We start from the raw sequence: 72,089 nt of genomic DNA, 5'->3' as shown, positions 1-72,089 counted from the left end.
TCTCCACTTGAGCCTTTAGCCTGTATTTGGCCAGTTTCATGATTCTCATCATTCCCTCCTTCTTGGAAAACATTTGTCCTCAAATGTCTAGGATCATCACCGGATTCAAGTACCACTTCCTTCCTTTTCTTGTTGACTTGCTTGGCATAGCTTTCATTCTTCTTTGCAATTTGCACCTTCACTTGGTCATACAATCTTTTCACATACTGAACTTTGGCATGTGCATCCTTACGTTGAGTCTCTTGGGGATTGCTTTTGTAAGTTGGCCTGTTAGGCAATGAAGCTCCGGGGAGGAGATCAACTTGATGTTCTATGCCTCTTGAAGGTGGCAGTCCATGAGGAATCTCCTTAGGAAAGACATTTTTAAATTCCTGCAATAAGGGTTGAACACTAGGAGAAATAGAAATAGTAAACTCATTAGAATTATCAGTAGAAATTTTACTGTCTTTGCAATACTGTAGATTGAGTGGTTCATGAGCAGGTAACACTTTCCTCACTTCACTCGCCTCTGCAAAATAATTAAATTTTCTCTCATGTGTATCACTCTCTCTCTTATGTGTATCACTCTTTTCCTCGGGTGTATCACTCTTCTTTTTCATATTCCTTTGTGGTGCCTCACTATTTTCTTTCTCTTGTTCTCTCTTTTCTCTCATTCTGATTTGGTCATCACACACTTCTCTAGGGGATAGAGGTTTAAGAGTAAACGAGGAAGATTTGGCTATTCGTCTGTAGGGCTTTTCTTTGTTACGGTTCAACAAACGTTGCATTTGTGTAGTCCATGCGTCCAGAAATAAGCGTTGAGATTCGTCCAGTTGATGATATACACCCCCATTGTCACCAGCTCTTGCCATGATTAAGGAACAAAGAATTTTGCAGTAAATTAAAAAAAAAAAATTCAGGACCTCACCACACTCTACTCATGTGTTTCTCTCTTTGATGGTAGTTCACTCGTGTTTGATGCTCTCAATATAGGCTTTTGTGTGAAGGGTGATGAGAATCATGAAACTGGCCAAATACAGGCTAAAGGCCCAAGTGGAGAAGAACGAAGGCCCAAGTGGAGAAGGACAAAGCCCCCGAGTGGAGAAGGATGAAGGCCCAAGTGGAGAAGGATGGAGGCCCAGAGGCAGAGACACTATCAAGACTATTAATTGTTGCTGAAGGCCCAAGTTAAATATATTTTTTAGTTATAATTTTTATTTATTGTAATTTTGGCCCAAACTATTTAGAAGGCCCATGTCTATTTTTATCTTTTAGTTCAGATACACTATAAGTATTGGTTTTTGTTTTGAATAAAAAAAACTTTTGGCATTTTCATAAAATTGGGTGAGAGTTTCTCTCTGGGTTCCTTGTTGAACCAATTATCAGACTTATCAAGGTAATCCTTGTGGCGTCTACCCAGACTTATCTTCCTTCATCGGAAGTGGCGTCATCCAAAACCTCCGTAGCCTGTATCAAACGATCCGCCCCGTAAGATTCACATCATCTGGTATCAGAGCTTCGGCTCTTGATACAGGTTCTATCTTATCCTATTATTTTTCTTTGTAATTTGTCCTGGTTCGTGTTTTGTCCTTGTTCTGTTATTTGTTTTCTTGTTTGCGTCTTGTTGCGTTCTTGTTTGTGTCTTTGTTTCGTTCTTGTTCTTGTCACGTTTGTGTTCTTGTTTCTAGTGTCTTTCAGACTTTGTGTCATAAAAAAAAAATTGTTTGGGTTCTGTTTCAAGTAAAAAAAAAAAAGTTGCAGAAATTTTGAAAAAAAAAAGAGAAGAAAAGAAGAAAGAGAAAAAAGAGAAAGTGGGTGTTTGATCTTTGAACACGAAATTGAGGCAGTTAGAGGCTTTTTTTTTGGCAGAAAATCGTGTACCAAATCCCCTTATCTAGATTCTCCTCTGAATTCTGAGCGTTTTGATATATAGTTGGCCTCAAACGGACAACCGTAACAAAAGTTATGAGCATTTGAAGTTTAATTGTCATATCTGTTATCTTATCTATTATCCTATTTGTTATCTTATTTGTTATCATATCTGTTATCCAAATTAAATCTAATTTGTTATCCAAATCTGATCTATTATCCAAATCAAATCAAATCAAATTTTTTATCCAAATCAGATTTGTTATCCAAATCTAATCTGTTATCCAAATCAAATCCAATCTGCTATCCAAATCAAGTCCAAGTTATTATCCCAAATCAAATCTGTTACTCTGATAATTATATTGTCTTTCCTTTTATTTTATATTACCTTGTGTGTCTAATTCGATCCATCCAGGAACTTAAGAGGGAGTGAGTGGTAAAAGGCAAGAGTGAAAACATCACACAAAAGCCTATATTGAGAGCATCAAACACGAGTGAACTACCATTAAAGAGAGAAACACGTGAGAAGAGTGTGGTGAGGTCCTGAATTTTTTTTAATTTACTGCAAAATTCTTTGTTCCTTAATCATGGCAAGAGCTGGTGACAATGGTGGTGTATATCATCAACTGGACGAATCTCAACGCTTATTTCTGGACGCATGGACTACACAAATGCAACGTTTGTTGAACCGTAACAAAGAAAAGCCCTACAGACGAATAGCCAAATCTTCCTCGTTTACTCTTAAACCTCTATCCCCTAGAGAAGTGTGTGATGACCAAATCAGAATGAGAGAAAAGAGAGAACAAGAGAAAGAAAATAGTGAGGCACCACAAAGGAATATGAAAAAGAGTGATACACCCGAGGAAAAGAGTGATACACATGAGAGAAAATTTAATTATTTTGCAGAGGCGAGTGAAGTGAGGAAAGTGTTACTTGCTCATGAACCACTCAATCTACAGTATTGCAAAGACAGTAAAATTTCTACTGATAATTCTAATGAGTTTACTATTTCTATTTCTCCTAGTGTTCAACCATTATTGCAACCTTCAAGAGGCATAGAACATCAAGTTGATCTCCTCCCCGGAGCTTCATTGCCTAACAGGCCAACTTACAAAAGCAATCCCCAAGAGACTCAACGTAAGGATGCACATGCCAAAGTTGAGTATGTGAAAAGATTGTATGACCAAGTGAAGGTGCAAATTGCAAAGAAGAATGAAAGCTATGTCAAGCAAGCCCACAAGAAAAGGAAGGAAGTGGTACTTGAACCCGGTGATGATCCTGAACATTTGAGGACAAATGTTTTCCAAGAAGGAGGGAATGATGAGAATCATGAAACTGGCCAAATACAGGCTAAAGGCTCAAGTGGAGAAGGACGAAGGCCCAAGTGGAGAAGGACAAAGCCCCCGAGTGGAGAAGGATGAAGGCCCAAGTGGAGAAGGATGAAGGCCCAGAGGCAGAGACACTATCAAGACTACTAATTGTTGCTGAAGGCCCAAACTAATTTGAAGGCCCAAGTTAAATAAGTTTTTAGTTATAATTTATTTTTATTGTAATTTTGGCCCAAACTGTTTAGAAGGCCCATGTCTATTTTTCTCTTTTTGTTCAGCTACACTATAAGTATGGGTTTTTGTTTTGAATAAGAAAACTTTTGACATTTGATAAAATTTGGTGAGAGTTTCTCTCTGGGTTCCTTGTTGAACCAATTATCAGACTTATCAAGGTAATCCTTGTGGCGTCTACCCTGACTTATCTTCCTTCACTGGAAGTGGCGTCTACCCAGACTTATCTTCCTTCACCGGAAGTGGCGTCTATCCATACTTATCTTCCTTCACCGGAAGTGGCGTCTACCCTGACTTATCTTCCTTCACTGGAAGTGGCGTCATCCAAACCTTCGTAGCCTGTATCAAACGATCCGCCCCGTAAGGTTCACATCACATGTAAACACTTATAACGGCAACATCATTGTAAATAAATATTTTATAATCACAAAGAACTGAATTACACTTAGACTTGATTCTTATATCGTAACAAATCTCATTTTGTATCCTACATCATAACAGTAGTAATGAAGTATGCATCTTCTAAAAATTAAATTGATCATTGAATTATACTTTATTGGCAGTCTTTCATTTTGGTCAAGGAGTTTGAATTTTAATCAAATGTAATTAATTAATTAAAAAAGAGAGTTTGAATTCTCTACACATGATATTGATTACTAACTCTCATTCTGTAACGAATTGCACGTTTCATAGCCATCTAATTTATTAACACGTCAAAGAGAGTTTGAATGGTGACGGTTTCTTTGCGCGTGATACATGAGGGCCTTTTTGTTTTTGTTTTATTTAAATTAATACAGAATGTTAATTAAAAAAATACATTTCAAATATATTTTGTATAATATTCTGTTCGTTTTTAATTTATAAGATCCAATAATTTATTTCACTAAAATTAAAAAAAATAATTAATTTAATTAATAATAATAAATTTATCTTAACTACTTCCTATTTTCTTATTTATCATACACAAATTTAAAATGATATTTATTTATTTGTATAAAACTAAACTTATAATATTTCTTACATAAATTATTTTTAGGCTAAAAATATCTTTAATTAAAAGAAAAGATTGTTATTCGGTATGAAAACAAAGATGCATGAAACACAAGAATGACCGTATATGGGTTGTCATTTTTTTAAAGTGATCATAAATTAAAATTAAAAAAACAAGGCAGTTTTATTTTACTGAAAACAGTGACTCGTGTGATTAGTATGAAATTAGTATTGTACTATAGTCAACATTTTTCATTAAAAAGAAAATAAATTGACTAATAATTAAAAAAAGAAAATATTAATGATAAGAATATTTCATGAATTAATGATAAGGATGATACATCTATTATATTGAATTATAATACATTATATTAGTGACTCAATTTATACTTTCAGTTAAAAACATGTCAGTCTTGAATTCTTCTTTTATATTTTGAATTCAAATATTCTCAATAAATTATAAATATAATCACAATAATTTTATTTTAGTTTATATTTCTTAAACTTCATTTAAATTATTATGTATATATTTCGTATATATAATGTGTACGAATTTAAAAATGATGCATGATACATAATAATGAACATACGTGAATAAGTTGGATTCATTGTATCCCATAAATATATTGTAGCAAAATTTGCCGTGTGCAAGTATCTACTAGTACCTTTTTTTTTCTTTTCTCATTTATAGAATTCAGGAGCCACTTGTGTATGATCTTGTTAAAATACCGTGCTCAAATAGTATAAGTTTACTCAATTTTTTTATATTTTTTATATGTTAAAATAATTTGGATGTTGTTGAATAATTTTTAATTAGTTACTTGAATTATTATTTTTAAACGAGCTTGTAAAATTATATTTTTCAATAATTAAGTTTCAACAATGATCTAATTTAAAAATAAATATAAATTTAGGAATCAAAATGAAAAAAAATTAGATTGTTAATTACAATTGTCAAGTCTTTTACATATCAATATTTTGGTTTTTTTTATCAACCAGGAGTAAACAAATTTTCAATTATCCAATTGAGGGATATATTTTAACTCAAAAGTCGTAACACCTGTTACGACTTATTATTCTTTTAATTTTTTTAACTGAAGTCGTAAATATTTTTAAGACTTCAGTGTAAATCTTTTCTTTACAACTTTAAAATCGTATTTTTTTTTAAAAAAAAGTGAAAGTCGTAATATTTTATATGACTTTAAAGTCGTAAAGCCTATTTTATTATTTTTTTAATATTTAAAGGTTTATGACTTTAAGTCGTAAACCTATTTTTTTAAAAAAAAAACTACTGTTTTGCTATTTGAAGACACGTTTTTGTTTTGTTCATCTATTTTCTTTTCATAAATCTTTTTTTTTAATTTAATAGTGTTTACGGTTTTATTTTTATTTTAAATAAAAAAGTTAAAAAATATATTTAAATATATAATAAATAATATTAAGTTGATTTTATTAGTATATTTTTTTGATTTTATTTGATATGTTATTATTTTATTTTAGTGTTTTATTATTTAAAACATGTTATATATATTTTTAATATAGTTTACTTTAAATATTTTTTATTTAAAGTTTAAATAATCTATCAATAAAAATTAAAAACAACATAATTAATACATTAATATAAAACGCACAATACAAATGAAAGAAAAACATAAAAATTACAAGTTATTTTAGTCATGTACTTGTTTGTATGGACAGTTAGTCCGATTATATCCTTCAGTTCTACATAATGAGCATTTCTTAGGCCTATTTGAAATTGGTTCATCCATCTCATTATGTATTCGAGTAGTGGCCGGCTGTCTGATGTTTGTCGTCGTTTCGAAGGATCAGACATAAAATACGGACCTAAATATTGAGGCCATGTGTCTTCACTTTCAAGGGAATGAAAATGATGTTGATAAACTTTGAAAATATTTTCCAACTTGTACACAGGGACAACAAAGTCATCATAATTTAAATTAGAAAAAGCACACGCTGCAATTGCATGCGAGCAAGGTATAGGAGGTATAAGCGGTAGACCAAGAGAACAACAAACACAGACAAATCCAGTCCAACAAGATGAGAGACCCAGATGCATATCTAAAAGAATTCGTTGTGGGACATCGTCTCATTATTAGTTTAACAAATATGTAATTTTTATTTAAATATAATTAATTTTTAATTTAAAGTCTTTCAATTTTTTTAATGTATTTTTATTGATAGATTATTTAAACTTTAAATAAAAAACATTTAAAGTAAACTATATTAATATTTATATATATATATATAACATGTTTTAAATAATAAAACATTAAAATAAAATAATAACATATCAAATAAAATCACAAAAAATATATTAATAAAATCAAGTTAATATTATTTATTATATATTTAAATATATTTTTTAAAATTTTTTATTAAAAATAAAAATAAAACCGTAAACACTATTAAATTAAAAAAAATAGATTTACGAAAAGAAAATAGGTGAACAAAACAAAAATGTGTCTGCATATAGCAAACACAGCATTTAAAAAAAGGTTTACCACTTTGAAGTGATAAACCTTTAAAAATTAAAAAAAATAAAATAAAATAGGCTTTACGACTTTCGTTTTATTTAAAAAAATATGACTTTAAGGTCATAAAAAAAATTAGATTTAATTGTAAAAATATTTACGACTTCAGTTAAAAAAATAATAAGTTGTAACAGGTGTTATGACTTCTAACACCTGTTACCACTTACCCCCTTTTGGGTAATTTTTTAAAATATACCCCCGATTGAAAAATTGAAAGTTATTTTACATGTAATTGGTAAAAAAGCCCAATATTCTCATCTTTGCATGGTCGTGCTCAAATAGTATTAATTTGGATGTTGTTGAATAATTTTTAATTAGGTATTTGAATTATTATTTTTAAACGAGCTTCTAAAATTATATTTTTTAATAATTAAGTTCCAACAAGGACCTAACTTAAAAATACATACAAATTTAGGAATCAAAAGAAAAAAAAATTGGGACGCTTAATTAAAATTGTCAAGTCTTTTACATGTCAATATTCTCACCTTTGCATGGTGATAATAGAGTTTAGAAAATGTAAAATTAAAATGATCAACAGGTCATTGATCTAAGTGACTGAATTTCGTCTTCTTAAGAAAGATTTGAGATTCAAGTCTTGTAAATGAAAAAAAAAATATGATTGAAAGAAGATATATCACTAGAGATGAACCATTAGGTCTTTTAGCAGATGTTAGTCATCAACAAAACTATTCGATCATCCGCAACAAGATTGTGAGTACCAAAAAAGAATATGTAAAATTGCTGGGAAGACTTGACATGTAAAAAAAAAAAGAATATGTAAAATTAGTTTATATATATATATATATATCCGTAGACACTAGTTTTTTTTTTTTATAAAAAAAAGCAAAAGATAGCATTATCATAAAATGTCAAGGCAACAAGTTGTACTCAAGACAAAAAAAAACTACAAAGATAGTTCTGGAATAAAAACACCAAAACTCAAAGACATAAAATTAAAAACAGAAAAGAGATCAAAGTGAACCATCGACAACCTTCATAAAACCAGGCTTTACAAACCAACCGAACATAGGTAGAGATAAAACCTACAGCTTCTTGAACAACAGCAAAAGGAATAAAGAAACACGTTACTTCTCACACAAGAACCCCCAGCAACAAATGAACATACCCATTATCTCGAGACATCCACCATGAACTTGATACTGCCAAATTTAATCCACAATGCCATGGGACATGCAAGCAATGGGATTGGTAACCCACGAAGACAAGGGATAAATAAACTCCGCATGGCCTGATTAGGCCTGTTTAGATGCACTATTGTAAAAAATCTTATAAACAAAGAACTTGTACAAGAAGTTCTTATCTGAAAAGTTACTTTTACATAAATTAATTTGATGTTTGGATGATAAACTTTTAAGTGCTTATTTAAATTAATATGGTGTTTGGATGAAATTGTAGAAGGTTTTTTGCATAATTAAAATTACCAAAAAGGATATTATATGCTTTGACATTATTAAAACTAATAATTAAATACTTAAACATTATTATATAATTATTAAATGTCTTAAAGAATTAAATATTATTAAAAATAATAAAAATTACTTTTTTTTCTTCTATTTCATTTATAAAAATATTTTAACTTTATCATTATATTTAAAATATTGTTATATATTTTCTATAAATTTTGATTAAAAAATAATTAATTTTATAAAAATAAAATAAATGTATCTCATAAAAATATAATTATACGTCTTTCTACATAATTAATTTTTATATTTAAAATCTAATTAATTTATTGTTTTAGTAATGTTATCACATACATTCTAGTTTATAACTTAATTATTATCTATGTAATTATAATTTATAACAAAATATAAAATGTCATTAACCTGATAATAATACAATTATTAATGTCTTCCAATATAAAATTGTTCAAATGTACCCATACCATAAACAAGCAAACTTGTATTATTAAAAAATAGTAATAGTACCCTTCATTGTATAGTTTTTAAGATTGAAATAATAAATGGAATATATTAAAAAATGTTAGAGAATATGTTTCTTTTATCACTTCTTTTAGTTCTTTATCTATGTTGCAAATATATTCTTTTTACACAAACTGAATGTGACAACCTTGCTGACAAAAAAAGAGTTGTAAACCATTCCCTTTATGCTACCTTTCAATATTTAATTATGAATAAAATCAAAATAAAAATGAAATAGAATTAAGTTACCATCCATTATTTGCAAATATTATCATGAGAATGAAAACAAAGATAAAAAAAATCCACCTAATACCATTGGAAGAAAAGAAAAAGAGAGGCATGAAACAGAATGAAATGCCTTACACCATGTACCATTTTATTCCACCTTAAGCAATACAAACAACAAAGACCTGTAATCATTTTATTTCATTCTAATATATTCCCTTTCATAGGGAGAGGAGATCTGCATTATAGTTACAATTATATCAACATAAGATCAAATATTAAGATTTACTTCATTCCATGGTCTGGATACTATAGCAATAATCATAATTGCAAAATCAACCTCTGTAACTTGAAAATAAATTAGTACTTCTTGCCAATTTGCATCCAAGAAAATGAGAACCTTTCTTCACATACAACTCTGCCTTCTATTTAAGTTGAAGAGTGTGTATGAATGAACAAATAAATTATGCAGCAGTCAACCAGTTTGCAAAAAGATGGGAACAAACTTAATGTAGCACTCATTAAAAAAAGGGGGAAATAATCCTATTAAAAAATAAATGATTATTCTAAGAAAAAAATGGAGAAAAGAAAGAATAAGAAGTTAAATAGTTGAAAAGCCAAGTAAATGAAAAGAAAACAAAAGCTCCCTTTTTCACTCATGATTTTGTTCTTGACAGCCATGAACATTAAAGTATGAGTCCATGTGACAAACATTGGAATGTGGTGGTTCCATTAGATCCATCTGAGGAGACCCACTAAGGGATTATTGTATGAAGCCAAAGGCAGTACACAAGGGAATGGTTATGCTGGTACAGATTGGGAAACTCTACTTTAAATATATGCTTCATTAACTTAAATAGAAGTTATGCACATTAACTTAAGCTTCACTAATCACTATACAATATAATGAATGTCCGAATCACTTCAGTTATTCCACTAAAACAATGTTCTATCTCTACATCAAAATCTTTCTACAACTGACTAGATTTACACAACATGAGCACTAGCAAGTACCAATGAAAGTAATCAAGTAGAATGACTATCCTACTGTACAACAATAACTACTCCCCAAAACTTCTGGTATATGTTCTTTTATCAGGCACCATAGTGAAATATAAGTTTGCCGCTCAATTTAATGATTCAACTCAAAGTTTTATATTCCAATATGAGTACAAGTAGCAACCAAGAACTATTTCTCTACTGGTAACTAAGTTGGAACTTGGAGTAGGAACTAATTGACAACATACATCAAAGTCTCTTTAAAACATGGTTTTAAAATAATGAATACCAACGACCTGCTCAGAAAGGATTTTAGTTCCACCAAGTCTTCCTCTATATTTGGTAGCTTCATTGGAGACAATAGGAATCTATTTTACAGATGACATGTCATGATAGATGTTATGCCTATGTCTGTCAAGATGGGATTGCAAAATCAACCTCTGTCATTGGATACTACAACAATAATCATAATTGAAAAATCAACCTCTGTACTTTGAGAATAAATTAGTACTTCTTGCCACTTTGCATCCAAGAAAATGAGAACCTTTCTTCACATACAACTCTGCCTTCTATTTAAGTTGAAGAATGTGTATGAATGAACAAAGAAATTATGCAGCAGTCAACCAGTTTGAAAAAAAGATACATCTCATTCAATCATCTAGAAGCGAGCCCAGCATCTAGTGCATTGTGCAATATAGTCTCCCTTATAATCAACATTGTAACCCAAAACTTTTGGATTTCTAAGGAGAAGTTTCCTAAGAGAATTTCCCTTAATACAACTCTACTCATCCAGGATCTTTACATTACCTTTCAACTCTTCCTCCAAATTACATCCAAGAACTTCTGGAAAATTTTTAAGCAACTTGGACAGATCATCATCTAATGGTAAATAGAAAGGGTTGGTCCAGGGAGTTCACACTTTCAATTTTTATACTAAAAAAATTTCTCTATTCCTGCTGCTGTATATGAGGTTTATTTCCGGCATTCACCTCTTCTATGCACACTTTCAACATAATCTCAGTATTTTTATCACACCATTTTGCTTTCTATCTTTTCACAGGAACTTGATTGAGAGACATTTCACAAGCTTAATGAAACAAACAAAAGCATAACCCTAATCCATAACAATTCGAAATTTAATGAGAAGAAAAAGAAATTATTGAAGAATTGGTTAACCTGTGATGCTCACAAAGGAAGAAGAACAGAGGACAAAGGATGATCGAAAAGAATGATGAAGATCGGAAGCACGGGAGAGGAAGGCACAACAACGAGAGAGAAAGGAGCAACACGTTGAGGAAGAAGAGAGAGAAATTTTGAGGGTTTAGAAAATGAGGGGGCATGCTTTGTCATTTTGAAATTTTTTGAGGACATAATTGTCCAAGCATTATTTATGGAACAGATTCCCGAAAAGGCAATTTCAAAAGCTGAAAATTTGAACTTCAGGAAAAGATCTGCTCACAACTTTCACTTTTCCAAAAGCTAAAAAAAATTAATAACCAAACACTCTTAAAAAATAAAAAAGATCTTTTTCTAGTAGATAAGATGCTAAAAGATCTTTTGGATGCAATCCAAACGGGCCCTTAATCCACTTCCAAGCTAAGACCTTATAGCATGATCCTGAATATTTTTCCATAGAAGTTATGTTGTCTGTAAAACCCATTTTATTCCACGCCAATCAAATTGCCGAAACAAACGCATTCCAAATAATCTTCCAGATTTTCAAATCCCTTATAAACAATTTAGCACTACCATAGAACTGCAGCATATGACTCGAAATGTTGTTTGACTAAGCCGAGATGACACCTAACCACTTGAAACATGCTAGCCATACCTCCTTTTCCCGAATACATTCATAAAACAAATGATTAAGAGTTTCAGCTTTCTTCTTGCAAACCAAACACATAATTCCATCAACATTTAGCACTCCCCTCCTTGACAAATTAGCTTAAATTGGAATTCTATTTTGGACAGCTTTCCACACTAAAATATTAACCTTTAAAGGAAACAACTTATTCCACAGTTGATGCCACTAACTTCCAAATTTTCCACTTGTGCTTCTGATGCAATATTACCCCCCAAGGACATTGGATAGAAGACTCAAAGAAGATTGAGCCAAAGATGCAAAAAAAGACTTTAGGGTTTTCATGATCCTTAGGGTAAATTTTGGACCCATGGGCTAAGTATGAACCCACTTATCTTTGTACATATTAGGTTAGAGTTTCATTATTTTTGGGCCTTGTATTTAGGGCTCCATAGTGTAGGGAGGGTACCCTAGTAATGTAGGATTTTTCAGCCCTTGTATTTTAGGGTACCTAGATTAGTTTTTGTATTAGGGATAGTTTTGCAATTTCACATGCATTAAGTGTGTTATTTGATGTGTGTGTTGGGAGAGAAATTTAATTGAATTGTGAGAAACCCAATCCAATTAAATTTTGGATCAGCCTAAGGGGGAGGTGAACATTTGCTTGCTACACCCCATTGTCACATCATATACATGTCTTTCATGTTTTACATGTCTCATGACACCTAAGCACACTTAGATGTCTTGTGTGTGAATTTTTTTAACATTGATCATTTGAAAAATTAGACTTCAAAATTCAAACCTCATTTAAGGCATAAATTTCATGCCCCCCCTCTCTTCCTCTCCCTCCACTCATCTTCTCCTACCTTGAAGCTCTTATGTATGGCTTCCTACGGTGGTGAGCTTGTTCTTGACTCATCTTCTCCTTGAAGTGACGTCCCCAATCACCTTTCCTCCTTCTCCATTCTGTTGTCATTGATCTTTAAGAAGCAAAGGACTCCATTGATGAAGATCCAAGGCCTACAAGCTCTACATGGAGTTACATCATGTGGTATCAAAGCATCTTCATCTAGGTGATGTTGTTCATTTGCTTCCTCTATCTTTTGTTTGGTCAATTCACTTTAGTTCCTTGTTCTTCATCGTCTTCTTCATGTATCTCTTCCATTGTCTTGTGGTTTGGTGTTGTTTAGAGTAGACTCAAAAAACAAACCGATTAAATCTTAGATGTACAATTGTTCTTGCATTTCTATGGTTCAAATTTTATAGATCTACTCTTGAATCATGTTTTTGTGTTGATTTTAGGTTCTATATTTTTTCAGTCATAATCTTCTTGTGATGAACCTTTAAATCTCATTTTTCTTGCAAAATATTGATTAGAAAAGAAAACACAAAAATCTAAGTGTAAATCACTTCATTCATGTTGTCTTAGAGTAATGTTTAGTCATAATAATTGTCACATTATGTTCTAAGTTTGTGCTGAATTTTGATTTTGTTGATTGAATTCTAGATATATTTGTTCATGTATTATTGCAATTCTTAGCTTATCATTTTAATTTTGAGTCTAATTCATGCATGTTATTTAGTTCATAACATGTTCCAAATCAATTCCTAAAAGTAGTCTTGTTGTTGAACCTTTTTTTTTGTTTTCTAAGTTTCCTATATGATACCTATGAAGAAATTGAGTTGTGGTGCTGAGTTGTGACTGGATTTGTGAATCAAAATAAGTCTTAAGCTCTCTTGAATTGTGGTATCCAAGACAATTAAGCATAAGCAAACACAAATTATAACTATCCAAGCCTTAAGCAACATAAACACTACTCTTGACTTCTAGGTTGAAATTTTGGTTGCTGTCAGTTTTTGCACATTGTCTTCTTAACTCCGCTATGGCTTGAATACTTCGATTTTTGAGCTGAAATTTTAATTGGATAAAATAGACATTGGGAAAAAAACAATGGAAAAAGAATGAAAAAAAAAGATGAGCAAGAAAAGGTGATAAAAATTAACGTCAAAATACACATCTAGAAAAATAACAAAAATGTGTATGCTTGATTTGCTTGAAAATTGTTCATTATTTTGAGTTGTATTAAAAGCCTATTTGAATTCTTGGATTTGTTTATCTTTTATATGTGTTTCCAAGTTGACATAACTACAATTTTTCTTTGAGTCTTGTTTTTAATTTTTCAATATAATCTAGTGTCATTCTAGGACTTCCTTTATGTTCCACCTTGGCTTGTGGTGTCGTCCTTTTGCTTTATTTTTCCTTGAATCTCATTGAATTAATGTCAAGTTAAATTTAATTTTGGTTTAACTTTCATTTCATCTTTTGGTTTCTTGCTCGTCTTCTTTTTTTTTTGTTGTGTTTAAGTGTTGCCTACAATAAGGATTGGAAGAGGAATTGGTGCATTGCTTGAAGGAAGATTTTTGAGTCATGGAGGTTAACCATCCTAGGAGCACCATTGAATTTGAAGCAACCAAAGCCTCACCAAATTTTGAGTGAAACACTTGAGAAAACAAACAAGAATTGAAGACAAATTTGAAGACCTTAATTGCTTTGTTAAATTTGTTGTAATAGAACAATTGAGTGCTGAATTTTTTCTTTTGTAATTCCGTGTATTTGGACATTCTTTAGGGGTGGATTGGGAATCTCCAAGAGACCACCTAAACCTCTATTTGTGTGTAATATCTTAGTGTAAACCATCTAGACTAAGTGAAGAGCCAGTTGGGACCTCCAAAGGGTCATCTAAGCCTTCACATAGGAAACCGTCTAGCTTGCTTTAAATTTCCTTTTCCTTCCATTGTCAAACCGCCTAGATAGCTTGTTTTTACCAATTGGTTTTTACCTTATTTTTCATACATCTTTTAGTGTTTATTTTGGCTTTTTTCAACCATATTTTCTTTTAGCTTTTGTTTTCAAACCCCCAACAAGAAAGAACCACAACTTAGGAACCAACATGAGTCTTCTTTCTTCATCTAGTGTTAATGGTGAGGGTTCTATTCCTAAGGACCCCTTGTATAGGATATTAGATGAGTTGAGATCCCTTAAATTGTGGAAAGAAAAACATGAGAGAAAATAAAAAGGCAATAAAGAGTGGAAGAAATAAGTCAAGATGAAAGAGAGAAAATAAGAGAGGAAGAAAGAAGAAAAATAATGAAAGAAATGAAAAGAGAAAAACATGTCTTCTATAGTAGTCATGACTCTTGCAAGAGTTTAAGTGAAGAACTTAGCAACTATTACGGAGGGCGTCATGGGTCACATACTAAACATCACTCCCAAAGAAGATAAAAGGATAAAAGGTCTCAAGAGGTTAACATTAGCCTCCCATATTTCCATGGAAAAGATAATGTTGAGGCCTACCTAGATTGAGAAATAAAGGTTGAACAACTCTTTGCTTGTCATCATATTAGTGAAGAGAGAAAAGTTCCATTAGCTACGCTTAGCTTTCAAGGATATGCCCTCTATTGGTGGACTTCCCTTGTTAGGGAAAGAAGGATTCATGGGAATCCCCTAGTAGAGTATTGGAATGATCTTAAGAGTGCCCTTAGGAAGAGGCATATTCCCTCCTACTATGAAAGAGAGCTTATGGACAAGCTTCAAAGGCTTAAACAAGGGAGTATGAGTGTTGAAGAATATAGAACATAAATGGAACTACTCCTTTTAAGAGTTGGACTTAGGGAGGAGAAAAAAACAAGCATAACTAGGTTCCTAAGTAGGCTTAATATGGAAGTGAGGGACAATAAGGTTGAACTCCTTCCATATAGGAACCTAGATGAGCTAGTTCAACTTTGTATAAGAGTGGATCAACAACTTAAAAGAAATCTTTCTTCAAAATCTTATGGCTTTCACTCTTATCTAAGGAAGGACCAAGCCCAAGGAATTTTAGGGGCTGCACCTTCAAAACCCAAGGAAGATAAGGGTAAGACCATAGAGAAATCCATCCTTAAGACTAGTTCCCAAGCAAGGACTAGCAACATTAAATGCTTTAAATGTCTTGGGAGAGGTCACAATGTCTCTCAATGCCCCACAAAGAAAACCATGATTATGAGGGGTCAAGACATTTATAGTAGTCAAGAGGACTCTACTTCTTTCCCTTCCTCTAGTGGAAGTGAAGATGAAGTAAGGGGTAAAGAGTCTAGTGAAGAAGTCTACCCTCATGAAGAAGGTGACCTCCTAATGGTCAGAAGGCTCCTTGGAGGCCATTCTTGCGATCTATCCCAATCCCAAAGAGAGAACATCTTTCATACAAGATGCAAAATTTTAGATAAAACTTGTTCTCTCATTGTGGATAGTGGATCTTGTTGCAATTGTTGTAGCACAAGATTAGTTTCCAAGTTGAACCTCGTTATCATTCCCCACCCAAAACCTTATAAACTTCAATGGCTCAATGAGCAAGTGGAAATGATAGTTAACCAACAAGTGAAGGTACCTTTCTCCATTGGGACATATAAGGATGAAGTTAATTGTGATATAGTTCCCATAGAGGCAGGGCATATTCTCTTGGGAAGGTCATGATAATTTGATAGGAAGATCATTTACAATGATCTAACTATTGAGATTACCCTCACCCATCTTGGCACTAAATTTGTGTTGCATCCTCAAACAACTTCACAAGAGCTAAGGATCAAGTACAAATAAAACTCAAATGGGATGATGAAAAGAATAGAAAAATAAAATAAGAACAACCTTTAATGGTTAAGGAGGAGTGTAAGGAGGTGAGTGTCTCCTCCAAGAGGTTAGCTAAGAGGGAAAGTCATTTTTCAATAAAGACAAACATTAAAGAAACTTCCCTTCTTAGACAACCTCCACATCTTCTCCTTTGTAAAATAACACTTGTTAGCACTGTCATACCTCTTGAGCTTGAGGTTATTCCTCAAGTAAAGGAGTTGTTGGATGAGTGTTTAGTTCGCAAGAGCTTAAATCCTTGTGCTTTGTTGGTGCCCAAAATAGGTATTATGAGACACCAAATCCCTATGATAGGTGGTATGATGAATGTGTTGAGTGGTGCAACCCTCTTTTGTAAAATCACCCATGTATCCAACATCTTCATGACTCACATACATAGGAACTCATTAGGTACGTTTGTTCTTATTTTTGGTTTCAATACAAACCTAGGTGCTCATATGGGACACCTTAGGTTTGTCATACTTTTTGGTAGGAGTAATCAACATGAAAATATAGAAAAATGTATGTTTTATTGCATTACTTTCCTTAATTTTTTAAATAGTGATCATGGGGTTCTCACGGACCCTAAGAGAATAAAGGTCATTCATGAGTGGCCTGCTCCACTAAGTATAAGGGAAATTTGCGGCTTGCATGACTTAACAAAATTTTAGAAAAGGTTTGTCCCATATTTTTCTATACTTGTAGCACCACTCATTGAGTTGGTGAGGAACCATGTTCCCTCATGGGAAGATGCCCAGGTAAGGGGTTTTCAGACCTTATCCTACTCTAACATAACCAACATCACTAATATATATGTTTTTATTCTTTTTACAGGTGTTGAGGGAAGAAGCCTAGAGTTACAAGAACCTCTAAATTTGAGGTCAAGTCCATTTCAAGGGGGAAGGGAGGATGCAATCTTACCCCCCCCAAGGGCATTGGATAGAAAACTCAAAGATGATTGGGCCAGAGATGTAAGAAAAGGCTCTATGGTTCTCATGAGCCTTAGGGTAGATTAGGGTTTCATTATTTTTGGGCCTTGTATTTAGGGCTTCATAGTTTAGGGAGGGTACCCTAGTAATGTAAGATTTTTCAGCCCTTGTATTTTAGGGCACCTAGACTAGTTTTTGTATTAGGGGTAGGTTTATAATTTCATATGCATTAAGTGCACTATTTGATGTGTGTGTTGGGAGAGAAATTTAATTGAATTGGGAGAAGCCCAATCCAATTAAATTTTGGACCAACCTAAGGGGAAGGTGAACATTTGCTTGCTACACCCCATTGTCACATCATATAGTCACACTTTGTGCATGTCCTTCATGTTTTACATGCCTCATGACACCTAAGCACACTTAGTGGAAAATCTTGGACTTGATCTTGGATTAGTGGGCTGCACCATAGCTGAAATTCACTAATCATAATTAGTGAAATTTTGGCTCCAAATTTGGCTCCACAAATTCAAATTCAAGTGAAATTTGAATAAAAATTCAAATTTCCCTCCAATTTTGTGTGACATTTAGGCTATAAATAGAGGCCTTGTGTGTTCATGTTTTGAACTTTGATCATTTGAGAAATTAGACTTCAAAGTTCAGACCATTGGAGGCATAAATTTTGTGCCCCGTTCTCTCCCTCTCCCTCCACTCATCTTCTCCTACCTTCAAGCTCTTATTCATGGCTTCCTATGGTGGTGAGCTTGTTCTTGACTCATCTTATCCTTGAAGTGACATCTTCAATCACCTTTCCTCCTTCTCCATTTTGCTGCCATTGATTTTCAAGAAGCAAAGGACTCCATTGATGAAGAAGATCCAAGGCCTACAAACTCTACATGGAGCTACATCCGCTTCCTCCCTCAAAACTTTATATGTTGAGCATATGGAATATATCCAAGTCGCTTCCTCAGACCACCTCCAAACATCATCTTTTTTAGCATGTAATAGTTACCATTGAAAAAACCTTATCCTCCAATCCCATAACCAAACCCACACCCCATCACACCACTTACCCATATTTTCAATTGTAACCTCTCTATTATTTGCTATAGAAAACAGCCACATGACCCTGTCTTTTAAAGGATCTTTTGTTGCCCATGAATGCCTCCAAAATGATGTTCCCTTCCCATTACCAACCTGACACTTTAAGAACCCTAGAAACCACCCCTTCTTCATGCCTCTACACCCATCACCCAGCCTTCTTATTGATGTCCACCGCCAAGAACCAGTTTTACCATCTCCTATCATTTCCTTATTTGATTCCCAATACAAACTCACCAAGACCTTCCACCACAAGCAATCTTTTTCTACCAACAATCTCCATTTCCACTTCCTAAACAAAGCATAGTTAAAACCTCTCAAATCCTTCACCCCCAAACCTCATTTCTCCTTATCAGGACACATTTTTTCCCATTTTACCCAATGAATTTTTCTAGACTCCTCACTTCCCCCACAAAAAAACTTTATAAAGAGATTCAAGAAGAGAAACAATACTTGCAGGAACCTTAAAGAAAGACAAGTAACCTATCGGAATTGAAGCCAAGACAAATTTCAGAAGCATTAATCTCTCCCATGGATAAATGTTTGGACAATAATCCCTTTAATCTTTTCCTAACTATATCTACCACCAGGTCCCAAGTACTTAATTTCCTTGGATTAACTTCAACTAGTAAACCCAAATACTTCATTGGAAGACTTCCCACTTTACAGTTAAGAGTATAGGTTATCTCTTCTAACCAAGCATCATCTACATTAATACCAAGTAAACTCTTATGGAAATTTACTTTAAGGCCTGATATGACTTCAAAAAGCTACAACACTACTTTTATAGCCCACACATTGGACCATCCCTTCTCACCAAACACCATAATGTCATTTGCAAACCGAAGATGAGATATAGGCACCTAGAAACCTTCTAATTGCACCCCTAAGAATGTTTCTAGAAACCATTAGATTGAACATAGAACTCAAACCTGCAACCACACTAAGAAACAAAAAAGGAGAATAAGATCCCCTTGTTTAATACTTTTGCCCCAACCAAATTTAGTTTTCAGGCTACCATTCACTAGAACTAGTATATATGCTAAAAATAAACATACTTATATTCATCCTACCATCTTTTTGGAAAACCATTGCTTCGATGACCCTCAACAAAAACTCCCAACTCACAAAGTCACATGTCTTCTCAAAATCCACTTTAAACAAAGCTAACTCTCTCCCACTTCAACTAGCCTACTACACCAACTCATCTGCAATCAACACCTCATCCAAGATCTATTCTTAATAAAACTCGACCGTGTATTCTCAATCACCTAGTTTATAACTTTTCTCAACCTGTTTGCTAACAATTTAGCCAACACTTTATACATACACCCAATCAAGAATATAGCTGATACTCAAATATCTCCTAAGGAGTATCCTTATTTAGGATGAGAACAATAAACGAATTATTGGTTCATCTAGGCAATCTATCATTGGCATAGAACTCTGTCAAAAAAGCCACAAAATCATCTTTGACTGCATCCCAAAATTATTTGATAAACCCCAAACTGATAGCACCGCGCCTACGACCCTTGGTGCTCTCAAAGTCCTAAACTACTGCTTTTATTTCAATTTTTTAAAATGGTTCAATTATATAACTAATTTCTCCTTACTCTAATTTCTTAAACCCCAAGCCTTGCAATTCCACATCCATAGTTTGTCTTTTCTCAAATTCATGTTTGAAAAGGCTCACCATTGCTTCCTTCATACTTTGAGGTTCATGATAATTATGTCAATCAATCTCAACACAAAGAATATCATTCCTCCTTAACCGTTTTTTTACACACCTATGAAAGTAATGTGTAATAGCATCACCCTCCTTCAACCACTTGCTTCTAGATCTCTGATAAAATTGACTGCACCTTATTCTAGACAACTTAATACACTCCATCCTTTCTACTTCTTCAAAGGCATCAATTCGATGATTTTCTCCCTTCAAATCAAGTTTTTCTAAATCATTCTTCACTCGGTTCACCTTTTCTTCTATGTATCCTATATGCTCATTTATCCACACACTTTTTTTTTATAGCTTTCAATTTCTCCTTCTGCACATATGCACTCTAGCCTTCAAACTTCATTGGCTTTCATTGCTCCCTAACGAAAGATTTATAACCATCCATCTATTGAGAACCTTAAATGGTTTAGGTCCCTAATTTGTCACCTTCTCTCTCAACATAATAGGGAAATTATCATATAGCCCCCTTTAGGCCAAGAACTCATCCATTCTTCAAACACCAAGAAATGATCCAATTTGCTCATGGCTTGACACATCATTTCTATACCACGTGAATTTTTGTCCCACCAAAAAAATATTCATCACCTCTAAATCCTCCATAAAGTCACCCATCCCCTTTTTTTCTTCCTTACAACAAATAGAGTTAAAATCACCCAAAAAAACACCATCTATCACCCCTTTTGTCCTTTTTAAATTTCACCATCTCACCCACATCTCTTTTTCTCTTGCTTAGCTTGCAAGGACCATACACCCCAACAATAAACACTTCAATCTGCTCAACGCCACATACACCAATTAATCCTAACCAATGTTCCCTATACACCACCTCTTTTACAACCAAAAGATCTTTTCTCCACATCATAAAATCCCCTAACCGACCCTCTGATTTTTTAAAATCAAACTCATAATCATCACAACTCCACAACAAAGAATATAAACTACTATTGATCTCCTCCAATTTTGTCTCCTGCTCACAAATAACATTCAACTTATATTTAGAAATTAAACTATGTACCTCTTTTTTCTTCAGTCTACCTCCAAGCCCCCTTATGTTATAAGACATAATATTCATAAACTTAACAAATCAGTTTCTCCTTCCCTTCTAATTGTCTTCCACAAGCTTGCCTATCTCTTACTTCTATCTTCTCCAGATTCATAATAATTTATTGTTTCTTTGTTATGCCCTCTACACCAATATCATTTCCAAAAAACCATACTTTTGATGCCATTTCACATGTCTTGCCATGTAGCAAAAGTCTACTTTTAACATCATCAAACATCTCTCATCTTTCCTTTCACCCTCTTCCTCCTTGTAGACTTGTGTTTGATAAAACCACCCATTCTAGCTTCTTAGAATTTCCTACCCCTTGCAACCCTCCATATAGCCTTTACCATTGCCTAATATTGATAAAACCTTCTCACCTTGTGCAATAGACTTCTTTAAGAGAACTTCTCCATTGAACCTCTCCTCCTCCATTCTAGTCCCATACTTAGACGCAACATTTGAAATATTCATCGACTTTATATTTCCCAACCCCACTCTTGCACATTCTTTTCATTGTTGCTTTGAGCGCCCCCTTTAGTTGACCCCTCATTCACCATATTCCCCAAAAGAGCATATTTGTTGAAAACCCCTTTTTGTCAGGCCCATGAATAATATGGGCTTCATCATCACTCACTCCACCACTTACGCCTGACCTAACACGGGCCCCTTGTTGGATTTTCCCTGCAGTTACTTTTTGGTCCACTTTTTCTTTATACAAATATGTTCAAGGGAAATCCGGGTTTCCAGAAAGCGCACCGGATCGTCAAGTATTTAAAATTAAAATGGATGAATTCGAGTATCAAATTCAGGGAACTAGTCTTAGATAGGGTTAAATTCAGAAATAAGGCATTGTTGAAAGAAACATTGATAATAGATTATTTAGAACAAAATTAAACGTCTAGGCTAAAAACAGTAAAAACGCAAGTAAGTAAGATTGGCAGCAGTAGGTAAAGATGTTGGGTCTTTCAAACAAACCAGCTAATGTATATAAAGATGTTTCTATAATTAATCATGCTTTTGTGTTCTATGTTGTAGCCTAAATTACTAAAACCTTTATCCCTAGTTAGACTGAATCAAGCTAAGCTTCTTCCTCAAATCCCTTTTGTTGGACTAGGATTAATTTAGACAACCCTTCTAGGTTTAGACTAACTTAAACTGAGCTTCATCCTCAGATCCCTTTTGTTGGACTAGACTAAGCTTAAATAGCTTATAAAAGTTTAGACTAATTTAACCTAAGTTTCATCCTCCGATCTCTCTTGTTGGACTAGACTTAGACCAAACAACATTATTGTAACAACATATTTGAAACCAAAACTTAATCCGTAGATTCCTCATTTAAGACTAAGTTTCAATCCTACTTCATTTAAGTTTTAAGGCAACAATACATTTCCCAATGCTAAAGTCACCTAACCAGGCACACAAATGGTTGATCAGACCAAGAGCATACAAAATTTAAGCACTAAAAGAAGCATTGAACAATGGAAAAACAATCAATTAGATATTAAAGTAATTACATCAACTATTCTTTAGAAATCCCCAACAAGGGTGTTTAGCCAGCCATTACAGAAAAACCCTAACAATAATGAAATTACAAAACCTAGGTATCTCAAGAAAGGCTGCTCCTCTTGCTGCCTCCAGAGCTCTTTTCCCAAAATAGGCACTGTGGTGTGCTCTGGAATTTTGTGCAAAAGTGTTATTAAAATTCTGTACCATAATTCTACACAGGACAGGCTTTAATGCGCTTAGCGCCACCCTCACGCTTTGCACGAGTAAGTGGATTTGAGCTTAGCGCCAATCATGCATTGAGCCTGGCTGAAGACAACTACTGCGCTTAGCGCACTGATCTCATGCTTAGCGCACGACCTTGATATTGATGCTTTGCCAGATTCTTCTAGCGCATTAAGCATGCCAAAGTTGCACTTAGCGGTGGATGCGCGCTTAGCCCACTGATGAGCTAATCTCAACTATCACTTTTAGCACTTCATGACTTAGCCTTTTTTTCACCTGAAATTGCACATATTTCATCATTAAATCCAATGGACATATTCTAGAGACAACTTTAACAATAAAACAAGATTTATTTACAAAATCACTACAAAATAACCATAAATTGGGGAAACTATATAAGTTTTGGAAAATGTTTTCTATACAAAAGTTAGTCGTGTAAGATGACTAACAAACTCCCCCAAATTTACAGTTTTGCTTGTCCTCAAGCAAAGAAAGAATAGTTCACTTGTCCTCAAGTGACAGGCTACAGTGATCATTTAAAATGGTGCTTGCTTCACAAATAAATTCAACCATATGAACTAAATATCATGGACTGCTTCAATCAATTGATTTTCACAAACATGCAGCTTTTCAAAGATAGGAACATACACATTAGAGTCATAACTGAAATAAGCTAGTAAGGATGGCAGAAATCAAGGAAGGATCATCAAACACAACCTCACAGTCATTGTTTCACTCAAGCTCAAGTGTTTAGGCTTATTCCATCATAAACAACTAACACAAGTCCCAACCTTTGCATTTCATCTCATATCATACAGCAATGAACACACAAAATGAATCTGAAGGACTTTCTAGGCTTGTAATGGGGTTAGGCTGCCAACAAAATCATGGTTTTTCTAGGATTCAAAAGCTTAGGTTCTAGGAGAGCATTCATCCATAGGTAAACCTTCACTTTTTCATTCATTCACTCCCCATACTTGCCTTTTATTTAGGCACTTAGCTTCATTTCATTATTTTGCAGCATACACACTTATTAATTTCATTTGTACTTACAGTTTTTTTTTACACAAGAAACAGAAACATTATGTGTATATACAACAATAGTGTGTGTATGCTATTTACTTTGACCATTTCAATTCTTACCTAGTGCCTCCCCCAAATTTGGAATAAATTTGCTTTGAACCACGCTTTCTATGGATGATGCTCTCCAATAGCCTAAGTCAAGGTAGCAAGAGATCACACTGTATAGGCTCAGGGTTCAATCAATCAATAATTCATTCGACTCAAACTGGGTGCAAAGGATAAATCATTCAAGCACGTGGTCAGCTTTTTGGCTAAGTGGCTATCACAATCAAACATGGCCTTCATCATCCTCAATTTCATGCATTTAGTCCATACTTCAGAGATTCACGCAAAAATTAGTACTAAATGATAGTCATTTCTCTCAAAATTTAAGTATCACACTCTCACCGGGATACGGTCAATGCATTCCTTCACAATCAATCTGACAAACTAACTAAAAATTTCAGTCATAATTCCAATCACATGCTCATTCTCTTCTAATTGATACAAGCTTGATCAAAATAATTATCTAATCATTCCAATCCATTCAAATCATACAATTGCTCATTCAAATCATTCTCAAACACTCATTTCATACAAAACAATCCACTGCATATCATTTTCAATCAATTCACTGTTCAAACACGCTTTTTGTACAAGCAAACAACTCAAAGTGCTGAAATTTAAATAACTGAAATTTAAAGAACTGAAACATAAAGACTGAAATTTAAATGACTAAACATAAATCATAAAATGACTTAAATAAACTAAAATGTTCAAAATGCATAAATTTAAATTTCCTGCTCCTGTGGTTGCTCCTGTGCATGCTCATTAAGATCCAACACCTGAGCAGCCGGTGAATCCTGAGGGATAGGTTGCTCTAGCTCAGATGCTGGTGCAGATGGTATGACATCATCAGGAATGGGTGCTAGAGATGGCTCTGGGATCTGGTCTGTGGAAGTCTCCTCCTCCTAAGCCATGTGTACACCTGAATCAAAATAAAAGGGCTCAGGAGGGGTGAGCTCATCCTCCCCTTCTGATGTTGCTGCTGCTGGCTCCTCTGGAATAGGCTCCTGGGCTACGGAGGCCCCACCCCCTCTAGAAGAAGAAGGCTGGGCTCTTGTCCAGGCCACTTGTGCATCAAACTCATCCATGCTCATAATGGATGGCAAGCCCAAGCCTTGAAGGCTCTGCATGATGATGGATTGCCCTCTGTGTAGGCTCTAGAGCATGGAATGCAACATCTGTGGTGTAAATGAAAAATTTGAAGGTCCTGCAGATAAAGGAGCTGGAAGTGGTATCTGTATAGATGCTAGAGGAATAGCTGGAGTTTGAATGGGAGGTACTGGAGCTATGGAAGAAGAAGGAGTTGTTGTCTCTGGTGGTGCTGAAGTAGTGGGGACCTCTGATCTCTTACCCCTGGCCTTCCTTGGTCCTCTAAATGTCACTGTTGGATCATCAAGATTCCAACAATTCCTCTTAATATATGCCAAGTTAATGGTAGGGCTCAAGCTCTCTAGGGATCTAGAATCTGATTGGACTCCTCTGGCCTTGCATATAGCTATGATCAAGGCAAGGAATCCAAGTCTGGATGTATCATGCTGTGTAGTCAGAGAGATCTGGTGGGAGATGAGGTACCCCACATTCATATCCATCTTCATCATGATGCCATAAATCAATTTGTCTTTGTTTAAGGTGACATAAGATGTGTGGGAGGTAGGAATTAGGTTAGAGAAGGAAAAAACACTCCATGTCTGAGCTAAGGTGCTCATGTTCTTCCTCAGTATCTTCAAAGGCTGCCCATCAGCATTTAGCTCGTATCCCCTCCTTGGGATGCAGAGCTTAGCAGCCAACTCCTGAGGATCAGGCCTCAGGAGTGTAAACCTGGAATAAGTACATAAATTCTCCCCCTCCTCCAAAATTACAGGGGTCTTCAGAAATGTGATCAAGGTATCCTCATCAAATTTCACTAGATGACCTTTCACCTTCACTTGCTTAGGTGATTTATCCTCGGGGTCATAGAGGTTCGCGTAAAATTCCTTCACTATGGCAATGTCTATGTTGCTGTCAGCAAAATCAGTTAGCTCCTCATCCCAGTGTCTTCTCTCGAGTTCCTCCTTGAACTCGTCAAACTCAGTGTAATAAACTACCACATTCCTCTCCGGTAGTAGTTTCTTAGGCACCGCAATATATGTATATCTCTCCCAAGCTTCTTGAGATGTGAACCTAGATTTGTCATATCTGGCCTGGGTAGGTGTATAAGAAGCCTTCCTTTTCTTATATGCCATCTGTAAAATATAAGACAAAACAAAAGAGATTAGCACAGGTTATTTTTCACAAAAACATAAAAAATAAAACTGAAATTTTGACTAGGCGCTTAGCACAGCAAGCTGAGCTTAGCGGGCCTTATGAAATTTTACTCATAGGCTAAGCGCACCAAACTGGCGCTTAGCCTGAAGAAACAAAAAATATTTTTTCTGTAGATTAAGCTTAGCGCATAGCTGAGCTTAGCCTAAGTCTACAATTTTCGAAACAGAAGAGAGTCTGAGCTAAGCGCAGTAGGGTGCGCTTAGCTCAGCCTCATCAGAATAACACTCTAGCTTAGCGTACAGGGTGCGCTTAGCCTAACCACAAAAACTTAAAAGACAGTGAGGGAGTTGAGCTTAGCGCTGCAGGGCGCTTAGCTCAACACAAAATAAGGGCTTAGCACACAGACGCACTTAGCCTTATTCGAAGGAAAACTTACAGAAGCAAAGTGGCTCTTAGCCTGACAGGTCAGGCTTAGCGCTGAACAAAAATTCTCAAAATCTTAATGTTTGAACACTAGTCCCGCTTAGCGATTAGACATGCTTAGCGGGCTCATCACTTACGTTCATCAGTAGGGATGAATGCACTTAGCGCGACATGGTCCGCTTAGCGCGTTCATCTGGAAATCCAAAATTTTAACAGTTGCGAAGCGCAGCAGGCGCGCTTAGCGCGTTCATCGTGATTTCCAAACAGAACCACAGGGGTCTTCACCCCTTTCAGCCACATTGCCCCTAATGGACTTCTAAGTTACATAAAATCCTACATTGACTAACCCTAAAACTAATGACCTTAACCTAACAGCATACGACTAAGAAAACGAGAAGTCATCTATCCTAAGGTTTGAGAAATAAAAATACAAAGAAACAATGCAATCACTTACTTGGATTGTTCTTGAAATGAAGCAATGAAGATGCAGACAAGTAGTACACACGCAGCAGAAATACACACTTTCTCAAGGTTCACAGAGGCAAAAGCTAAAGGTATTTGGGGTAACACCCAAGTGCCTCAGCCTTAGTGTTTTTAAAAACTGAAATTCGTATGGCACGCTTACCACAGAGCTGCGCTTAGCATGCCCACGTGATGTTTGAGTTTAAAACCCAAGCGCTTAGCCTAGCCTCGCGCTAAGCCAAACTTGAAGTTGTAAAGTCCAGTGAGCATCTGGGGCTTAGTGCGGAAGGCTACGCTTAGCGCTTTCTACAACACAAAATTTTCTGTAATATGCGCTTAGCCTGAGATGTGAGGCTTAGCGTACCATCAAGCTTCAACTTACAAAATTTTTTGTAATATGCGCTTCATGCTTAGTGCAACAGGCGCACTAAGCGCACTTTCCAGAATTCAAAACCCGTAAGAGATTGGTGCTTAGCGCTTCCTGGCCCGCTAAGCCCAACTTAAAAACATAAGTTACATAATGGATCTGGGGCTTAGCACAGGATAGCGTGCTTAGCGCTGCTACAATAAAATTTTTCCAGAGAAGAAGTGGGGCTTAGCGCATCCTCCACGCTAAGCCCACTGGTTAAGGTTCAATTACAATGAATAGAGGTGGGAATAGGCCAGGCCAAGCCAGGCTTTGAAAGGCCTGAACCTAGCCTACGATGAATCTTTGAGGCCTGAGCTTGGCCTATAGCCTATCAAAGGCTTTTATTTTGGCTCGGCCTGGCCTTTTTAAAAGTCTGGCCTGGCCTGATAGCCTTTTTAAAAGCCTTCTTCACAATAAATATTTAATATTTTATGGAGTAGGAACGTAATAGGAAAGTTAAAGGAAAAGGAAAGTCAATAAAAATAATGAGGAATATAAAAAGGCACATGACTCACACCTAAATTGTAATTAAAGTCTTACTTGATTATAGGAATAGAAGTTATGGAATAGTAATGTGTAATCAAAGTCTGATAGTTTCAAAAAAAAATTAATTGTATCCAAAAAATAATATAAGTATATATATATATAGGCCTGCTTATAAGGCTTTTTAATAAGCCTAAGCCTGGTCTATTTAATTTAATAGGCTTTTAAAAAAGCATGAGCCTAACCTTTTAATTAAATAGGCCAGTTCAGGTCAGGCTTTATGTAGGCCAGGTCGTAGGCCCCTGTAGGCCGGTCTGGCCTATTCCCACCCCTAACAGTGAAGATGTGGGGCTTAGCGCAGTGATGTGTGCTTAGCTGAACTATTCAGCCAACCAATCAAGGGTCTCTGTGCTTAGCGAGAGCAAGCTCGGCTTAGCGCGTGAAGACTGAGCGCTTAGCGCAAGGTCTGCGCTTAGTGGATAGACAATTATGGAAAATTTTTTTAAGTCTTTTTCTCTCTATCTCTTTTATGTGAACCTGAGTAGGAGAGGATCGTTTGATACAGGCTACGGAGATTTGGATGACGCCAATTCCAGTGAAGGAAGATAAGTCAGGGTAGACGCCACAAAGATTACCTTGATAAGTCTGAGATTGGTTCAACAAGGAACCTAGAGAGAAACTCTCACCAAATTTTATCAAATGTCAAAAGTTCCTTTATTGAAAACAAAAACCAATACTTATAGTGTATCTGAACAAAAGATAAAAATAGACATGGGCGTTCTAAATAGTTTGGGCCAAAATTACAATAAATAAAAATTATAACTAAAAACATATTTAACTTGGGCCTTTAAATTAGTTTGGGCCTTCAGCAACAATTAATAGTCTTGGTAGTGCCTCTGCCTATGGGCCTTTATCTTTCTCCACTTGGGCCTTCAATCATCATCAATGGCAGCTATACAAATGACCAGCCTTGTCTCTATGACGTGTTGGGCCTGTTTAAGTCTGCCTCTGGTCATGGGCCCTTCAAGTGCTTCATGGTCCTTGTCCTTAGTTGTGTCCTCATCACTCCCTCCTTCTAGAAAAGGATTTGTCCTCAAATCCAAGGCTCCTCCATCTGCATCAAAAAGAGATAGATCAGACACATTGAAAGTGGCACTTACATTATACTCACTAGGCAAGTCAATCTTGTAGGCATTGTCGTTGATCTTCTCCAACACTTAGAATGGTCTGTCTCCTCTAGGTTGAAGCTTGGACTTCCTATGTTCTGGGAACCTCTCCTTCCTTAGGTGTACCCAAACCCAATCACCTGGTTCAAGCACGACTTTCTTTCTGCTTTTGTTGGCTTGCCTTGCATAGCTCACATTTTTCTTTTCAATTTGAGCCTTCACTTGCTCATGTAGCTTCTTCACGTACTCAGCTTTAGCCTGTGCGTCCTTATGCTTAAACATAGAAATGTTTGGCATAGGCAACAAATCAGGAGGAGTCAAAGGATTAAATCCTTACACTATCTCAAATGGTGAACAATTAGTTGTGCTATGGACAACCCGATTATAAGCAAACTCAACATGAGGCAAACATGCTTCCCAAGATTTAAGATTTTTCTTTAAAAACAGTCCTAAGCAGTGTACCTAAAGTCCTATTGACTACCTCAGTTTGACCATCAGTTTGTGGGTGACTAGTAGTAGAAAACAACAATTTAGTACCAATCTTACCTCCACAAGGTCCTCGAAAAGTGACTAAGGAATTTTGCATCCCTATCACTGACAATGCTCCTCGGTAATCCATGAAGCCACACTATTTCTTTGAAAAACAAATCAACCACATGACAAGCGTCATCCACTTTCTTGAAAGGGATGAAGTGTGCCATCTTAGAAAACCTGTCAACAACAACAAACACAGAATCCTTTCCATTCTTGGTTTTGGGCAACCCCAAAACAAAGTCCATAGATATGTCAGTCCAAGGATATTCAGGAACAGGCAAAAGAGTATACAATCCATGAGGTTTAACCTTAGATTTAACTTGTTTACACACAATGCAATGACCACAAAACTTATGCACATCACGCCTCATATGAGGCCAAAAGAAATGCTCTTGTAGAATTTCCAGGGTCTTTTGAATCCTAAAGTGTCCCATCAACCCCGCCTCATGTGATTCACTCACAAGCAAATCTCTAATGGAACACTTAGGCACACACAATTTATTTGCTTTAAACAAGAATCCATTATGCCTATAGTAACCATTTTCAGAAAACTTTTCACATGCAGCAAAAATTTCAGCAAAGTCCACATCATTCACATACATGTCTTTCAAAGACTCGAGACCAAACAGTTTAGTTTCAAGCATAGCAAGTAAAGCATGTCTCCTAGACAGCGCATCAGCCACTACATGCCCTTTCCCTTTTTAATGTTTGATGACATATGGAAATTGCTCTAAAAACTCTACCCACTTAGCATGCCTCTTATTAAGCTTTCCTTGGTCTTTTAAGTATTTTAAGGACTCGTGATCACTATGGATGACAAACTCTTTGGGTAATAAGTAATGCTGCCAAGTTTGTAAAGCTCTAAGCAAAGCATACAATTCCCTATCATAAGTTGAATAGTTAAGGGCAGCGGCTCCTAACTTTTCACTAAAATAAGCTATCGGATGTCCCTCTTGCAACAAAACAGCCCCAATACCCACATTTGAGGCATTCTTCTTAACAACTTCAGTTAGAGGTGCAGCCCATGTACTAAAATTCTTAACAAATCTCCTATAGAAACTTGCTAAACCATGAAATCCCCTCACCTCACTCACGGTCTTAGGTGTTGGCCATTCTTGGATGGCCTTAACCTTTTCCACATCCACCCGTACTCCCTCAACACTAACAACAAAACCCAGAAACACCACATGATCAGTACAAAAGGAGCACTTTTCTAGGTTGGCATACAATTTTTCTTTCCTAAGCACACTTAAAACAGATTGCAAATGTTCAACATGCAAATCAAGACTAGTGCTATAGATAAGAATATCATCAAAGTACACCACCACAAATTTCCCAATAAATTCCCTTAAAACATGGTTCATCAATCTCATGAAAGTACTAGGTGCATTAGTCAAACCAAATGGCATAACCATCCACTCATACAAACCATATTTTATTTTAAAGGCAGTTTTCCATTCATCCCCCTCTCTAGTTCTAATCTGATTATAGCCACTTTTCAAATCAATTTTGGAAAACACACATGCACCATACAGTTCATCAAGAAGATCATCTAACCTGGGGATTGGATGCCTATACTTGATGGTGATGTTGTTTATGGCTCTACAATCAGAACACATCCTCCATGAGCCATCCTTCTTGGGTACTAGAATGACAGGTACAGCGCACGGACTCATACTATCTCTCACCCAACCTTTGCTCAGGAGTTCGAACACTTGCCTTTCGATCTCCTTAGTTTCTTGTGGGTTGCTCCTATAAGCTGGCCGATTGGGCAAGGACGCTCTTGGAATGAGATCAATGTGATGCTCAATTCCCCTCAATGGTGGCAAACCATCCGGTACACTTGCTGGAAACACATCATCAAAATCCTACAGAAGAGACTGAATACTAGAAGGCAATTTAAATTCATCAATTGGGTTAGCATGCAACATCTGATGTTGAGAAAACAATAAATAGAGGGGTTGTCTCACACAAAGCACCCTCCTTACCTCCCTTTTTTTTGCTAAACAAAGTTGTTTGCCCTCAAGTATTTCACTCTTTTTGTTTTCTCTCTTTTCCCTCTCAAGTGTTTCACTCTTTTTCTTTCCTCTCTTTTCCTTCTCAAGTGTTTCATTCTTTTTCCTCTCAAGTGTCTCACTCTTTTTCCTCTCAAGTGTCTCACTCTTTTTCCTCTCAAGTGTCTCACTCTTTTTCTTTTCTCTCATTTTTATCTGATCCTCACAAACCTCTTTAGGAGATAACGGTTTGAGAACAATTTTCTTGTCAGCTTGCTTTAAAGATATTTTGTTGGTGAAGCCATCATGCACTGCCTTGGTATCATACTGCCACGGTCTTCCTAACAGCATATGGGTCGCTTCCATTGGGACCACATCACACAACACCCTATCATTATATCTCCCAATAGTGAGACACACCTCAACCTGTTGAGTCACTTTTACCTCTTCATCTTCACTAAGCCACTGAAGTTTGTATGGTCTAGGATGGGGCTTAGTTTCCAAATTCAGTTTGGTCACTAATGTGGAACTTGCAACATTGGTACAGCTTCCTCCATCAACAATTAAAGAGCACAGCTTACCATTAATTACACACCTGGTGTGGAAAATATTTTCTCTTTGATTGTCATCCAGTGGCTGCATTTGATTTCCCAACAGCCTTCTCACCATCAACATATCACCTTGCATAGCTTCCTCCTCATACTCTTCTTCTTCACTGATTTCAGACTCACTAGTGATTTCTCCATCAGCCTTTATGATCATGGTCCTCCTGGTTGGACATTCAGAAGCAATATGTCCTCTGCCTAAGCACTTGAAACATTTTATGTTTCTGGTTCCAGTATCTGATGAGGAAGTGGAGGTGTTATGTTTGCTTCCACCTACACTGGACGCTGCTGACTTTCCATGCGGGGATGTGGCTGCAGGGCGGAACGAATTACCTCCCTCCTTCTTGGATCTGTTGGTCCAGTTCTGGTTGTAAGTATTGGGTGAGTTCCTCCTTGTTGCACTTTTTCTTTTAATTTGCTGTTCAACCTGGAGTGCCCTATGTAACAAGTCATCCAACGCCACATACTCCTGTAATTCAACAACATCTCTGGTTTCAGGGTTTAGACCATTCAGGAAACGAGCCATTGTGTCTTCGGAGTCCTCTTCGATGTTGGCCCTCACTAACGCCATTTCCATCTCTTTATAATATTCTTCCACGGTTAAATTCCCTTGGGACAGCCCTTGGAGTTTCTGTCGCATGGTTATGTTATAGCTAGTGGGCACATACCTTTTTCTCATCACCCTTTTCATCTCAGTCCATGTATCTACCTCTCGTCGTTCCTCTCTCAGCATTTCTCTCTGGTATTTATGCCACCAAACAAGGGCATAGTCGGAGAATTCAGCTGCTTCTAGATTGACTTTCTGCTCATCAGTGTAGTCATTGCAGGCAAATACATGCTCAATCTTCATTTCCCAGTCCAGGTAGGCATCTGGATCACTTCCGCCTTTGAAGGGAGGAACATTGAGCTTTACTCCCTTAACCCGGTTCTGCCTCGGTCCGTCATTACCGCCATTGTTACCTCTATTCCCATCTATTTTTCGTCTAGAATTCTGATTGGCTTGGTTCTCCAAAACTTCTAGTCGTCCATAGACCTCCTCAATTGTACGGTCCAGCAAACAGACGTTGAGCTCCGTCCAACTGATGATACTCGTCACCACCACCACCTGCTCCAGCCATAATTCAACAGAAAAAAAAAGTGTGCGATAAAAATTATTAATGGTTTCAGGACCTCATCACACTCTACGCACGTGTTTAACTCTTAGATGGTAGTACACTCGTGTTTGATGCTCTCAATAGACTTTTGTGTAATGTATTCCCTCTTGCCTTTTACCACTCGTGTTTCCTCTTAAGTTTCTGGATGGACCAAATTAGACACACAAGGTAATATAAAATAAAAGGAAAGACAATATAATGATCACAGAAAAATTTGATTTGGGATAACAACTTGAACTTGATTTGGATAATAATATATTAGATTGGATTTGGATAACAAATTAGCTTTAATTTGGGTAACATATATGATAACAAATAAGATATTAGATAGGATAATAGATAAGATATTAGATAGGATAACAGATAAGATATTAGATAGGATAACAGATATGACAACAGATAGGTCAAGTAAACTTCAAATGCTCATAACTTTTGCTACGATTGTTCGTTTGAGGCCCACTATATGTCAAAACGCTCAGAATTGAGAGGAGAATCCCTGGGCAAATCCTCAGAATTGAGAGGGGATTTTCCCCCACAATTTTCCCAAAAAACGCCTCTAACTGCCTTAAATTTGTGTTCAAAGATCAAACACCCAAATTTCTTCCAAACTTTTTTTTTTGCAACTGTTTCCTTTTTTTGTCTTTCTTTCTTTCTTTCTTTCTCTCTTTCTTTCTTTCTTTCTTTTTTTTTGTTCTCTTTTTTTTCCTCTTTTTTTTGTTTTTTTTAGACGTCCAGCTATTAGAATTCGTTCAATAGGCAATCATCATTAGGCAAATTTGACAATTTAGCAATTTGACAATTTAGCAATTCGGCAATTAGGCAATTTTTACCCCAAACAGAATTCGAATAGGCTGAAACAAAAGTTATGAACAGAAGACAGAATACAATATGACAGGCACAAGAACAAGAAACAAGAACTCAAACAGATTTTTTTTTACACAAAGTCTGAAAGACACAAGAAACAAGAACAAGAACAAAAAAACGTGACAAGAACAAGAACAAGAACGAAACAAAGACACAGACAAGAACGCAACAAGACGCAAACAAGAATGAAACAAGGACAAATTACAAAGAAAAAAAATAGGATAGGATAGGATAGAACCTGTATCAAGAGCCAAAGCTCTGATACCAGATGATGTGAACCTGAGTAGGAGCGGATCATTTGATACAGGCTACAGAGATTTGGATGACGCCACTTCCAATGAAGGAAGATAAGTCAGGGTAGATGCCACAAGGATTACCTTGATAAGTCTGAGATTGGTTCAACAAGGAACTCAGAGAGAAACTCTCACCAAATTTTATTAAATGCCAAAAGTTCCTTTTTTGAAAACAAAAACCAATACTTACAGTGTATCTGAACAAAAAATAAAAATAGACATGGGCCTTCTAAACAGTTTGGGCCAAAATTACAATAAATAAAAATTATAACTAAAAACATATTTAACTTGGGCCTTTAAGTTAGTTTGTGCCTTCAGCAACAATTAATAGTCTTGGTAGTGCCTCTGGGCCTTCATCTTTCTCCACTTGGGCCTTCAATCATGATCAATGGCAACTATACAAATGACCAGCCTTGTCTCTATGACGTGTTGGGCCTGTTTAAGTCTGCCTCTGGTCATGGGCCCTTCAAGTGCTTCATGGTCCTTGTCCTTAGTTGTGTCCTCATCACTCTTCACACAAGCTTAAAACCCCTTGTTCATTACTAAACAAGATGAAATTAATCACAATCACAAGCAAGATATTCTAACTACATGCAAAAGATAAGAATGAAAATAGAAAAGGGAAAGAAAAGTTGGGTTACCTCCCAGTAAGCGCTTTTTTAACGTCACTAGCTTGACGCATCGTCTTGTTATCCAGGATCCAAGCATAGAGCAGTGTTCAATCTTTCCATAGCTCCACCATGATATTGCTTCAACCTCTGTCCGTTCGCTACCCATGTCCTGTCAGGATCTTTAGATTGAGGATCACAAAGCTCCACTGCTCCATATGGTTGAACTTTCTTGATGGTAAATGGTTCAGACCACTTTGATTTAAGCTTTCCAGGGAACAATTTAAGTCTTAAGTTGAAAAATAACACCTGTTGTCTTGGCTGAAAGTCGTTCTTGAGCAACTTTTTGTCATGATACTTTTTAACCTTTTCTTTATACAACTTTGAAGATTCATAAGCGGTCAATCTCATCTCTTCCAACTTCAAGAGCTGCAACCTCCTTTGTTCTCTAGATGCAGCTTCATCAAAGTTAAAAAATTTCAAGGCCCAGTATGCTTTATATTCCATCTCCACTGGTAAATGACAAGACTTGTCGTACACCATCTGAAAAGGGGATAATCATATCAAAGTCTTGAATGTTGTTCTGTATGCCCATAAAGCATCATCTAATTTGATGGACCAGTCCTTTCTAGTAGAAGCTACAATCTTCTCCAAAAAAAATTTCAACTCCCTGTTTGATACTTCTGCTTGCCCATTGGTATGAGGGTGATAAGGTGATGTTACTTTGTGTGTCACATTATATTGTTTCAAGACCTTCTGTAACTGATTATTGCAGAAGTGTGTACCTCCATCACTAATCAGAATTCTGGGCACCCCAAATCTTGAGAAAATATTCTTCTTCAGAAACTTCACCACACTCTTAGCATCATTATGCAGGGTAGCCACTGCTTCAACCCATTTAGAAACATAGTCAACAACCACTAGTATATGTTCATTGCCAAAAGACGAAGGAAAGGGACCTACAAAATCAATCCCCCAGCAATCAAATACCTCAACCTCCATGATATTTTGTAAAGGCATTTCATTTCTTCTTGATATACCTCCCATCCTCTGACATTGATCACAGTGTAGCACATGCTGGTGAGCATCTTTAAAGAGTGTGGGCCAAAAGAATCCGGATTGCAAAACCTTGGCCGCCATCTTATCTCCACCATAATGGCCACCACATGGAGAGTTGTGGCAATGCCATAGTATACGCTTGGCTTCTTCTTGTGTCACACATCTTCTTAGAAGATTGTCAGCTCCTATCATGAACAAGTGTGGATCATCCCAAATATAGAATCGAGCATCATGTAGAAATTTCTTCCTCTGTTGCCAATTTAAGTCTTTTGGTATGATTCCTGCAGCTTTGAAGTTGGCCACATCGGCAAACCAAGGTCTCTCACTCACTACGAATAAAGATTCATCAGGGAATTCATCTCTAACTTCAGCTTCTTTCGATGTGACTTCTTCATTCACCAATCTAGATAAATGATCTGCTACAACATTTTCTGATCCCTTTTTATCCCGAATCACCAAATCAAATTCTTGTAGCAGCAAGATCCATCTTATCAATCTGGGTTTGGAATCATCCTTGTTGAGCAAATATTTAATAGCTGCGTGATCAGTGTAGATGATAACTCTTGAGCCTACCAGATAAGATATGAACTTCTCAAGTGCATAAACAATTGCCAACATTTCTTTTTCTGTGGTATCATAGTTCATCTGTGCATCATTTAGAACCTTACTGGCGTAGTATATAGCATGAAATTTTTTTCCCTTCCTTTGTCCAAGCACTGCACCTACGGCATAATCACTTGCATCACACATAAGCTCAAATTCTTGTCCCCAATCTGGTGTTGTAATTACTGGAGTAGACACTAATATGGTTTTCAAATCATTAAATGCATCCTTACACTCTTCATTAAACACAAAAGCAACATCTTTATTCAACAGATTGCTAAGTGGTTTGGCAACTTTTGAGAAATCTTTTATGAATCGCCTGTAGAACCCTGCATGTCCTAAAAAGCTTCTCACGCCCTTGACATTCATGGGGGGAGGAAGTTTCTCAATCACATCAATCTTTGCCTTGTCCACCTCTATTCCCCTTACTGAAATCTTATGCCCCAACACTATTCCTTCTTGAACCATGAAATGACATTTCTCCCAATTGAGAACTAGATTGGACTCTTCACATCTTTGTAATACTCTTTCAACATTTGATAAGCACCCTTCAAAAGACGGCCCAACAATAGAGAAATCCTCCATGAAAACTTCAATGCATTTTTCCACCATATAAAAAAAATAGCCATCATACACCTCTGAAATGTAGCTGGGGCATTGCATAGACCAAAAGGCATGCGCCGATATGCGAATACACCAAAAGGGCAGGTGAAAGTAGTTTTCTCTTGATCTTTGGGATCTACAACAATCTGATTATAATCAGAATATCCATCCAGAAAACAATAATAGGATTTCCCTGCAAATCTTTCAAGCATCTGGTCCATGAAAGGAAGTGGATAATGGTCCTTCCGGGTGGCATCATTCAGCTTCCGGTAGTCAATGCACATTCTCCACCCGATGACAGTCCTAGTGGATATTAACTCATCTTTGTCATTCTTAATGACTGTCATACCTCTTTTCTTGGGGACAACCTGCATAGGGCTAACCCATGCACTATCCAAAATGGGGTAAATAAGGCCTGCTTCTAGCAATTTAAGCACCTCTTTACGCACCTCTTCTTTCATGATTGGGTTAAGTCTTATTTGAGGCTGTCTCACTAGTTTGTAATCAGATTCCATATTGATTTTGTGCATGCAATAAGATGGACTAATTCCTTTCAAGTCAGATATGTGCCATCCAATGGCAGCTTTGTGTCTCTTCAAAATCTGCACCAGCTGATCTTCTTCCGTTTTCTTCAACAAGCTACTAATAATCACTGGTTTTGAGTCATTGTCCTCCAAAAACACATATGTGTAGGTAAGGTCTTCAATTCTACTTTTGGTTTTTCTATTTGCCCACTGTTCTTCAATTCCTCAAATGTAGAATGTCCCTCAGAAATTTCTCCTGCACCCTCCAATTCTTTAATACAAGTTTGCACTTCATGTTCCTCCTCTTTAGTAAAACATTCTACATGATTAATCAATGCTTTTTCCAAAGGAGAATGCAGTGCCATGGCTGTAGCTGCTATTTCTATTTCTTGTTCTACCTTGTCCAGATCAAAGCTAGCCTTCATATCATTTGGATGATTCATTTCTTCAAATAAGTCGAATGAGGCTTTCTGATCCTCCACAACCAATTCTAGCTTGCCTTTCCCTATATCTATTATGTAGTTGGTCATAGACATAAAAGGGATGCCCAATATTATGGGAATGTTAGGATCCTCCTCTATATCCATAACTACGAAATCTGTAGGAAAAACAAGATGCTTGACCTGAATTAACACATCCTCAATCACTCCATATGGCCTCGTGATGGAGCGGTCAGTTAACTAGAGGGTCATGCGTGTGGGCATCATCTCTATCTCTCTAAGTCGCCGACACATGGAAAGAGGCATTAAATTGATACTAGCTCCCAAGTCTATGAGAGCTTTGCCTACAATGACCTCACCAATAGAACACGGTATCGTGACAACTCCAGGATCTTTGTACTTGGGTGGAAGAATGCGTTGAATAACAACACTACAGTTACCTTCCACAACAATTCTGTCACTATGGATGTACCGGTTCTTCTTGGTTAACATATCCTTCAAAAATTTGGCATAGAGGGGAATTTGCTAAAGTGCTTCTCTAAATGGCAAAGTAATTTCCAGTTTCTTGAAGATATCAAGAAATCTGGCCAAATGTCGCTCTTTATCTTTTCGGGAGGGTACCAACGGATAATAGTATTGCATCTGCAGGCACATCCGCCAGTCTAATAGTATTGCATATCTCTATATAGGTGGCCAAGTGAGCATAAGGGTCTTCATTGGGTAGACCACGAAATAGATTTATTTTGAATCAGCTGTATCAAAGAAGGATGATATGTAATTGTCTGAGCTTGAACTTCTGGTTGTGCTATACTGGTGAAAAATTATGGAACAGTAGAACTTGAATAATCTTCTAGGGTTACTCTTCTTGGCTCTTTAGCCATGATTGGGTCTTCAACAGGTTCTATATGAGAATGCCCGGCAATAGGAAAACTAGAAGATGCCTTGGAAGATCGAGGTTATTCTTCTGGAGTTGTTGCTGCTTCTAAATCCTGCAAGAATTTTCTGATTCTCTCTGAATTATGCCTTCTACAGGTGGTGTTAATCTCCAAATCAATGGGAATTAAATCACCTGCAGTAGATCTTCTTTGCATACAAGAAAACAGAACAACAATTATCTAGTTCAAAAGAGCAATGAATGTACGGTAAAACTGAACTAAACTCTTCTTGGATCTAGTTCCCTGGCAACGGCGCCATAAATACTTTGTTGGATTTCCCCTACAGCTACTTTTTGGTCCACTTTTTCTTTATACAAATATGTTCAAGGGAAATCCGGTTTGCCAGAAAGCGCACCGAATCGTCAAGTATTTAAAATTAAAATGGATGAATCCGAGTATCAAACTCAGGGAACTAGTCTTAGACATGGTTAAATTCAGAAATAAGGCATTGTTGAAAGAAACATTGATAATAGATGATTTAGAACAAAATTAAACTAAGTCTAGGCTAAAAACAGTAAAAACGCAAGTAAGTAAGATTGACAGCAGTTGGTAAAGATGTTAGGTCTTTCTAACATACCAGCTGATGTATATAAAGATGTTTCTCTAATTAATCATGCTTTTTTGTTCTATGTTGTAGCCTAAATTACTAAACCTCGATCCCTAGTTAGACTGAATTAATCTAAGCTTCATCCTCAGATCCCTCTTGTTGGACTAGGCTTAATTTAGACAGCCCTTCTAGGTTTATACTAACTTAAACTGAGCTTCATCCTCAGATCCCTCTTGTTGGACTAGACTCGGCTTAAATAGCTTACGAAAGTTTAGACTAATTTAACCTAAGCTTCATCCTGAGATCCCTCTTGTTGGACTAGACTTAGACCAAACAACATTATTGTAACAACATATTTGAAACCAAAACTTAATCCGCAGATCCCTCATTTAAGACTAAGTTTCAATCCTGCTTCATTCAAGTTCTAAGGTAACAATACATTTCTCAATGCTAAAGTCACCTAACCAGGCACACAAATGGTTGATCAAACCAATAGCATACAAAATTTAAGCACTAAAAGAAGCATTGAACACAAGAAACACAATCAATTAGATATTAAAGTAATTACATCAGTTGTTCTTTAGAAATCCCAACAAGGGTGTTTAGCCAACCATTACTGAAAAACCTCTAACAATAATGAAATTACAAAACCTAGGTATCTCTGGAAAAGATGCTCCTCTTGCTGCCTCTAGAGCTCTTTTCTCGAAATAGGCACTATGGTGTGCTCTGGAATTCTGTGCAAAAGTGTTATTAAAATTATGTACCCTAATTCTACACAAGACAGGCTTTAAATATGCTCTGAATTTGCGACGTTGCGCTTAGCGCCACCCTCGCGCTTAGCACGAGTAAGTGGATTTGAGCTTAGCGTCAGTCGTGCGCTGAGCCTGGCTGAAGATAACTGATGTGCTTAGTGCACTGATCTAGCGCTTAGCGCACGACCTTGATATTGATGCTTTGCCAGATTTTTCTGTCGCGCTAAGTGCGTTGAAGCTGCGCTTCGCGGTGGATGCACGCTTAGCCCACTGATGAACTAAGCTCAACTGTCACTTTTAGCACCTCATGACTTAGCTTCTTTTTTACCTGAAATTGCACATATTTCATCATTAAATCCAATGGACATATTATAGAGACAGCTTTAACAATAAAATAAGATTTATTTACAAAATCACTACAAAATAACCATAAATTGGGGGAACTATACAAGTTTTGGAAAATGTTTTCTATACAAAAGTTAGTCGTATAAGACGACTAACACCCCTTCAACAAAAAATTGTTCCAAACCCACCACAAGACATACCACGTCCTTAACATCAACGCTAATATATTCTCTTGCTTCTAACTTGTCCCCACACACAATCTCATTCTACTCACGATTAATGATAGGTTGACTATGTATTCTTTCTCCATAAACGCAAATCATACCATTTCCACCATATCTTTTGGGATATCTTCATTAACACAAATTTATCAGTATCCTTATAATCTCTTCCCAAAACGTCTATCAAATCATCCCCCAAAAACTTGTTTATTTTGAAAATAAAATTCTTCATTATCTGCATTGATGAACTCCTCCACCTCCGACCAACTGTACTCCAACCACTGCTCATCCGAGGAAGATTCTAAACTCTCTTTTCCATTGTCCTCTTACCACTGTACTATGTTGGCAAAAACAACTCCTCTACCAATCTTTATTGTGAAAAGTGAGCAATTGATTCTTACCTTTTTCACCAAATTAACCACACCCCACATTAAAGCTTTCATAAGAACTCATGCCATGCCTAGTTTTTTCTTTAACATGATATCCATGTCCACCGTTAAAAAAATCCCTAGATCGCTTGTTATAAACTCAAAGAAACTATTATGCCAAGCATGTAATAGAATCCCACTGCATCTAATCCACACATGTCTCTCATTTGACACATTAGTTGGTTTCCACTTTCCAACTTGGTAAAAAAGCTGCTCCAAAATAGGTTTAGTCCCATGAATCAACACTTCCAAGTCCTCCCTATCCACTAGCTTGATTAGTACCATATCTCCACCCATTAGTGTGATTAATCAATTTATCTTGGACAGAATAAATAATCTCTAGTTGGATTAATCTCCCCACATAACACTACTCCAACCATTGAGAAGCCTCTTCACCCATCATGAAAGACAACCCCCTCCACTCATCTTTTTTGTCAGATGCTTGGATAGGCTCTACCTTTCTCGGATGCCATTCCCAAATTAACTTTTTATGCACAACAACATAGTTTCTACCATCCCTTTGACCCTTCTATTGTGGTGCTCCTTCGCTTCTTTATTGTCTCCCCATAATAACTGCTTTAGGTTTCAGCTCTTCCTTTCCAAATCTCCTAATGTTATTTTGATTTTGTGTGTCCCAATCCATTTTGATTCATCTATTTCTCCAATAGATTAGCATTTGTCAGCCCTTCCATTGTTACAAAACCAAACCTATCCCCTCTTCTATCAAGCTTTGATGGAATAACCACATCTCCGACCCTCCCCCATCATCAAAAAAATTTCTCCATCGCCATTGCATCATATTTTCCTAGGAAGTTTGGAAAGAAATTTTTTTGGCATTTTCCTTGGTTTGTCTTGTCCTTCAAAATATCAGATCCATTACTCGTCTTCCTTCGTCGATTCATAGTTTCCATGTTTCCATCTCATTCATGCTCACACACTGTTTCATTCACTTACTCTCTGTCTCTCACCCGTTTTGTCTCACACTCTCTCTACTTTCTCTCTCATCTCTCAATCATAATTTCAAATAAGACTTACACAACCATTTATTATAATGTATTTTATTGTTTTATCTCTTAAGAAAATAAAATAATGTTTTATAGGTAAAACAAATTGGGGATGTACCTATTACATACATGTGTAAGTTAATTGGGTTCAACCTATGCATATTTTATAAATAAAACATAATACTAGATGGTTCAAATATATTTGTTAACTTGTTTTTAGTTGGATTATGTTTGAAAGATCTAAATAAAGATGAATAGAGTGCATATTAGCAAATTCTACAAGTATTTGTTAATATATACTCACTTTTTTTTTTGCTGAAGTAAATTAACAAATTACATTGCTAGTGTAATTTAAGGTAATTCCTAATTATAACTTGTCACTATAAATTAATAAATCCCCCCCCCCCCCCACCCACCCACCACACACACACATATAAAAGAGATCATATTATATTAATTAATTTAATTTTAATTATTTTTATGTAATTATATGATTCAAATTTATAACTATGATATTCGTTAAATAATTTTAGTTGTCATTACATATGTCCTTTGCACACTCATGGATGTTTAAGATTTAATGTCATGTGATTACTTAAAAAATCATGAATTTTCTTAAAGATCTCACATGTATGTTTTAATCTTAACAATTCATGACAAGCAAAATAAAATAGGATACAATAAAGAAGGAATAGTGAATTGTGTGCATGTGATCTTTAAAACTTTTTGCTAACAGATATAATTTAATAACACAAAAGATCATCCAATATGTAAATGTGAAAAGGGATAAGGGAAAATAGAAACACAACGGTTTTATATTGGTTCGTCTTCAACTTGAGATTACGGTCAATCCTTCAACCTTGAAAGATTTCCACTGACTGACTAACTAGGGTTACAATACAACAAAAACTTAATCCGAGATTACTAAAGCTGCATATTCTTTAACACTAACCCTCCCCAAGCTTTCACAAAACACAAAGGTTCTTTCTAATATAACTCACAAAAGTGAGGATATGAAACTAAAGCATCATATAGAGCTTTGCAAAACGGTAAGAATATGAAAGTTTGAGAGCTTAAGGTATCAGTCAATAATTTAGTTTGTATAAACACTTGGTTCTTTTCAAATTAGTTCTTGATAATGAATGTCGAATCGTTCAAAAACAAATAAAGCTAGGAAGTTCTGTAACATGGGATTAACCTAGGTCGAACTCAAAAGTATGATTCAATATGGTTCCTACATTCATTCACTTATAAACAAAAGGGGGGAATTTCATCGAACAAGTTGTAGGCGATTCTATAAGAATGTGAAAATACAAAAACAGAGTTCCAAAAATAGAAAAGAACAAGAACAAAATACAATTGAACATTAAAAGCATCAATCCAATTCACCAAACCAACACAAATAGAATTATCACAGTTACTACGAATGATGTTCAATGTGAAAGTTCACTCAAATGCATTAGAGAAAGTTCAATCGAATCAATCTCTAAATTATTTGAAATCACAAATTAGAGTGGACAATTATCCAAACAATTTGTGATTATTTTTCAAAATTATGAAATAAATCCATAAACTAATCCATTTTCAATCCTAAACATAATTACAATCATGAAAAAAGAAAATAGGATTTAAAAAAAAAAAGAACATTCACAAAGAGTAGAAAAACCAAACCAGGACTCAAATTCAACTTTACTTGGAGTGGATCCTTGGAATGATTTATTTTTTAGCCCTCCATGATCATCACCAATGGAGAAACCACGAAATTTGTGTAAGAAAATGGTGGAACAGAAATGAAAAGATGAAGAAGAATGAAGAACAATTGAGAGAAAAAGAGAGAAAAAAGAAGGTTTGCACAACAAATTTTGTACCAAATGAAGTTCTAAGTGAAGTTCAGTCACTAACTAACTAACTAACTACCTAACACTAATATATAGAGTGTTAGTAACTAACTAACTACCTAATCAAACTAATTACACAAAACAGAAGCCCAAACTCGCAGTCCAATTACTCATGTGCAGAGATTCTGACTTCCAAGCTCAATTTGACCCTTGAGATGGGAGAATTGACCAAAACTTATTTCTAACAAAATTTAAGATCTTTTTCTTATCTTTTCAAGAACTATTCACATGATCCATTTGGATTTATATAGTTTCCTCTAGGACCTGCACGAGGAAGATAAGTCGAGTAAGCACAAAATCTGAAATTTAGCTACAATTCTCAATTAAGCTCAATCATTTTCCTAAGACCAAAACAAGTTAAGGTGAGAGAATAAGGATCAAAGAGATGTCATTTGAGCTAAGAAGAATAAAAAATTATTATATTACAAATTCTCAATTAGTTCCATACTTTTTTAAACTAAGTCTTCATTTTATAACTAGTAAAGATATAACCATTGAGATGGTCTTCTTCCCATTATGAATATGAATTAATATTGTGTTTGATTTAGAGAATGAAAATAGAAGAGAATTTTTTTAATTAAAGTAGAGTGCAAAAGGTGTGGTCCCATATGAGACCCACAAATTTTTTGTCTTATTTCTTTCCTCCCTCTCTAAACCAAACACAACCTAAATGCATGGACTTTCTTCACATTATAAGGACATGCTTTGTCCTCTTGGAGGAGATAGAAAAAGAGTGTAAAGTATGCGACTTTTTTACCTTGATAACCAAAAAAGCCCAAATAATCCATCCCCGGAATTATTTACCCAACTAACCCAAATTCCTATTTATAATGAGAAATCAATTTCTTTTCCTACAACTGATTACACTCAACTTTTTTTAAAAAAAAAAGAAATCCTGTCAAAAATGATTTTCTTACAAAACTAAACCACGTCATTTCATTAATGATAGCATGGAAAATAAATGTAGGTATATGGTGATAAACTTTGAGTCTAGCATGAAATGTGGCTCCCTTAACAAGAGGGTGAGAAACATCATTTGCTTGCCTCTTGAAAAATTGTATCCCATAGTTTGGATTCTGCACAAGTAATTCTTCACATTCCAATATAATGGAGCCTACTTCTAAGATATCTACACTAAGTTTTTTTTTTCTTATCTACCACAAATTTGCAACCCATTTTGATTCAATCCTACCCCACAAGGGCATTGGATAGAAGACTCCAAGAAGATTGGGCCAGAGATGCAAGAGAAGGCCCTAGGGTTCTCATGAGCCTTAGGGTAGATTTCGGGCCCATGGACTAACTATGAGCCCGCTTATCTTTGTACATATTAGACTAGGATGTCATTATATTTGGTCCTTGTATTTAGGGCTCCATAATGTAGGTAGGGTACCCTAAAAATATAGGATTTTTCAGCCCTTGTATTTTAGGGCACCTAGACTAGTTTTTGTATTAGGGGTAGTTTTGTAATTTCACATGCACTAGGTGAATATTTGATGTGTGTGGTTGGAAATAAATTTAATTGAATAGGTAGAAGCCCAATCCAATTAAATTTTAGAGGGGGAGGTGAGCATTTGCTTACTACACCCCATTGCCATATCATATAGTCACACTTTGTGCATGTCCTTCATGCTTTACATGCCTCATGACACCTAAGCACACTTAGTGGAGAATCTTGGAATTGATCTTGGATTAGTGGGCTGAACCATAACTAAAATTCACTAAGCATAATTAGTGAAATTTTGGCTCCAAAGTTTGGCTCCACAAATTCAATTTCAAATTCAAGTGAAATTCAAATTTCCCTCCAATTTTGTGTGACATTTAGGCTATAAATAGAGGTCATGTGTGTCCATTTTTTCAACTTTGATCATTTGAATATTAAACTTAAGATTTCAAAGCTCATTTAGAGCACAAAATTTCGTGCTCTTCTCTCCCTCTCCCCTCATTCATCTCCTTCTTCCTCCAAGCTCTTATCCATGGCCTCCTATGGTGGTGAGCTTCTTCTAGACTCATCTTCTCCTTGAAGTGGCGTCTCCTCTCTCTCTTCCTTTCTCCATTCCGCTGCCATTCATCTTCCAAGAAACAAAGGAATTCATTGATGAAGAAGATCCTAGGCCTACAAGCTCCAATGGAGCTTACATCATGTGGTATCAGAGCATCTTCATCTAGGTGATGTTCTTTTGCTTCCTCTATCTTTTTGTTCGGTGAATTCTCTTTAATTTCTTGTTCTTCATCTTATTCTCCATGTATATCTTCCATTGTCTTGTGGTTTGGTTCTGTTTAGAGTAGATTCAAAAAAAATAAACCGATTAAATCTTAGATCTACACTTGTTCTTGCATTTCTATGGTTCAAATTTTGTAGATCTACTCTTGAATCATGTTTTTGTGTTGATTTTAGGTTCTATCATTTTTCATTCATAATATTCTAGTGCTGAACCTTAGATCTAAATTTTCTTCCAAAATATTTATTAGAAAAAAAAACACAAAAATCTAAGTGTAAATCACTTAATCAATGTTGTCTTAGAGTCATGTTTAGTCATAGTAATTGTCACATTATGTTCTAAGTTTGTGTTGAATTTTTATTTTGTTGATTGAATTCTAGATACATTTGTTCATGTATTCTTGTCATTCTTAGCCTATCTTTTGAATTTTGAGTCTAATTCATGCATGTTATTTAGTTCATAACATGTTCTAAATCAATTCCTAGAAGTAGTCTTGTTGTTGAACTCTTTTTTTTTTTGTTTTGTTTTCTAAGTTTCCTACATGATGCCTATGATGAAGTTGAGTTGTGGTTGGATTTGTGAATCAAATAAGTCTTAAGCTCTCTTGAATTGTGTTATTCAAGATAATTGAGCATAAGAAAACACAAATTGTAACTATCCAAGCCTTAAGCAACATAAACACTACTCTTGATTTCTAGGTTGAAATCGCTGGTGCTGGCAGCTTGAACATACAAACTTGTATAAATTAATGGGAATTGGTCACTACGTTTTTTGAGCTGATATTTTTACTGAATTTTCTAGACATCTGGACCAAAATTATAAAAAAAGAAACAAGTGATTTAGTTTAAAGGAAAAAATAAGAAAAATGACACAAGTTGGCAGAAAAATCAGTGTCCATGAAAAAAAAAGTTAAAGGGAAGTGTACTTGTTGTTTTGGCTCAAAATTTGTTCTATAATTGGTGCCTATTTTATACCAATCCTAGTTCTGAAATTTCAATTAAAAATTATTGTGAAAACAAGTGCCAAAACTAGAGGTTTCTTGGGTTTTTTTTATAGTTTTTTTACTCTACTCTAGAGCCATTCTAAGTTTCTATTTGAGTCCTACCTTGCTTTTATGTGCTTTTCATTGTTTAATTGTTGAATCATCCTTGAATATTTGTCTTGTCAAAACTCTTTTGGTTTAGCTTTCATCTCATTTTTTGGTCTTTGGTTATTGCTTGTCTCTTTGTTTCCTTGTTTGTGAGTTGCTATATAGGGAATTGGAAAGGAGGATTGGTGTCATCCCTTGAAGAATTTGAGTCAAGAAGCAAGGGGCCAACCACCTTAAGAGCTATTGGAATAAGAAGCAATCCAAATTGAGTGAAACACAAAAGAGAGAATAGCCACCAAAATTGAGGACTTTTTTTTTTGTAATTTGTAATTGGCAATTTTCTTTGCTTTCAAACTTTGTAACAAAAAGGCCTTTCATTGGAAGTAAGTTGGGAGCCTCCAATAGGTCACCCTACTTCCATTTGTGTGTAATAATTTTAGTCAATTTTCCCTTAGGATTGTGAGTGTTTTGTTGGGAACCTTAAATGTGGTCATCCAAACACTCTTAGGATTCGCCTAGTTTACATTTCTTGCTTACTTTCATGTTTGATCGAGTGGCCTCAGAATAATTAAGAAGGAGGGGTTTGAATTAATTATTCCTAAACCTTTACCAATTAAAAAATTACTCTTCTAAGGCTTTTACTAAATTGTTAAGAGAATGAGGAGTAGAAGAGAAACTTAACAGAAAGTAAAAGCAGAAATTAAATGCACAGCGGAAAGTAAAAGAGTAGGGAAGAAGGAAACAAACACACAAGAGTTTTTATACTGGTTTGGCAACAACCCGTGCCTACATCCAATCCCCAAGCGACTTGCGGTCCTTGAGATTTCTTTCAACCTTGTAAAAATCCTTTTACAAGCAAAGATCCACAAGGGATGTACCCTCCCTTGTTCTCTTTGAAACCCTAGTGGATGTACCCTCCACTAGAACTGATCCACAAGAGATGTACCCTCTCTTGTTCTCAGTCAAACCCAAGTAGATGTACCCTCTACTTGTACCACAAAGGATGTACCCTCCAATGTGTTGAAACAAAGATCTCAGGCTGTTAAACCTTTGATACTTTATGAATGGGGATACAAAAGAATTCTCAGGCGGTTAGTCCTTTGAACAATTTTGTATTAGGGAAAGGGAAGAATCAAAAGAATTCTCAAACTGTGTCGTTTTGAATTCTTTGACAAGGGAGAAGGGAGACACAAAAGAATTCAGGCGATCAGTCCTTCGTTCTTTTGGAAAAGGGAGAAGAGAGACACAAAAAGAATTCAGGCGGTTAGTCCTTGGCGAATTCTTTTTGGCAAAGGGAGAAGAGAATGAAAGGATGAATAGCACAAGTTTTCAAGGTTTGGAAAACCAGAAAACTTCAGAAAGCTTTTGGTACAAAGAAGAAGAAGAAGTTCAAAGAGATTCAAGGCTTGTAAAGGATTGTAATGAAACGATTGGAAAAGTATTCAGGATACTTGAAATGCAAAACAAAGCCTTGCTTTTATAGACTCTTCATGTCTGGTCAAGAAGACCATTTAGAAGAGTTATAACTTTTAGAAAAACTTAAAACCAATTTGAAAAATTCAAAACCCTTTTGAAGAGTTACATCTTTTGATTTATTCAGAAATAGTCACTGGTAATCGATTACCAAATCAGTGTAATCGATTACACAAGGCTTTTAAGTGAAAGGATGTGACTCTTCACATTTGAATTTGAATTTCAACGTTCAAAGGCATTAGTAATCGATTACCAAAACATTGTAATCGATTACAACTTTTTGAAAATTAATTGGAACGTTGTAAATTCAGTCTGAAAACTTTTTCAAACTCATTTTGCTACTGGTAATCGATTACAACAATATGGTAATCGATTACCAGAAAGTAAAAACTCTTTGGTAAAAGGTTTTGTCAAAAACTCATGTGCTATTCAAAGTTTTGAAAAACTTTTTAATACTTATCTTGATTGAGTCTTCTCTTTATTCTTGAATCTTGATCTTGATTCTTGAGATCTTGAACCTTGAATTCTTGACTCTAGACTTTCTTCTTGAGTCTTGAATTCTTCTTGATTCTTATCTTGAACTCTTGACTTGTTCTTGATTCACTTGAGTTGTTCTTTGATTGATCTTTGAGCTTTTTGTCATCACCTTTGTCATCATCTTTTGTTATCATCATTGTTATCATCAAAACACTTTTGAATCACCTTTGATTCACCATGAAGCTTTGCTTCTACATTTCATAACATATTTCCTTTACCTTCTATTGTTAAACCGCCTAGATAGCTTGCCTTTTACCAATTAGTTTTTACCATATCTTTCATACCTCTTTTAGTGTTTATTTTTGCTAGTTTCAACCATAGCTTCTTTTACCTTTTGTTTTCAAACCCCCAACAAGAAAGAACCACAACTTAGGAACCAACATGAGTCTTCATTCTTCATCTAGTGTTAATGGTGAGGGATCTACTCCTAAGGACCCCTTGTATAAGATATTAGATGAGTTTAGATCCCTTAAGTTGTGGAAAGAAAAACAAGAGAGAAAAGAAAAAGGGAAAAAAAGAGTGGAAGAAATAAGTCAAGATGAAAAAGAGAAAATAAGGGAAGAAGAAAGAAGGAAAATACTAAAAGAGTTAAGAAAAGAAAAACATGCCTCCTTTAGTAGTCATAACTCTTGCAAGAGCCTAAGTGAAGAACTTCGTGACTATTATGAAGGAAGGCATAGGTCACATCTTAGACCTCACTCCCATAGGAGAGAAAAGGAAAGAAAGCCTCAAGAGGCTAGCATTAACCTCCCATACCTCCATGGGAAGGACAATGTAGAGGCTAACTTAGATTGGGAAATAAGGGTAGAGCAACAACTTAAAAGGAAGTCTACTTCAAAATCTTATGGCTCTCACTCTTATCCAAAGAAAGACCAAGGTCAAGGCATCTTAGGGGTGACACCTTCTAAGACCAAAGATGAAAAGGGGAAGACAATAGAAAAGTAACCCCTTAAGGCTAGTATGCAAGAGAAGACTAGCTCCATGAAGTGCTTTAAATGTCTTGGAAGAGGACACATTACTTCTCAATGCCCCACCAAGAAAACCATAATTATGAGGGGCCAAGACATTTATAGTAGCCAAGATGATGCTACTACTTCACCTTCCTCTAGTAAAAGTGAAGAAGCAAAAGGGAAAGAATCTAGTGAAGAGATCTACCCCCAAGAAGAAGGGCAACCTTTAATGGTTAAGGAGGAGTGTAAGGAGGTAAGTGTCTCCTCCAAGAGGTTAGCTAAGAAGGAAAGATATTTTGAAATAAAGACAAATACTAAAGAAATTTCCCTTCTTAGACAACCTCCACATTTTCTTCGTTGTAAAAAGACACTTGTTAGCATTGCCACACCTCTTAGGCTTGAGTTTATTCCTCAAGTAAAGGAGTTGTTGGATGAGGGTTTGGTTCGCAAGAAGGAGGTTTAATGGGGCATTTTGGGGTCCAAAAGACTCTAGAAACATTACAAGAACATTTTTATTGGCCTCATATGAAAAAGGATGTGCAGAAATTTTGTGAACATTACATTGTATGTAAAAAGGCAAAGTCTAAGGTAAAGCCTCATGGATTGTATACTCCATTGCCAATTCCGGAGTATCCTTGGATTGATTTATCCATGGATTTTGTTTTGGGGCTGCCAAAAACAAGCAATGGTAGAGATTCCATTTTTGTGGTTGTTGATAGGTTTTCTAAAATGGCCCATTTTATTCCATGTAAAAAAGTTGATGATGCTTCCCATGTGGCTGATTTGTTTTTCAAGGAGATTGTGAGACTCCATGGCTTGCCAAAGAGCATTGTTAGTGATAGGGACTCTAAGTTCCTAAGTCATTTTTGGAGGACTTTGTGGAGCAAGTTGGGCACTAAATTGTTATTTTCAACCACTTGTCACCCACAAACCGATGGGCAAACGGAAGTTGTTAATAGGACTTTGGGAACTTTGCTTATGACAGTTTTGAGGAAGAACTTAAAAACATGGGAAGCTTGTTTACCCCATGTTGAATTTGCTTACAATAGAGCTGTTCATAGCACCACTAATTGTTCTCCTTTTGAAGTTGTTTATGGTTTTAACCCACTAACTCCTCTTGATCTTTTGCCTATGCCTAATGTTTCTGTTTTTAAGCATAAAGAAGGTCAAGCAAAGGCGGACTATGTGAAGAAGCTTCATGAGAGAGTCAAAGATCAAATTGAGAGGAAAAATAAAAGCTATGCTAAACAAGCCAACAAAGGGAGAAAGAAGGTTGTCTTCGAACCCGGAGATTGGGTTTGGGTGCACATGAGAAAAGAAAGGTTTCCGGAACAAAGGAAATCAAAGCTTCAACCAAGGGGAGATGGACCATTTCAAGTGCTTGAAAGAATCAATGACAATGCTTACAAAGTTGAGCTGCCCGGTGAGTGTAATGTTAGTTCCACCTTCAATGTCTCTGATTTATCTCTTTTTGATGCAGATGGAGAATCCGATTTGAGGACAAATCATTCTCAAGAGGGAGAGAATGATGAGGACATGAGCAAGAGCAAGGGCAAGGATCCACTTGAAGGACTTGGAGGACCTATGACAAGGGCTAGAGCAAGGAAAGCCAAGGAAGCTCTTCAAAAAGTGTTGTCCATACTATTTGAATACAAGCCCAAGTTTCAAGGAGAAAAGTCCAAGGTTGTGAGTTGTATCATGGCCCAAATGGAGGAGGACTAAATGACACCACTTTGTTTCAATTTTAGAGTGTTTAGTTTGTCTAAATAATGGCCCAATCCTTGTAAAGTTGGCTGACCAAAAATATGTTTTGGGTTAATCAACTAAAAGGGATTTAGTTAGGTTTAGTTCAATTTGTAATAAGGGCCCAATTGGCAACCTAGGCATCAGCCTTTTGGGAGACCAAATGGTGGCTGACTTGTTGGCTGTTGGGGGTGACTTTTGGTTGCCACAATTTCAGTTACACTCAGCCATTAAGTTTTTTTTAATTCCCTAGGTTAATGGCATTAAGTTATTTTAATTCTAGGTTAGTGGTTCATTACTAAAATCTGCTGTAAAGCTTCTATATAAGCTGAACCATTTTATCAATAAACACAAGTTGAGTTTTATTCAGAAAATTAGAGTTTATCTCTTTTATCTTAGTGAGAGTGATTCTCCTAAATTCTTGAGTGATTCAAGAACACCCTGGCTGTATCAAAGGACTTTCACAACCTTTGTGTGTTGCCCTCGCTGGAAAGAGTGATTATTTCCTTCCTTTCATCTTCACCCTTGTTCTTTCAAACCACAATTCCAGAAAATCCACCTCTGCCCAGAATTATCTCGTGGCCATAACCCATTTTACGCATTCAAATTAAGTGATTCTTGAGCCTAAATTGAATTTCAAAACGAGACCTTTCACCTCGTTTTGGAATCACCTCATTTGGATCCCTGTAGCTTCAGTTATTGTCATTTCTATATTTCTGTCCAGCCACCACTTAACCTACGTTTTACCATCCCATTCATTCATTTTATGCCAAGAACCACCTTATTAAGACCCACGAAATTAACCACCTTATTTTCCATCCTTTCCTTAATCAATTTCCGCATTTTCCATCAAGGTTTAATCCTAGACGATCCTAAGTCATCCCTTGTGCCATGAGGGTTCATATCATTCAGTATACCAAACACCACTAATACATATGTTTTTGTTCTTTTTATAGGTGTTGAGGAAAAAAGCCCAGAGTTTCAAGAATCTCGGGATTTGAGGTCAAATCCTTTTCAAGGGAGAGGGAATGATGCAATCCTACCCCGCAAGAGCATTGGATAGAAGACTCCAAGAAGATTGGGCCAGAGATGCAAGAGAAGGCCCTAGGGTTCTCATGAGCCTTAGGGTAGATTTCGGGCCTATGGACTAACTATGAGCCCGCTTATCTTTGTACGTATTAGACTAGGATGTCATTATATTTGGTCCTTGTATTTAGGGCTCCATAATGTAGGTAGGGTACCCTAGAAATATAGGATTTTTCAGTCCTTGTATTTTAGGGCACCTAGACTAGTTTTTGTATTAGGGGTAGTTTTGTAATTTCACATGCACTAGGTGAATATTTGATGTGTGTGGTTGAAAATAAATTTAATTGAATTGGTAAAAGCCCAATCCAATTAAATTTTATAGGGGGAGGTGAGCATTTGCTTACTACACCCCATTGCCACATCATATAGTCACACTTTGTGCATGTCCTTCATGCTTTACATGCCTCATGACACCTAAGCACACTTAGTGGAGAATCTTGGAATTGATGTTGGATTAGTGGGTTGAATCATAACTAAAATTCACTAAGCATAATTAGTGAAATTTTGGCTCCAAAGTTTGGCTCCACAAATTCAATTTCAAATTCAAGTGAAATTTGAATTGAAATTCAAATTTCCCTCCAATTTTGTGTGACACTTAGGCTATAAATAGAGATCATGTGTGTGCATTTTTTCAACTTTGATCATTTGAATATTAAACTTCAGATTTCAAAGCTCATTTAGAGCACAAAATTTCATGTTCTTCTCTCCCTCTCCCCTCATTCATCTCCTTCTTCCTTTCTCCATTCCGCTGCCATTCATCTTCCAAGAAACAAAGGAATCCATTGATGAAGAAGATCCTAGGCCTACAAGCTCCAATGGAGCTTACATCACATTTCCAAAATAACATGAGTCAAACCAAAATCAATCAGCCATTTGATGGCTTTTAGCAACCCCAAAGCCTCTCCTTCCATTGTATGCACTCAAGCCTCTCCTTACATTACTCATTGTCTTGCCTGTTGGATTCATTGCCATTTGCTTGGGCCCAATATTGGGCCGCCATGAATTGTTTTGCAGATGTAGCCTCTTGCTAAGATGGTAGTTGCAGACATAGCTATGGTAGTTGCAAACATAGCTTGCTTCAGCTGATCCCAAAATTGATTTCTCAATAGGTATTTTCCTTCTTTTTTTGCATTATTGGATTCCTATTTTTCTTCTAATTTCTTTTTTGACTAAATTATAATTTTGGTCCCCTATAATTTCAATTTTGTGATTTTGTCCTCCTACTTTTAAATTGAGACATTAAGTTCCCTTATTTTTCAGAATCATCAATTTTGGTCCTTCCGTCACTTGAAATGACACTAATGTAAAGTGTTGACATGATGTTTATGTGACAAAGAGTTAAATAAAGTGAAAAATTAAAAGTTTCTAGATAGGAATTGAACATATGACATGTTGTGTTATTATACAATGACAAGACAATAAATCACTATACCACCTGTTTTATTTGATTAATTTTATAAACAATATTTTCTATGTATCATTACGTCAAGAATTATTAATTTTTTTTCTAATTATAAAAGTTATAAATTAAACAAATTTATTTAATATATATTTCTTTTTATGTTTATTTTATATCATTTTACATATTAGTATTTATAATAGTTTACATATTTTTATTTTTATTTTACCAATTTACAATTAAATTTCATAAATTAATATGTTAATTAGTTACATAAATAATAATATAAAAGCTAATTTACACTTTTGGTCTCCTATTTAAATAATCTAAAAAGTTAAATACTAAAATTTTATAATTACAATAAAAAATTATATAATTTAATAACTAAAATAAATTTATATAATTTATATAAATTACATAAAAATAATTTTTATAAATAATTTATGTATTAATTTATGTAATTTTATTTTTTTGCATAACTGGAATAAAAAAAATTATTAAATGAATTTTTATATTTTTTTAAAAATATTAATATATAACTTTTTAAAAATAAATATTAAATTTATGAATTTATATAATTAGAATAAAATAATTTACATATTAAAATGAATTTATGTAATTTGTGTAAATTACATAAACTAACTTACGTATCAATTGATGCAATTATATTTATTTATATAATTAGAGTAAAAATAATTTATATATTAAATAAATTTGTTTTAATTTGTAAATTTTTATAATTGAAAAAAAATTAATAACTCTTAACGTATTGATAGATAAAAAATATTATTTTTAAAGTTAATTAAGCCAAGTAGTTCACTTATTGGTTTATAGCCTTGTTATTATATAAAAAGGTCATGTATTTAATTCCTATCAAGACTCTTTTTTATTTTTCACTTCATTTAATATCTTTTCACATAAGTATCATGTCACAACCTACATAAGCACCACATATGCCACATTAAAGTTAAACATTGACTTTGAATAATCAACTGACGGAAGGATAAAAAATACTTATTCTGAAAAATAGGAAAACTAAATGTTTCATTTTAGAAATATGGGGATCAAAATCATGTATCAAAATTATAAGGGGATCAAAATTGCAACCATCTTTTTTTAAAAAAAAATATTTACCAAAATAGTTTGCCAATTGGAATTTTTTATTTTAATTTGTTTTAAAAATGGTTAATTTAAATTAAATTAAGTTGTATTTATTTGTTGTTAATACGACTATAAACAATTTGAAGGAGTTCAACTAAATTTAAAAATTGATTTTTTGAGTTTTCGAACACGATTTTGAAACTCTTTTAGGTTAACTCAAGTCATTAAAGTTATACATTGAATTCATTTACATGAAAAGTATGAAAATGCATTGTTGCTCAAACCTAAGAATCTCATATGCATAACCAAAAGGCTTAAATATAGTGGAGGATTCAAAAACTTTCTTTAGTGGAGACAAAAAGTAGTCCTTAATATTTTTTTTTATAGAAAAATAATATTTTTTAATACCATAAGTAGAGCCTCTGACACCTTGATGAGCCCTTGAGATATCCTAAAAAAATATGGTCACTTTATCATACTATGAGATTAATCATCAATATGGAAGTTACAAGTAAAGCTTCTCATCCTTTTTTCAAGGATGTGTTATAAGCTTTTTACAAAACACATAATCTTATAAAAAAAATTCAACATACTTAAGTTTTTATAAATTACAATGGCTTTCTATGCATTTTCATATTTTGAAAATGTTGTATGATTGTGCACTTTCATATGAGATATCATTCTTTATATATGCAACTAAATAATCATTCAATCATTTATCTCTCACATGATTGTGCATTTCATTCTTTAAAAAATTCATTGCAGAGAAAAATATTTAAACTTTTATTGTTACCACAAACAAAATCAAAAGTAAATATATCATTAGGTACACAATATGATTTATAGTTTTCACCAACATTTTAAAAAGATGAATAATGCTTTAACTTTGAAAATTAGTCATAAAAAAGTATTTATAACATAAGTTTTCAAGTTAACTACTCTACAAGAAAATTATGATGAATAAAACTTAGTCAAATGAGTCAACATTTGTGTTAAAGTGTGCTTGTGTCACTAACTCACTATGTGTTTAATATTAGAGAAGAAAAAAGGGTAAAAATTAAAATGATAAAGTGGTAACATTAGTACCAAAATTTTTCCTTTTTTATCTCTTATAATTTTATTTGTTCATTCAATAGAAATTATTTTATGGGGACAACAATTAATTTTTTGGGGGGCAATTTTTTTATTAAATATATTTATTTAAAAACAAAATCCTTTTGGGGGGGGGAGGCAATTGCCCCCACACCCCTACATGTGCATCCACCTTTGTTTATACATGTTGGTTTTCATGTTCATATCTATAATATAGTATACTTTTATTTTATTACCTAAAATTTGCTTTTTTTATTTTACTATCTAAATTTTTTTTGTTTGATTTAGTACCTACCATCAATCAAGATCTGAAAAATAATGACACGTAGGGTGTAAAATTAACATATTTTTTTAGTTGGACTATAAAATAACAATTTCCATTTGTTATATTCATCTTATAAAAATACTAAAGAATTGATGCAAAAAGAAATTTGATAAATAATTAATATGGTGATTTTCTTTTTAGAAATTTGACGAGGTGACATTAACTTTTGGATGATTATTTTAAGTGGTCGTTCTAAATATTATTATTATTTCTTTGATAGATTCTAAATATTATTATTAATGTTAATATAATTTAGGCTAAATTACTCATGTGGTCCATTCACTTAGGTTATAATTTGATCTCTTATTTACTAAAAGTTGTAAATTAATCTCTTAAGTAATACAAATTATTTTTTATTTCAGGGTACAATTTTAAACATTTTTTTAATGGATTCAACACAAAAAACATATCAACTAAATTAACCTATATAAAATTATGGACCCAAATTAATGTCCCAACCAAAAAAGAATAGAAACAAGATAAAAAAAAAAGGTGTAATAAACAAGGTAAAAATGTATCCATGAGAAAATGGATTTTTTTTAAATATCCCAAAATTAACTAGAAAATTACTCGCGAGTCTAACTTTTCATGTGATTTTCATCATAATCATGTCTATCTTTTGTCAAAAAATTTGTTGGATTTCATAATTTTCATGTAGCTGAATCTAATAAGACAAGTTTCATATCACAAATCAATTAAAAAAAATTTCAAAATCATGCTCCAAAATAAATAAAAAATGATGAGTGTTTCTAAAATGATAAATGTATTAAGAGATCAAATTACAACCTAAATTAAAGTTAAGGTATCACGTGAGTAATTTAACCTACAATCTATTAAATTATAGACCTTTATAGAATGAGTTAGTTTTCTATGTAATAACCAATTTATATTTAATGGAGTTTTTTTTATCAGCAAAGCAAATGTTAGTCTTTAATAAAAGAAGAGAAGGAATCCAAGACTTTTTCATTCTTTCTTTAATCATTCAATTCACTTTATATTTAATACAGTTAATTAATCTTCCCAACCATGTTCAAGCATTCTTGTTTGAATGTTGAATTTAGAATTAATTGTAGTTGATAAAATTAATTGTTAAATGTATACGTCTCTTTTTTCAATTCATTAAATGTACATTTTCCTTCTAAGCTATACATGAATCATGCTTAATGACTACCTTTATAGTCAACTAATAATTCTACTTAAATAGTCTTGTTCATTTAATACTGAACCCGTTACAATATTCATTTCAACACATTTTCTACTAGCAACAATTGTTTGAAGATCTTCTTAATTTGAGGAATCAATTTGCGTGATAATTTTTAAAAAGATTAATCTGGTGACACTCTTTAATCAGATAATCAAATTAAAAGCTTTTTTCAAAATATAATTAATGATTATATGTTAAAGTATTCGGCTTCATGACTATTTTTTTGGGTGAAATGCAGGGCTAAAAGCCCACCCGCAAAAAACTGTTAATATTAAAAAACTCTAAAAGAGTCAGACAAACAATACAAGAGTGTTGTTAGGTGCACCCATCATTTTTGTTGGTGCACCCAGCAGTTGATGCAAAAATACCTTTGTACCACTGGCTTAAATTTTTTTTTAAAAAAAGAAAAACGGTTCATCTCTATCCCTCCCTCCCTCCCGCGTTTGCCTTCTTCTTCCTCGTGACCCCTCACCATTTTTTCTTCTTCTTGCTGGCGTGAAGTGGTTTTGGTCTCCTTCCTCACCCCTGACCTCACCTCAGCCGCGTTCTTCTTCCTTTCCTTTGTTTGCGTGAAGTGGTTGTTGGTTTCAGAAAAGCTTGACCCATTGTCGAGGTCCTCCGTGTTGCGCTCCCCCCGTGAGCGTCGTTTTCTTCCTCTGTGCCGAGAGTCCGTGTTCTATGACCGTGCCACCGTTGGTGTTGGGTAGCCCAGGCATTTTGAGGGTGGTGTTCTCCCTCTGCGTCGGCATTGTCGAGGTAAGCAGCTCTTCGTCTTCGATTTCCAGTGTTGTTATTTGATCCGTAAACGTTTTTAGTTGATCCGTAAAAAGTAGTTAGCAGTAGTGAAGATTACGGATCAACTTGATCCGTAAGTTTCATCAGACAGCTTATGGATCAAGTTGATCCGTAAGCTTCTTACGGATTAACTTCATCCGTAAGAAGCTTTCGAATCAACTTGATCCATAATCTTCAATTTTAATTTTTAAAATTGGGAAATATTTCAAAATAGTGAGTTTTTTTAAAATAAGGATTTAGGGTTATGTGATTAAGTTTATAATACTTTGAAATTTGGGGGATTATGTGTAGAATACAATAACATTTGAATTTGGTGTCTTTTTGTTCTGAAATTTGCAGGTTACTCATTAAGTTGGTGGATTGAGTTTCTTTCTCACAAGGTGTTTGAAATTTGTATGTACTTATATATTATAGAATATTTTTTTCAACATTGTGTATTACTTTGGTAGAAGATTAAATAATACATGTAATTTAGATCATTCTTATTAGATTGTTGTCACAATTTGGTTTGTCAATTTAGCAAGAGCATTGGTAACTGTGATGTTGTATATTATATTGTTGTATATTAGCAATGTGGTTTGAAGTCTTGAAAGTGTTATTTGTTGAAAAATACATATATTTTTATAATTTGATTTGCTTGCCTAGTTGAATATATTGTCTGTCAAGGATCAACTCTCTTAAAAGGCATCATTAGAGTGCATATTAAAATTTAAATGAGGACAATGCACAGGCTTATTCTGCCTCATTTTAAAAATCAAATTTAATTAGTAGAATCTAGTTGACAAGAATAAAGGTCTTGAGTGTTGACCGCTTAGTCATGTAGATGTTTTAATATTATGTCCAAGACCTACACTTAAGAGTTAAGCTGAGGGTTCAAGATTAGTCTTATATCTTCTATTATTACCAATGTCTTTTGTAGTTGTTGTTGTCATTTTGAGTAAGTAGTGAAGCAACCTAATTGAGTAGCAAGTTAGGAAAAAAAATTGATCCAAAGATTAAAGTTATCTGACATGCAAGAATTTGTTAGACCTTTGTTTTGCAAGAAATTGTTTTTGATCCAAAAATTGAATGAAGCACTTATATGAAGCTCGATTTGAGCCAAAATGTTTGAGGTTGAGTGTTCTTTGTCTATTATATGTTAGCTTTTAAATCTAAACATTAGACTTATCCTAAAAGGAAGGAACAATGTGCAGACTTTGTCATAGAAGTAACTTGTTATAGGCACAAATAGTCGTTACAAAGACCAAAACATGCACATGAATAAAAACTATGGTTTTTAGAGTAATTTAAACATTAATGCACACAAATCAAGATAATTAAAAAATGATGAATGTGATGCAACATCCCAGTATTTTACATTCCCATCTTATGAAATCCTAACAACTTTTGAAATAAATAATTAACTGAATGACAACCCTACAGTCAATTAAATCCTGACAACTTGCATGACTTTGAGTCAGTGAAATTTGCATTAGACCAATGAAATTTGAGTGAATGAAATCAGTGATGGAATTTGTGGTACTCATTTGCAGATCATGGTTAGGATCATAGGATTAGGTCGTGCCTTAGGTCACATTACTAGCAGAGATGTGGGTAGAGGAGATCATGATGATTCCGATGATGCTCCGCAGCGTCGACGGCCTACCGCATTTGCACGTAGGCAATGAGCACCTGTCACTGCTGTGCAGGATGAGCCAGTGGACCCTGCGACAGAGGCTGACATATTTTCGGATGAGCCGATGCCAGGAGGTGATGTAGAGGACACTGGGGCAAACATTCCTGCACACACAGGCGCACAGGCTGCTGAGGATGAGCCTGAGGGATTTCCGGGTGGTCCGAGCGACCCATCCGTGTTGACCCAGTATGCGAATCATGTTGTAGCCAGCGTATGGACGGGAGAGGTATTTATAATATTGAATTTTAGTTAGTTGTTAATTATACTTTATCATTGAAATTTGTTTTGTTAATTATACTTTATCATTGAAATTTGTTTTCCTTTAAATGATGATGTTAACGAATTGTGTGTTCCTTTATACTTCAATTCAGGAGCATCCTGAGTTGAAGTTATCCTCTCACGGGAGGAAGGTCCATAGTTTAGGCAGGCCTGTCCCTGCCATTGAGGGCCTAGTTGCTGGGACAGGACTAAGTCCTCTGATCGCGTGTTCGGTAGACACTGGTGATCGGGGACTTTTGTCGTCGTTTGTCAAGCGGTGGCACCGGGAGACGTCTAGTTTTCATCTCCCTGTGGGAGAGGTGACAATCATGCTGGACAACATCTCGTCTCTTCTGCATCTTCCCGTGGTTGGCGACTTGCATGCCTTTCAGCCCTTGCACGTGGATGATGCGGTACAGATGTTGGTGGACTTATTGATGGTCTCTGCAGAGGCTGCTAGGACTAATAAAGGGAAGTGCCGTGGACCGTACGTACGCCTAAAATGGGTACATGATATCTATGAGCGCTGATGCCCGGCAGGTCATTGGACAGCTGTGGCTCGTGCGTATCTTCTTCATCTTCTAGGTTGCACTCTTTTTGCTAACAAGAGTGCAACCAATGTTCATGTTGTGTTTTTGGAGGCCATTCATGACCTTAGTTAGACCGGGAAGTACGCCTGGGGAGTAGCTGCACTAGTCCATATGTACAACCACCTCAACGATGCTTCTATCAGCACCAGCCGACAGCTTGGCGGTTACATCATGTTGCTGTAGGTAACAAACATGTTTTTCATTCGTTGAGGTTCAACAATGTTTAACTTTAAATTTTTTTAGACTTTCATTATTAATGTTTATGATTTTCATGTTACCTCTGTAGTGTTGGATATACGAGCACTTTCCCTCAATCACGGAGTCCACTGCTGATCCGGACTACGACGAGGATTCACCGCATGCCTGTAGGTGGATTGCTACGAAGAAGACCGTGAAGAGCATACGTATACCTGTGTACAGGGAGCACCTGGACCGACTCCGGATTCTGGATTCCGGATGTCTGTTGGATCCCATATGGGGAGCACCGATCGGTCCGGGACTTCCATATGATTTCATGCTATTCCGATCTCCTGCGCTAGGGGCCCGTTGCTGTGTATTACTGACCAGAGAGGGTCATGCGGCAGTTTGGATACACCCAGACCATTCCTGCTCCGCCTGTCGATTCATGGGTGTCGTATGATGATATACACGACGGGTGGATGCACTATTCAGATCATATGGTTGTAGCAGGTGAGGTGTGCGTTGTGCCAAGTCAGTGTGCCAGCGACTTCATAGACTGGTTCTTCCGCATTTCGCATCTTTTCATGACACCAAGCCAGACATCATATCCTATGTCAGATGGTCATGCTCCATAGCCCTGAGTCGTCCCTGAGGTCCCAGAGACAAATATCCCTCACGTGCCGAAGCCAGGAGCACCATCGACATCTGCAAGGCCCGTTGTGGACGAGCCTAGACATACAATGGTAAGTAATACTAATAATTTACGTCATTTACGTCAATATTTTCATTATAATTTGTCTAATTTGTTTGTTTTGTATTTAACAAGAAGTTTGCTATGGGATTGCTGAGAGGTTGGAGCGCCATCTGAGCCTAGGGGTGGTCACGCCAGGCTCATCGACACATGAGGTGATCGAAGAATGCCTCAGGATGGTCAGGAGTCTCACACAGGACCAGCTAGTATATGTTAGGTCTCGACGTAGGCGGCACACAGATCAGGCGTAGTTTATTTACATATTTTATATTGAAATTCGATGTATATACAGTTATTGTACTTGAACCCATTTCATTAGTAATGTTGGTTTTATTTATTTCCATTAGTAATGTTACTTTTATAGCCTCAACCAATTAGTTGGTTCTCATAAAAATTACCCCTAATTCGATTAAGGTTTAATTACATAGCCTTAACCGTATTTATATTTTATAATTTTATAATTAGGCGAAACATTTATATTTTATTTTAAGAGACTAAAAAATAAAACCTTCTAATTTGAGAGACCAAAAAATAAAACCTTCTCATTTGAAGCATTATACTTCATATTAAATTAATAATTGACTCATATAATTTATTTATTTTCTTGATTTCCATATTTTGCATCAGAGTTAAATGTACTTTGTTAAATATTTTTAACTAGTTCAACATTAAATTATTTTTAATTGATGACAAAATATATTTTAATTAAATTTTAATTTTATAGTAGTTTCGTTTAAAAAAATGAACTACTCGAGTTTAAATAATTAATTGTTATTTTTCGTTTGTTGTAGTTGTTTTTTTTTATATTTAAAATAAATTTGCAACACCGACAAAAAAAGTAAAAGTAGTACAAATAAAATTTAATAGAGAACGACAAGTTGTCTTCCATTTCCAGAAAAACAAAAAAAAAAAGAACGATTGTGCAATACATTAATTCAAATCGTACATTAACTTCAACATAGTCGAACGAAATTAAATTTGCATCAAATACTAGGACTAACTCATGCTAATTTTGCGACAAGGATAACTCGTCTTCCATTTCCATTACAGGTTTACTGAAAACAACTAAAATTTCTATAGGCCCAGTCTTTTTCCAGTAGTTAGACTCAAGTAACACCTTAATCACATCATCGTTGGTTTTGAGTTCAATTATTTCGAATTTTATAACTTTTTCTTAATACTCATGGTGACTTGATTTCCGAAAAAACAATCGCCTTACCATTTGTGTTTCATGAATACCATAAGGGGGAATCCCAGCAGGCGCAACTTTCTTGATCAAATCCTTCAGTTCATCCATGGTACATCTGGAAGGAATGTCAAACTTTTTGGGATTTTTTCCTATGAACGAGTAACCAACAAACTCATTTTGGCATGACATGTTTCACCTTTCATTGTAATATAGCAGGGCATCATGAGTAGGGGTCATAGTGGCTTGAAGTAAGTTTAAAATACCATCTGGTGTTCTAGCAATGCTACATAATAACTCAATCAGACCAACAAACAAAAATTGATGATTACACATTAACATTGTGTTAAATTAGCATCATTTTTCAGTTGCATACATTAAAACCGAAATTGATTACCTGCATATGTGAAAGGCTGCCGGTAGTAAATTTCATCCAAAAATTGCTTGTTGGTTAGCTTAAGGGTATTGTGTATTCTGGTTTTTAACATTTGAAAATCACAACTTTTAGGTGCTCGAATGGGAACTGGAGTGGAAGCTTGAAAGGAAACACCATTGTCGTTGTGAACAATGGATCTATTTGGAAAAATAAAACCTAATGTGGAGTTCACAATTGTATGACTACTTGTCTCTTCCAAGAATGCCATAGTTTTTTGTAAGAGTTAGGTTACGACTGAAACTTGTGGTTTTTTACAGTGTTAGGTTGTGTCATATATATAGATGAGTTTTAACATCAGTGCTGCATTTTTTAAAGATTAAAAATACACATGCACATGTTTTCTGTATGTGTTGTCAACTACACCAATGACATGACATGCTTTATCTTGCATCAGATCTGCATGTGTAATCATGTTGTGCAAGGTCCTGTCACGTGCTTTATGTTAATGCAGACAACAATTTATCATACATGATTTTTCACAATGTGTTGTCAACTCAGACAATGATATATCATACATGCTTTTTTACAATTAAGTAATAATTTTGTTGTGGACGTAACAAATATTACAAAGACACATAAATGTGAATATCCAATTCAAAACAATCAGTCATTATAAATTACATGTTCAATCATCATTTATGTCAACATAGTCTCTCTTGAACATCACGAAGCTCTTATAATGCTGCATTCTGATAATATATGGATTTGGCCACGGCTTCGCTTGAGGATGATAATTGCTAGTCCATAACAATGCTACAGGCGGTAAGGAACAACGTTCTTTTAAATAAACCTGTTATACATGCGAAAAAAGTGTTAACTCAATCCTACAAAACTCATTGCATAAATATTAAAAAAAAACACTTCATATCTACAATGTACCTCAACAAAATGATTGCCATACACATGACCGATACAAATTATACGATGCACTGAAGAATTTGCCAGCGGTTGACTTCTAAGAGGAAAGAATGTCATGCTTTGTTGTTTAAACAAGGATACAACGATTATATTATACATTGATGTAATGACATATCCCATGTCGGTTATATCCATCCACTTATCCATAGTCACCTGAATGAAACAAATATACACGTCAAACTTAATTTCAAAGTTAAGTCTTAAAAATCAAATACATAAATTACATACCTTGGTTAACCCATCAACAAGTAGTGACATCCTTAATTCCTCAAATCTCTCCGTGCCACCAAAGAGCTTGATATAGTCTTCTGAGAATTTGCTAAGTTCTTTAAGCAGATGGTTGCGGACCACCGACCAAGAGTCTTCATCCATACCTAATAAACCAGCAACCGACCGATATCCACAGTTACCATCAGCTTTGACATCAACAATCTTATCAATGAAGTCGTGCATAAATGGTTGAAACTGGTCCAACATGGACATCATCGTTCTTCGATTCGACTGCTCAGAGGATGATGCATTACGCCTCACCGACGAATTGCTATTTTGCATAGATTCAAAGGCATCTGCATACTCCTAGTAAGATGGATCGCGCTTTGTTAACCTTAGGTTCCTGCTCATAGCTTTCTTTAGTGCCCCCTTTGTGTTAACCTTTGCTGGAGGAGGACACATCGAATTCTGATTAGGGTATGCAATTTCCCAAAGTTTAGTCTTTAGAGTAAACTTGCCACAAACATCAAATTCTTCAAATCTTTTGGATATTGTTTCTATTTCTGCCTTGATGCTCACTTCGGGCTCAGATAACCCTTGGTCTAAAAAACTTAGTCTCCTCCAAAACATATGGATTGAATCCAATGGGATGCAACCACCAACATATTTGGATAGCTCACAAGCACAAGACCAATCGTGGTTTTCACCACGCAAACACAACTTGAGGGATTCTTGCCAGTATAGTCAACACGCTCTAATTCAGCAGCAATCTGATTTAAAGCATACCTTGAAACCATTCCAAGAAGCCTCATGTATAAGGTTTTTTTGAAGACATGTCCAATGACATGTGTACTTGTTTCAAATGATGTTTTAATCTCTGTGTGCTGCAACGTAATCATGTTGTTCATGGCATCCCACACACTGCATAAGTCTCCAAGGCTATTTTGTAACAATCTTTTTAAAGATGAGTGAGCAGATTCAACCCTACATTTCAAATACACAAATAAAAATAAACATATACAATAATACAATTCCATAAATTCATCAATGTTATTAGAAATAGTTGAACAATTTCATACCTGTTTGTTGTTGTGTTTCCTAAGTGCATCACCTTATTAGTCCAGGCGGAAACAAATTTTTCCTTGTGTGGTATTATCCATGTTTCCTTGACATAGTCAACAAACATTGGCCAAGGTGCGCAGACCATTTCGAACTTCTTCAGGCATTCATCAAACTGTGGTTCTGAAGGACAATCAGTCAGACATCCCCAGCAATCCATGACATAATCCCAAGCATTTTTTTGCCCAATTAGTGATTTACATTTGGCCTTCATATTCTTGTTTATGTGAAAGCTGCACAACAAATTTGTACAATCAGGGAATACAACCTTCACTGCATTCATCAATGTTTGGTCTCTGTTAGTAACAATAACTCCAAGGAGGGCATCACGCTTTAAAAAAAGGCCTCGAAGCGTTGTAAAGCCCAGACCATATTATTAACGCGTTCACACTCCACATATGCAAAACCGGCAGAGAATGTCATCCCATTCGGTGTCACCCCAACAAAATCAAGCACTAGAAGTCTGTACCGATTTGTTTTGTAGGTGTTGTCTATCAAAAACACCAAATTACAAGCGTTGACTAACTTCATTGCATCAAGGTGACACCAAAAGATATCATGAACCACGTCTTCGTCCTTTATTCTATGCCAATGAATATACTGATCACGTTCAAGAAGCTTCATCAGATGTTGCATTTCAAGATCGCTTCCTCTTATGGAAGAACGGAATGCACTTCTTGCATTGTATATCTATTTAATGGTCGTACAGCTATTGACATTGTGTTCCTTTAGAGTTAGAAGAATGTTTCTTGGCTTCACCATGGACTTCGTCATATCAGCAATAAGTGTTTTTTCAGCTTTTGTCAATCGCCCCGCATATGGATGTCCAACTAATGACTTAGCCAATTCATGATTATGCACTCCACAAATCAACTTCACCATCTAGCCTTCTCCTCCAACCACTGGCTTGCAACGAAGCTTGAAGAGACACCCATATTTCCTAGTCTCAGTGTCTCTTTTGATAAATTCTTTTTTCCTACACCTATACTCGCCACTCCTTTCACAACCTATTAACACAAACGTAGTCCTTCCTCTACTACATGTGTTTGTGTCCGACCTTAAAATCACCGTCACAAATCTGTTTTCATGAGCAACGGATCGAGTCCACTGCAAAACATTCTCTCGACACTCAAACACCTACAAAGCAATCCACATAATTTAAGTTTTCTACCAGTATTCATTTTATTAAATCTGTGACAAACATTAACATTATAACCTGAGAAGTATTGAACGCATCAAAACAATCAACATGTGGTTCATTTGCACCACATGCTTCTTCATTTTCATAATCCATATCCGCTTGTTCAGACATTATTTCATACATCCACTCATCTTCGTCCATCTAACCAACTCAAATAAAAAATGGTCATACAAAGAAATTAATAATTTTAAAAAAAAGGGAAACTAAATTCAAAAAACATCAAATATTAAAAATAATTACTCTTATGGATGAAGTTGATCCGTAAGTGAAATACGGATCAACTTGATCTGTATGAGTAACACACCAATTTACGGATCAAGTTGATCTGTAAGTGACTTATGGATGAACTTGATCCGTAGGTTGGTGTGTTACAGTTACGGATTAAGTTGATCCGTAAGTTACTTATGGATCAAGTTCATCCGTAAGTCACTTATGGATCAGGTTGATTCGTAACTGTAACACACCAACTTACGGATCAAGTTGATCCATAACTGACTTATGGATCAACTTGATCCGTAAGTCATCCGTACATCCTCGATAGATCCACCACCTTCTGTGTACCTCGTTTGTCGCCACCGACCACCGCAACGCTCAACACCAGAACCTTCACCTTCACCTTCACCACACCTAACCGTTCACAACGAACCAACGAACCGGAGACAATGCCGCACGAAAACCACAAAAGCAGAGAAAAATAGCGAACAAAAATGGCAGTTGTGTGCATTTCCGAAAAAAAAGGCTTTTATAATGAAAAAAGAAGTCAGGGGCATTTTTTCCATTTATAAATTTTGTTGGGTGCACCTAGCAACACCCACAATACAATACCAGAAAGTCTGAAACAGAATTGAAAACAGATAAATTAGTGGAAACTATTAAACCACGCTTAGCTAGTTCATCTGCAGGACGATTAGCCTCTCGGAACACATGAAAAACTTCACCAAAGACCTTGAAACAACAAGGAGCTTGATTTTCTGGACCAAGCTATAACATTGATGAGTCTCCGAACTGATAATATTCTAAATAATACATAATTATATTTACAAAAACAAATTAATTAGATATTCAAAGAATCTTCATCTTTGAATGTTAGGTTTAGAGGTTAGATCTGTCATTGATAAATTATAAAAATGTGTACATCTCCTTTTCATAATTAATTGTGAACCTCTTCCCAGCTTTAAATAAAGCTTGATTATCCTTATAGTTAGTTACTAGTATACATCTTTGTATCTTTGTATCAACCTATATACAACTTCTTATAATGATTATTTCAACACATTTTTCTTATGCTTATAATATAATTTGTTCTTGTCTAAAGATGGTTGGATACTTTATTCTTTATTGTGTCCTTCACTTTGGCTTGCCCTTCTTTAGTTCTCCGTGAAACAATTCTTTGAAGGGTTGAGTTCTTACAAAAGACACTTCAATGCTTAAATTAATTTTTGGTGCAAAGAATAATCAGAGTATAAATGAAATAATGTGTCTAACCTTAAAAATCCAACCCTTTATATACACATATTTATGGGTTTTACCTCTTAATTAAGAAGATTTAATATAAAATTTCCTGACAATATTAATTATAAAATTATGTTAAATAAACATAAAAAAAAACTTTATTATCCATAATAATTTTATCCAACTCAAATAGAGTTACCTCCCAATAGAAGTTACCTGGAAAAAAAACATTTAAACATGTATAGTACAGTAAAAACTACTCTCTCTCTCTGCGCGCATGTTTAAATAAATATCGAAATAAGGAAACATGCTATACATATGTATATTAGTATATAAGATAATAAGCATGAACGACATTAATATTAGTGACATTGAAATAAAATGACTTGTTTAAATTGAGTTAACAAGTTAAATTGTTTAAGTGCAAAGTGATCTAAATTCAAGCTATTTTTTTTTTATATCAAACTCAAGCCAAGTTTCAAATTGAACCAGTTTATATCAAGTTTAAATAAAGTGGAGTCATTCCATCCTTAGAGTAAAGAAGTGTTAAAAGAAAAAGGGAAGACCTTACACGGATTAAAAATTGCTACCAACACATTATTTAAAACACCTTTTTACTTATTAAAATTAATTAAAAATTACAAAACTTTTTGAGTCACTTTATTTATTGAATCTTATGATTTTATAATTTTTTAATAAATTTTAACAAATAAAAAAAATGTTATAAGGTGGGTTGCTAATACTCTTTCATGATAGTTACATAAAAATAAAAAATAAAAAACACTCTCACATGAATAGGCAAACAGATGTACATTTAGATTTATATTACATGTGTAAATGATAAGGTCAAAATTACAAGGCATATATAAATAAATAAAAGAGTTGCTTAATCTATGTCTCCCAAGTCAAATCCCTATCCCAGAAAATTTAGATAACAAATTATTACCACCACCACCACAGAGTAACAAACTACCAGACTCAATTCTACTTTTTAGCAGTACTCTATCAATCAACAAGCTCTCCGCTGATGATTGAAAACTATACTCACGAGGGTCACAATAGTTTGATCTCATAGTTGAAGACTTCAAAACATTTTTTTCGAACTTTTTTATGTACTGTTGGATGTCTTGTTGAAGTGCAGAGGTTTCAGATGGTTTCTGTGCAAAGGAGAAGCAGGGTTTGCTACCAGTTTCTGTGCTGTCAGTGATTGAACTGACTTGACCGTGAAAATCTCCCACAGTATCAATGTTAGCAGGTGGTTGTGAAATGTCATAATGGATATTCATGGATTGTCCTCGTGTGCCGGATTCCTGCGAAAATGTAAGATTTATTTTCAGAAAATTCATGTTCATAACTCCTTTTAGGGGCGTGTAAGACCAAGGCAGAATATGTAACAACAACAGTAACAAAACCTTATCCCACAAAACCTTATCCCACTAGGTGAGATCAGCTACATGGAAAGACAAAATATGCAACGAAGTCAAGAAATTCAAAAACTGGTTTACATCACCTAACAGTTTCCAATGCTTTTTTTCATAAATCCTTTACATTCAATGGAATGAAAAATTAAGGAATTGGAATCAATATTAGCACATGACTATGTCCTCATTAAAAGTTGAAGCAAATGATCACTCCATATATTAGAAAACCTTTCCTCCACTTACTAACTTTTGTACAAGATCTCCCCTAACAAGCCATTTGACAAGAGTTCACTCTTTGACTGTGTTGTGTGTGAGAAAAATGTTACCGGCACAAAATTAAGCAGCCTTGAATTTATTATAAGGTCTAATATCAGCATGAAAAGGCAAACACTAAAATCTGAAGCTTATAACACGCCTCTTTTGATGGATAATTATATTAGAATGCATATATTTTAAATCCCATTCTCAAATATCTATAAGCATGATGGTATCTAGCCCTTAATTAGTTAATATATTTCAGTATTAATGTCTTGAGCCACCAAGATAGCAGGTTTCAAATATTATTACATTGGAATAAGATTAAGTAACAAGATATTATTATCATTTGAGTTTATTTCAGATTCAGAAAAATATTATGCAAGAAAAGAATATCAAGATAGACCTGTTAATCATTGAGGAAACTACCAATGAAATTAGAAACTGAAGCATTAGAACTTGCCTCAGTTAAACATACAGGGCTGCCAGATGGAGTAGGAGGACCAACGAAATTGAGTGGGGGATCCTCTGGAGATGAAAAGTCAGAACTATCAAAAGTTGATAGCGAGACACACTCATCAAAAT

At 35.1% G+C, this 72,089-nt stretch overlaps 3 protein-coding genes across 3 annotated transcripts in view; 1 reads left to right on the top strand and 2 right to left on the bottom strand.

The window, feature by feature from the left end:
- Nucleotides 1-35,560: 35,560 nt before the first annotated feature.
- On the bottom strand, nt 35,561-36,022 carry LOC114386139. Its single transcript, XM_028346137.1, has one exon. It carries the CDS (start codon nt 36,020-36,022, stop codon nt 35,561-35,563), a length of 462 nt encoding a protein of 153 aa, XP_028201938.1.
- A 23,713-nt stretch (nt 36,023-59,735) lies between these two features.
- LOC114386138 lies at nt 59,736-63,190 on the top strand. Its single transcript, XM_028346135.1, has 6 exons — nt 59,736-59,813; nt 61,385-61,441; nt 61,541-61,753; nt 61,899-62,291; nt 62,662-62,866; nt 62,943-63,190. The coding sequence occupies exons 1-6, from the start codon at nt 59,736-59,738 to the stop codon at nt 63,188-63,190; spliced, it is 1,194 nt and encodes a 397-aa protein (XP_028201936.1).
- A 7,429-nt stretch (nt 63,191-70,619) lies between these two features.
- LOC114386631 overlaps nt 70,620-72,089 on the bottom strand; it is a 10,291-nt gene continuing 8,821 nt past the window's right edge. Inside the window, exons 7-8 of the mRNA XM_028346661.1 lie at nt 71,968-72,089; nt 70,620-71,138 (exon numbers count right to left, since the gene is read on the bottom strand). The exon at nt 71,968-72,089 is cut by the window's right edge and continues 55 nt beyond it. Coding sequence (XP_028202462.1) covers nt 70,734-71,138; nt 71,968-72,089 — 527 coding nt within the window. The 3' untranslated portion in view covers nt 70,620-70,733. The remainder of the gene's footprint in view (nt 71,139-71,967) is intronic.

Source organism: Glycine soja, chromosome 15 (genome assembly GCF_004193775.1).
Source record: "Glycine soja cultivar W05 chromosome 15, ASM419377v2, whole genome shotgun sequence".
Classification (NCBI taxonomy): domain Eukaryota; kingdom Viridiplantae; phylum Streptophyta; class Magnoliopsida; order Fabales; family Fabaceae; genus Glycine; species Glycine soja.
Note: the sequence above shows the minus strand (reverse complement) of the source record. Positions and strands in the feature narration are given on the sequence as shown.

Coding starts and splice junctions, on each gene's coding strand:
- LOC114386139 (XM_028346137.1), bottom strand. CDS start 36,022: ATGGTGTACGACAAGTCTTGTCATTTACCAGTGGAGATGGAATATAAA.
- LOC114386138 (XM_028346135.1), top strand. CDS start 59,736: ATGACCGTGCCACCGTTGGTGTTGGGTAGCCCAGGCATTTTGAGGGTG. Junction 61,442..61,540: donor GTCACATTACTAGCAGAGAT/GTGGGTAGAGGA, acceptor ACTGCTGTGCAG/GATGAGCCAGTGGACCCTGC. Junction 62,867..62,942: donor CATATGGGGAGCACCGATCG/GTCCGGGACTTC, acceptor ATTACTGACCAG/AGAGGGTCATGCGGCAGTTT.